We start from the raw sequence: 72,089 nt of genomic DNA, 5'->3' as shown, positions 1-72,089 counted from the left end.
AAAAGCATAGTTTTACTAATAGGTACCAACGTGCTTCTCAAATGTATGTTTATGGAGTACCTGTGCTAAAACTTGTAGCAGTTTCACAAAAAGGTAACGCACATAAATTCTGGATAAACTAAATGCGTAGGTAGCACATGCAAATTATTACAGCCATGTTTAATTTCAAGGTTATTGGTTTTAAATTTGCTCCTCACTTCCATGTTCTCAGGGACAACATGGTCTGTCATTAAGGAGAGGGGGAAGGGGATGCCCGGGAAAAAAGTAAGGGGGAGGCAGAAAGCAATGGGTTACCTGTCCCCCCCAGATTTATTTTTCTTGCTGTAGCAGTGGGAGGGGACAAATTCAAGGTAAACTTCCAATTATTAAATTCTGTACTTGTAAAGTTATAATAAATTTATAAATTGTCCATATATAGATTCTAATTGCCTATAAGCTGTGCATATGGGTTTAGAGTGGTAATTCTGGATTATTCTTGGCCTGTGAAAGCAGGGAGACTTAATGGCTTAGGAGTCCCTTTCTAGCTCCATGTCTCTATGTTCTTCATTTTTGCTATTTTCATTATTATTATTTATTTCTCAAGTTAAAATAAATAAAATTTGAGTGAGTTCAGAATCATTATAGATCAGGGGTCAGCAACTGATGGACTGTAGGCTATATTCAGCATATGGAGCCATTTGATTCAGCCTGAGGACATGGGGCATCAGTGACAGTTGATGATGGGGGGTTTGGATGCGATCGCTTTCCCTTTTCTGTTAGGAGAGGCAATGGCTGCAGGAGCTCTGGCTGTGGTACCGGGGGAATTTTTCTTCCTTTGCCACAGAGAGATGAAGCAGTGGCAGTGGCCAGGTCCTAGTGCCCACCCTTTCAGCCAATGACCTCTGACACAAGCTGGATTATTTTGGCCTATGACCTCAAAGGTTCCTGACTGCTGCTACAGATAAGATGAAAATGGCCAGTCCTCATTGTAACTCATTATTCTCTTAGGCATTTAGCACAGGATACCAAATACAATCATTTCAGTGAATCAACCTGTTTCCCTTTGGTACACAATTAGTCATTCTTAGAATAATAAGGAAGGCCTTATGCCAGTCACTAATTAACTGTCAGCTCATTGATGCTTTCAGTGATGTGAATAAGTATAACAGATCTGAAAATCAGCAGCTAACTTCACAATAGCCAATAGCACTGTCAAGTGTGAAATGGAAGTGACAGAATACAGTACATGAGCTGTACTTAACAATAGAGTATTGGATTGCATAATATTTTGTCTATGGTATATTATGGTTTATGCAACATGTTATTGATTATATATTAAGTACTAAATCCTGATTCTGTTGATGACAGTAGACTTGAATCTAGGTATTTATACATAGAATGTAACATTACCAGTGAAGATGGCGGTGCTGCTGCTACTGCTGGTAGGCAAAGAATAAAGATTTATCTTTCCCTCCTGTGTATACTACATTAGCCTTACAACTGAAGACTAAAAAGAACCAGAACTGCCAACTATTAAAACAAAACTCTGTACAATTTCCCTGAATCTAAAACATATATTAAAATTGTCATTGTGCATGTGAGTGTGTGTGTGTAATATTTATATTAGCATTAATGCTCAGTAGTAACCATGAGGCTTGCAACAGTTGTAATATTGAAAACATGACCCATTTGCAAAGTAAATATAAGCTTTAGAGGCAGCATCAGCCCCACAGTTTCTGAATGCAAGAAGAATATGGAAATATGCCTCCTCTTGTTTCCATCAACTGACTTGCATGATTGTAACTTGTTGCCAAGAATTTCTGGGCTGCCTGGAAAAGTTCATATTCATAAACTTTGTTTTATAATCTTATACTGATGATTGCTTCTTCTACTATTGTTAGCTTTCTCATTCCAAACAGAGCTTTTTATTATTATTATTATTTTTGGGAAGTTTTGGGTGTCCTTGAGCTGGTCAGTTGCTATATTTACCTACTGTGTCTTCTAGACTTGCCTGGAATGATATAGAGCAGATCTACAAGGTCAGTGGCTATCTGAGGACAGCCAACACTAGTGCTTTCATCATTGCTTTGCAAGTGTTAGAAACACACAGACATGGGGAAAAAAACAAACAAAAACCCCAAACCCCTTTTACCTAGACAATGCTCATGTTTTAATGAAATGGCATTTCAGTACTTAATGTGTATATACATTCACACACACATTAAATACTGATGAAATGCTACATTTCAGCATTTAATTGCATCAAGCTCTATGCACCTCTATACACTTCAGAGGATTAATTCACTGTGGCCACTGTACATATACATTTGTCCAATTTAATACATACACATATGATCTGCAATATATAAATATATTATACATGCACTCAGAAACTGACTTTGTATTTAGATTTCTGATTTTATTTTATTGATGGGAATATACTCTTTTGTGGGCACATCTACATGTGTGTATTAATATGATGCAATAAACTCAGGCGCTTATCACACCAGGGTTTATTGCTCCCAGGCACTGTGTCTACAGCATGTTAAGTCAGGTTGGAGCAGCCCTAGCTGGTAGTGGGCCTTGGGGTCAGCCTGCCAGCCCCAGGGCTGCTCCAGCCCAGCACAGTGTGTTGTGGAGGGGCTGGCTGGGGGATGAGGGTTTTTCAGTGGGGCAAGCTTGCAGGCAGCTCCTGCACTGAAGCACTCTCATGCTCCAGCCAGCTCCATCAGCATCTACACATGCACTGCTGTGAAGTAGAAAACTCTGCAGCAGGATAGTATTTGTGTTTACAAGTACTACCCTGCTTTGGGGTTTATTGGTGCCTCCACATGAGCATGCCCATGCCTCTTGGCCTGCTTCAAACCCCTTTGAGGTGGGGCAACAGGCACCTGAGGGAACAAAAAAATGTTCCCCGCACTGCAAACTTGCAGCGCAGGGTGAAAATTAGACCCCTGGATATCCACCGGTCTAAAAAAAGTGAAGTATAAAAAAGCAGGGCAGGGCAGGTCCCTGACCATGCCCTGAGGCAACTGGAGGCTGGGTCCTCCATAGAGACACTCTGGCTGCCAGAGCATCTCTATAGTTGCCCCTCACCCTGGTGCTGAAACATGTGGCCAACTAGGCTACATGTTTCAGCACCAGGGCTCCGGTGCTGGTGAGTAAGGGGTCCGGGGGGCTGGAGGAGGGGGGAAGGGATTGTGGACTGTGGAGTCCCCAGCAGGGTCATCCCTGATGGCCCTGCCCACTCCCACAGCCTCCCCGACCCCCTCCAGCCCCCACAAGACCCCTGACCCCTGCTGGAGCCAGAACCTCTCCCCGTCCAGTCCTCCCAAGTCCCCCTCCCTCTGCTGAGGCCCCTGATTCCTGCTGTGGCTGGCCCTTCCCTCCACCAGCCCCCTCCTGAGGACCCAACCCCTGCCCTGTCCAGCCCCATCCCCCCAAGCCCCCCGATCCCTGCCCCCCTCATACTTAAAAAAACCCCCCTAACCCCAGCACTTACTGGCAGTTGGAGTTGCCGTCTGCTAACTGGGGCCCTGCCCACACAGTGCGGTGCAGGCTGACAGCCCCAGCAGCCCCAGCCCAGGCCCTCCTGCCCCTGTGGTGTCCTGTGGTGCCTGGGGGCCTCTGCCAGGACACTCCAGAGCCCCCCCACCCCTGCTTCTAAGGTAAGCAGAGGCTTTTTTTTGCCATTTTTTCTGTTCTTTTCCTGGAATTTTTTTTTAAGTGAGGGTGCCTGGGGTTCTGGGGGTAGCCTTGGGGGCCTGGGGGTGCAAGTTGGGAGCTGGGGCTGGGTGGGAAATCCATTGGGAAAGTCTGGGAAGTGGGGGGTGGGACTGGGTGGGGCAGCCATTGGGGGGCTGCAGCAGCTGCTGCGGATGGGGCCAGGTGGGGCAGCAATTGGGGGGTTGGGGTGGGGCATGTGGGCCTTACAGGGTGGTGGTAGCCCCTGAGGGGACCATTTGGCCCCCATTGGGTTGCCATACCTCTTGTGAGAGTGCTGAACCCCCTTCTTGGGGGACTGAACTCCTTTTGGGGCTTGGTGGGTTGAACCCACTTTTTGGGGTCTGAACCCTCTGTGTGGGGGATGAAAACCCTGTTGGGGGGGATGAACCCCCTGTTGTGGGGGTGTAGCCCTTGTGTGGAGGACCAGCCCTTTGTGTGGGAGGGCAGCAAAATATGTATTCATGAATTCATGAAACCTGTATTTAGAGTTCACTTTATTATTATAATAAAAGACTTGCTTTAACACCGTAGATATATCAATAAAACATTGTCCAACTGATCACTGTCTCTGTCTCACTCTGTCTTTATAGTGGTCTTTTGTTTAACTTGTGGAGGAACATGGATTTGGGGGTATTTTAGAGAGTGATTTGGGGATTTTTTTTTTAATCAGGGATGTTTCAGTTTTCAAATAGGGAACACCAGAATTCCTGCTAGGGAGGCCAGTGGCAGGACCCTGCTTGCTCAGAGCTGGCACCTTGGACCAATCTGGCTGTGGCTGACATACTGGACAAATGGGGCCAGGAGGACCTGCTTTGACAGTTCAAAGCAAGCCACCACACCCAGGACATCTTCCAGGTGATAGCTGCCCAGATGTCCAGGCAGGGGGCACAAATGGCAGTATTGCTGCACAAGGGCCAACCCTGCAACTGCAGTCCATTGGCAGCTGGCCCAGAGGGGCAGATGCCTCTACTGGTTCTGCAGTCCCCATCCGAGTCTGGCAGGTGCACAGCAGGTCACAGCCAGGCAGCAGCTCCCACTGCCAGACTGTTGCAGTGGGTAGAAGGTGCAGGGAACTCTCATGGTTGATTCAGCAGTCCAGCTGGCACAAGGGGAAGTGTCCCCAGGTACCAATTGGCTGGGCCCCAGGAGCTCCTGAGAGTGAGAAGACTTGAGCTACTTGACAGGGCAGCTTTTTGACTGTTGGGGCCAGGACGGGGCAGCTATTTATTCTGCTGGGACAGGAGAGGTGCTGGCCCTGGGCTCTAGCTGCCCCTGGCTGAAGATCCGGAAGGAGCCAGGCAGGGTTATTTTGCCCCACGTGGCACAATTTGCTCCACAACAAAGTGCATGTCTGAGCACGTGCAGTAAGGCAACAAGCTCTGGCTCAAATCTGCACTGCTTCTATTTCAGCTGCTGCAAGCACATGTGCTTGCATGTGTGGACACACCCTATTAGTTTACTCCAGCATAATAATCTGGCATGTGTAGACACCAAGATGTTGACTGTGGAGCTAATTAGTCCATCCAGAGCAAATGTGTTGTGTAGACATTCCATGTGTGTATTAATAAGAAATCTGAATCCTTTATTTTAAAATCCAATTTTCAGTTAATACAGTTCCACTGGTGGCCAGCTAGAGACTGTGAGTTTAAGGTCCATTCAGGGTTTGAGGATTCAAAGTAGCTGACTACAGATACTTCTGTGTGGCATTAGGAATCGTTTCCTAACCATTTCTATTCCTACAGAAGTTAAGATTAAAACTAATAGAAAGGGGTATCTCTATTTATCTCTGAGGTTAAATGAATGCAAACTGGTTATTTCAAAAAGAGCTCTCCCTCCTACAGCTTGAAATTTTCTTTGGTGTTAGATTATCATCTCTTTTTACATATGATCCTATTGCATTTGCAGTTTTTAGAATTACTTGTTTTAAAGCCTGGCATGGCATACATAATATACACTGGGCATGTCTATATGACATGCTATGTCACTGTAGCAACAAGCTATGGTGATGTAGTGTTGGTAGGCACTGACCATGAAGTTGCCTCGACTGTGCAACAACAATGAGTTATTGAACAGTAGCTTGTTGCTACTGTACCGTAGAGTCAAAAATGACCCAAGCACCACTGGGACTGCGCAGTTCTGGCAGATACTGTGCAGTCATTTCATTTAATACTAGCTAAAGCAAGTACTAAATGACTGTGCAGTCCGGGGCACGTGTAGATGGACACACTGAATACATACTAAAATGTATTTTAAATGAAATATTTTCTTTGCTTTTTCCATCTAAATTTAGGCAAATGATTGGCATGTTGCAGTTTACTTTCTTTCTGAAATTGGTCCGTTGCATCTTTTATCATCAGTCCTTTTGCAGCATTATTATTTAAATTCATGTTGTGTGAGCTGTCAGCTTTTTTTCAGCTAAGCAACTGTTTTCATTCAGATAAAATTTCCATGTACCAAATTCTTGCTTTTATCAGTGTACTGTAGTTGTTTTATTATAGCCACGTAATTATCACTAGAAAAGTGGCTAATTTACATGTACAGTAACTTTTTATAGCATTTATAATTGCATGTGCTTATCCATATTAACAATGCAAGTGCTCCATGTTACAAATTGCTACAATGTGGTGCTATTATGAGATATCGTGTAAAGATGCATTTAATGAACTCTACATAATGCAAATAGATATAGCAGCTACCAACATTTCAGAAGAAGCTGTGTACCTACACGTTGGCTATTTTAGTTTCTTGTATCTTCAGTTGCAAGTTTTAAAATCTATCAAAATTGCCCTTGCACAATAGAGCCCCTACAGTCTGTCAGGTAAATAAAATATATTTTGAAAGGTCCCTAAACACGTACTTTATAGAAATGGTTGTTAAGGTTATTTATAAATAGATCTACTCTCAGCATGTGGAATTCATAGCCACAGGAAGTCATAGACTAAAATATCAGTGTTGAACTTAAAAAGCAGCTGGATAATTTTATGACCAAATGTAATGTTTGTTTATGTACGTACTAAGATGAGGTAATTGCACACGGGCACAATATATCAGCTGATTCATAGATTTTAAGGGCAAAGAGTTTTTTCTTTTTTTTTTCTTTATAGCTCTTTTCAGTCCCCTTTGTTTGTTTGTTATTTTCAATGCCACATTTTAAAAAAATGGTTACTATTGGTCTGATTTTAAGAATCAGCAGCTGATACTCAATTGTGGGCAGAGTGCAATGTCCCTAAAATGACCAGTCACGGCATATCTTGTTGATAACCTGGAGACCTTTATTGATACACAGTAGCAGCATATGAAAATTAGCAAGCAAGCAAAAGCTCTCACCATACCATGTGCTCTAAGCTTACGCCGAGGAAAATGGACATCTAGCCAGCATATAATCATCTTCTATGGGTCTCTTGCTTCAGTTTGTGGTGGTCTCGCCTAGAGGAAGTTGCTGAGCGATGAGCATACACTCTCATTGTTTTTCTTCAGTATTATACCTCTAGTCCATTCATTGTGTACCGAGCTAGTATTCCTTCATTGGTGGTTCAGTCTGACCTACCTTGTCCAGCCAGTGGGGGTACTGCTCACATGTGTTTTATGCACCAGACATCTGGTAAGATGTGATCATATAGTTAAAATCTTTCCATCCCTAATTGGGACTTTTAGGTACAAGGACAGGTTAAATCCTGCAGCTGCACTCTTATCCTTTGAATACATCAGAGATAGGCCCACTTCTCTCTTCAAGGTTCATTAGACACTCTCTACTCCCTTCCGCTGTCCCAAATCTTTATCTCTGGAATGTGTAAGAACTGTCTTGTTACAGCGCTGCTCCCCTGCTAGGCCATGAAAGCCTGATTTTGCTTTCTAGCACACTAGTTAGCCACACTTATATGACATATATTGGATAATAAGAAATAAGCCCTGAATAAGCACTAAAATTCTAAAAAACTTGACATTTTAGCCAGCAGTTACCAGAACTGAAGACAATATGACATTAATTATTACAATGAATCTCTGTAAGAAATAATATTACTTCCCCATTTCTATAAAACAGTGGTTTTCAACCTTTGTTCATTTGCAGGCACCTAAAACATTTTCAGTGGAGGTTCAGACCTCTTTGGGAATTTCAAATGGAGGACACCTTTGAATTGTTAGTGTGAGTATTCACATACTTTTGATTGATCAGAATCATCTTTCATGGACTCCATAGACAATGTGTGGACTCCCAGAGGTCTGCAGACCACAGGATGAAAACCGCTGCTGTAAAACATTCTCTTGCTCATACTTCAAATAATTATGTTAACCCTTTTGTAGTATCCGGAGGACTGTAATTTGGAACAACTCTTTATTGCATACAGAACTTATATACAGCTATTTACAATAAGAGGTCACAGTTTTTATGCTGCACTTGTAATGGCCTTGTGGCTGACTCCCCGTTTTCTGACCTAGAAGGTTCTGGTGGCCTCACCTACTGTCATGGGGTAACGCACTTCCTGGACACTCTGTGTCACACCTTCTCTTTTTTATAACTAAACTAATAACACTAAGGTAACAACTGTTACAAACTCAGACTAACACGTCTCAATCAGATGATGAATAAGTGTTGACGGCAGGGAGGCACAACTCCACACTTCTGCTGCTGTTGCTGTCACCCCTGCTGCTGCTAGGCACTGGCCTCAGTTGGGCTGCATCCCTGCACCCCATCATCAGTACAGAAATTGTGCTGTCTGCCGCCACCCTCACTGGGGCCCTACATATCATCTGTGGTCTCAGTCAGTCTCATTTTATTAATCTTCCAGCTGTACTGTATCACAGTCCCTCTTTGTCTATATTCTTGTCTTCATTCAGTCTCCTGGACACATTCTGGGTCAGCTTGTAAAGTAGTTTCAGCTAGTATCTGTTCTTATATTGCTCATATGCTCAGTATTAAGTATTCTGAGATGATGTCTTGATTCCTTCTGAAAACTTTTCCTTCATCTGTGATCACCAAATATGAGTAAGGTGACTCCCCTTTGATTACTTTAGCTTCAACTGGCCAGTGTCCGCCTTGCCAAATTCACACAGAATCTTTGCTTTTTAACTGTGGAAATGGACTCACTTCTCTGTTGTAATTCTGTATATGGTTGCACTTCCTTGCTGGAGGAAACTGTCCAGGCACTGGGGCTGCACAAGGGCAGGAGAGGTAGGGGGGATATGCCTACTCATCCAGTGGGAGAAAGGAGTGGGGAAGGGGTGGAGGGAAGCTTCTGGGACAATAGGGAGTTGCATGGCCAGGCCGGCAGCACCTGGGCTGGTGCCTATGTTTGCAGGGATGGGGCAGCCAGAAGACACTACAGGGCTGGAGGAAGCAGGGGGCTGTGGGTCAGGAGTGAGGGACACAGGCACGGCTGGGGGGGCAGTGGCTTGGGAGTGACAAGCATTGGGGGGGCAGGGCACAGGCAGTGCCAGGGGGCTGTGGGTCAGGAGTGAGGGGTATAAGCAGGGACAGGGGCTGTGGGTTAGCAGTAATGGGCCGGGACAGGGCACAGGCATATCACTGCACCCCCACAATCATATTACTTCCCCCCTCAACATGCGTCCTCTTTTTGGAACTGGAAATAGGGTAACCTTATACACAATGATGTAATCGTATTCATATGTATGGTTACAGTTTTCTCTAGGTCATCGGGTTGCGGGCTAAGGGGTAAGCTCCTGAAAGTGTGTCTATCACTAAGTGGTATCCAGGTTGGAACTCCAGTATTAGATCATGTTTCTTCCATTTAAAAAAATATTCACTGGCTGGGTCTACATGTGTATTTGATACAGGAGCAGTTTACTCATGAGTAAATGCTCCCAAGCAGGCATGCAGGGAAGCAGAAGCAGAATTGCTGCTGCTCCCACTTCGTGGGGTCCTGCAATGGGCCCTTGCCACCATCAGGGGGAGCTGGAGGCTTGGACCACAGCTGCCTGCAGCTGAAGACCATCCATAAAAGCAAGCTGTGCTCCCTGGCCTGTTGCATTTCTGGCTAGGAGCATGCTGCCCACAGTGTGAGGGCAGCATGTGGTAGCTCCCTGCACCATGGCTGCTCCAGCCTCTGCCCCTAGCAGTCAGGCCAGGATCCCTGGGCTCCTATTGGCTACTGCACTAGCTCTTCTGGCCTGCCATGCCTACCACTGGCTGACCCATGGCTGCCCGGGCCCTGTTGGCTCCCCTACATGCAGTGACTGCCTGCCTAGCCACATTGCGTGATCCCAGGGCTGCTGCCATCATTCAGCTGTAGCCTGGACCCTGTCCTGCTAGCTGGACCCTAACAGGGATGCTAATGATGTGTTTCTGGATGCCACTTCCAGGGCTGTCCATCCTGTCCTGGCCTCCAGCCCCACCACCTGTTGGCCTGCCAGGCCAGCCAGGACTGGTGGCTGCATGTTGTCCAGAACTCCTTGGATTATGAACAGTGGCTGGACGTGTTCTGCATGACCCAGGCCACCTTTCAGGGCCTCCTGGAACAGCTTCACCTGCACCTGGAGTGGTAGTAGGACACCCCCATGCAGCATCCTATCTCCACAGACGCCTGGTTGGCCTTTGCCTTGCTGAAGCTGGCCACACCTGCCAGCCTCCACTACATGGGCCATCTCCTTGGCTTGGGTGTGCAGCGCTCTCCAGGATGTGCTAGCACACACCATGGTCTGGGTGCATGACCTCCTGATGGTGATGATGCAGTACTGCACCCTGGGATTCCCCCAGTGCATTGGGGCTCTGGATGGGACCCACATCCCCATCACCTGCCCACCCCACAGTGATCAGCCCTACTACAGCTGTAGGGGCTTTCACTCTATCTTGCTCCAAGACATTGTTGATCATCATCATGCCCTCACCAATGTGAGTGTCCACTGGGTAGGTAGTGCCTATGATGCACATATTTTCAGGAACTCTACCCTGCCAGCCCTGGTGTAGAGTTGGTGCTTCGCTCCAGAGGTGCTGGACTTCCAGGTGGGTGCCATGGTGGTCCTGCCTCTCCTCATTGGGGAGCCCACCTAACTACTCATCCCATGGCTCATGTGGCCCCACACCAGCCAGCTTGATCCCTGCCAGACCTACTTCAACAGGTACCTGGACCAGACCCATGCCCTGGTGGAGTGTGCCTTTTGCTATCTCAAGGGACACTGGCACACCCTGACTGTCTGCCTCAAGTTTTCCAAATGCAATATCCCCCAGGTCGGTGTCTCAGCCTGCTTGATGGATAACATCTGTAAGGCCCAGGGAGATCTGTTTTGTAAGGCCTGGGCAGAGGAGGTACAGTGGGTCATGTTTGGCAGCAAGAGCACCAGCTTCGGCAGCAGTGACAACACTGCCCTCATCCCCTCTCCTGGGGCCCTGGCAGAGCTGCATACCTGCCAGTGGGGGCTATAGCACTGGGTTTGAGAGATATTGGCTGATCACATCCTCCTGCACTCCCCACTGTAGCCCACTTGGACAGCTGCCCACGGACCCCCCACCCCACTGCCCACTTCCACCACTACGCTCACTGTAGATGGTTCTGAGGAAAACACTTTATTGCCCTCACAGCCAACAGACTCCCCTCTTCCTCCTCCCTCCCAACAACAGAGCTCATACTCCCTCTCTTCCTCTCCAACAACAGAGCCCCTCTACCACCAATGCTAACCACCGATAAAATACTCTTATCTCCATGCAAACTATGTACAATGTGGTTTGTGTCTGTGGTGGTTTGTGTCTCCTGGAGTGGGTAGGGATGCAGTGGGGATCCCTAGGGGGAAAAGCCTGGGGACAGGAGGCCAGCACCCCAGCTTCTGGTCATTCCCCTGCAAGTGTGTATTCTTTGGTGAGCCCAGAAGTTCGGGGGCTTGCCTGGGGGTGATGGTGGCTGCTGGTACCCTGGTGTGGGTGACTCCCCCTTGGGAAGCCACTGGCCAGGACCGACAGGGCCAGCATGTGGTCCTGGCCCCACTGTAGGCAGGTCCTGCTTCATGGCCTTGTGGAGCCAGGGCAAGTGATGGGGCTGGCCCCAGGTGGGGCAGGGGAGATGGATGGCATGTGACCTGGGGCAGGGGCTGGGGCAGGGGATCCTGGCTGGTGGAGGTGGCACTGGACCTCCACCCAGGCCCACGAGGACCCTGGCAGCTGCCTTGGTGGGTGGCAAGTAGCTGCCAGGGACTAGGTGGGGCTGTGGTCTGAGACAGGGCAGCAGGGGGCATGAAGGCAACCCTCAGGGCCAGGACAGTATCCAACACCTGGTGATCATCCTCTGTGGCCACCACTTCCCTGACCACAAGTACAGCCTGCTGCCACATGTCCTCCATACACTCTCACTCCAGGCCATGAGCTGTGCTCTGAATACTTGGTCTGCTTGGTCCCACGTGTCCTCACTGACTATGTCCACTGACTGCCATGCCTATGCACTGGAAAGCTGGTCCTCCTTGACAATCACCACCCAGTCCAGGAGGAGGGTCTGATCCTGGGTCCACCTTCTGCAGAGCTGGTGCATCTGCAGGGCCGCAGCCATAGGTGGTGGTGACTCTGAGGCTGCATCCCAGCTGTCAAGTGTAGCCTTTCCCCTGCACACAGTTGCAGCGCCTTCAGAGCCGTGAGAAAGAATCTGTTTGTGAGAATCTGCAGCATTTCTTAGATAAGATGCTCTGTACCAGGGGCTTTGTGGTGCTAGCATCAGATTTGGATTGGGCATGCACGGGTGCCCAGAGATCACAGTAAGTTGGCCAGGCAGGCCCAGGCCCAAGCAGCCCACCTGTGCTGCAGTACATAGCATGGCTGCAACCTGGGTCCTGGGGCAAGAGAATACCAGTCAGCTGTCATATAAAGTCCATGGACTTGTGAACACTTCCTGACTGATGATTGTGGTGGGTGATGGTAATCTACTGTGCTCCCAAGGCCTTGACCTTTATGTGGCACTACCACACTGACTGGTCATGCCTGCACTCCTGCATCTGGCCTGACCATCCCTCATAGATGTGGGTGTTGGAGTACCCACTCTGCATGAACTGCCACTGCACCACCTTATCTTACAGCACCATGCAGTTGCTAGTTTCTTCCATGGACCAGGTGGGGCCTGTGAAGGTGGTGTGTGGTATTGGTGATGATGCCATCAGGGCTCTTGTGCAGGATCTCTGGACCTCTGCGCAACTGTCCTTGTGCTGCCTGGCCTGAGCAGTTGCCTGCAGCACCCAGAACAGGGGCACTGCTTGGGACTATTAGTTGCCTGGTGAGGCAATGCCCCACAGCATCTGCAGGGTCTGCACAGGCTGCTAGGGGTTGGCCGTGCACAACTGGAGCTGGCCCTTGTGACCAGGAGCTCCCTGCAGCTGGGCCTGGGTGCTGGCAGGCCTGACAGGAGCCTGCAGCACTCTACAGCCCTGCATGGCATGGCTCTGGCAACTGCACAGTACTGTGGTGCCAGGCAGTGCTGCTGGGGTAGAGACAGGCTGATGTGGCTAGCCTGCAGCCTGTGCAGGGGTAGCAGATTCCATCAGTTATCTCAGGCTCCTTATACATGTGCCCCAGGACTCAAAATGTCTGCAGGCTTTTAAGGGCCTGTGGCTGGGGCAGCTATAGAGCTGGGCCAGCTATTGGGCAGGAGAGGCTTCAAGACCCAGAGCGTTGGGGCTAGCTTGATGTTGGCAGGGCCAGCCCTAGTGGGAGAGCTGACTAGGAGCAAATTTGCTACTGGTTGGCATCTACACATGTGTTACTGTGACGTAACTACTCACAAGTAAATGTGCTACTTGAATTTGCAGGTAGCAAATTTACTTGCAAATAGTGAAGTTTACTGCGCAGTAAGTGTGTGCATTCAATCTACATTTTCACTGACTACCTGTCTTGCATGCATACCAGACCAGCCTCTGGCTTCTTTACTTTTCATTCCATACACACCAACTGCTGAAACTTCCTTAGCCTGACAAAGGGTTTTTGAACCTGAAAGCTTGCTTAATAATTGTTTTCCAACTATTTAAGTTGGTCTAATAAAAGATATCAGATTCACACAAAGAACCTTGTCTGCCTATGCCCTTAGACCAACACAGCTACACCCTGCACCCCTGTAACATGGAAGATATCAAATTCAGCCATTTGAAATGGAGACTGTACAACATGAAAAAGAAAGAAGCCAAACTCAACAGCAACATATATTTTCTAAGCCTTTGCAAGAAACACAACTTCATTCCCTGAGAACTAAACATCTACAATCCTCTGACTACTACACACAACCCTAAATATGCTTCACAACTGTGTAGAAGAACTTCAGAGAAAATTAGAAATCATCTACCTTAGCTACTCTACTCCAAAAGAGACCAACTCAGGAAGGAAATCACCACATAGTACAATGACTTAAAAGACAGAAATCCAATCATCTTCCCTAACAATATACAATGGATACAAAGAGGCTATGAAAAACTTTCTACAACATTCATCCTACATAAAAAGACAAAATGGAACAAATTACTCCAAGAACAAGTTTCCAGCCACAAAATAACCATCAGAGGAACAACGCCAACAGCTTACAACGTTCCAGCCTCAGACTTGATAAAAATGAAAGCAGCAACCAACCCACAAATATTATCAATCTCTCCACACACACGCTTACCAAAACTTACTATGCAAGAAACTACACTACTGTGCAGTAAAGTACCTCAGGTAGATGCACCCACTGTATCTTTGGTGACACATTTCCTAGGCCTTTTTTTGGATGTGTCAATCAGTGGTTTGTGATCTGTTTCTGCAGTGAATTTCTGACCATACAGTAAATTGTGAAATCTTGTACATCCATATGCCAGGCCAAGAGTCTCTTTTTCATTTTTTGCATATAATTTTTCTGCAGCTGTCATAGTCCTAGATGCATAAGAGACTAGCAACCAACCAGTACCATGCCACTGTAATCCATCTTTTGAGTTATCTGTGGAGAGTTTGATGTCTTTTATTGGGTCAAAGAATTGTTTTAGATCATTAAATTCACTTTAATGCTCTGGCATCTAGGCTCATTCTGTGCCTTTGTGGAGAATATGCCTTAAGTGAACTGTGTAGTTGGGGATAAAATTGCTAACATAATTCAGTATTCCTAGCAATCTTCGAACTCCTTTTTTATCTTTAGGTTTTGGCATGTTCAGTATTGCATGAACTTTTGAGTTGTCTGGTAATTTTCCCATTGAGGTCAGTAGCTCACTCAAATATGTTATTTCCATTGTCTGAAACTGACATTTGTCCTTATTCAGTTTAAGGTTATTAGCTCTGCAATATCCAGTACTTTTCTCAGTCATTCTTGATATTTAGTGGCACTTCTACCCCATATTATTATGTCACCAGTATAGACCTTCATACTTCCAGATCCTTTAGCATGCAGCTCATTATGTGGTGAAATACTTCTGGGGCTGATCATCTCCCAAAAAGTAGTCTTAAGAAGTAATATCTCCCAGATGTAGTGTTGAAAGTGCAGATCTTTGAGCTCTCAGTGCCCAAAGGGCTTTGTCAAAATCCTGATGATGCATCTAACTTGCTGAAATATTTGGCTCCTGCTATCTCTGACAATACCTCACTTCTTATGGGCAAGTGAAAGTGTTCTTTTTTATGTTTTTGTTGAATTCCCTTTGGTCTATATATTGTTGTAATCCTCCTCTCTTTCTCTCTAGAATTCCAAGAGAATGGACCCTCCATTCTCTTGGAGAGTCCATTAGGGAGTGAGGGAGGGAGGGAGACCTCCGAGGGTCTCCATTAACCAATCTTTTGGTTAATCTAATCTCCAAATGATACTATTTGCTGCCATGCTTTATAGCTCTTTAGTTTTTTTCTTAAGTCATATGGGACTTTTCATGTGGCATGTATCACTGGTTCTGCCTCTTTTCTTAACCATGATTTATATGTACTTAGGTCTTTGACCAAAAACATCACAGATTGTTATTTAATATCAATTCCAGAAGAAAGACAGTTCTTAATGAGAACCAAGATGATTGCTAAAAAATGGAGAACAGGATTTGGTAATGACACATCCTTGCTTGACCCCAGTTTGGATGACTAATGGATTTGTCTCTGATCTGCTACATAGGATGGTCACAGTCATTTGGTTATCAAGAAGCTTCAGGACCTTGATGTACTTTTCAGGACATCCAGATCTGGCCAGCATTTTCTACAAGTCTTCAAAACTGATGGAAAGAAAGGCAATATACGGGTTTCTGACACTTGTCTTAGACCTGGTGGGCAGCAAAGATTGTGTCAGTTGCCCCACAGGATGGTCTGAAACCACACTACAATTCTGGCAGGGCTCAGGAAAAGGTAGAAGATGGTTCAGGAGGATGTGGACAAGGATTTTCCCACCGTGGACTTAAGGTTCAGGAGTGCCTCAAAGTGCTCTTTCCATATAACTTGGATAGATTCATTGTCTTTGAGGATCATCAAGCCTGTGACTACAGGAAAGTAAGACCAAGAAAAATTGGGTCATAGGTAGCTTTTGTTGCCTGGGAAAAGCTATGTATGCCATTTTTGTCAGCACAGAGCTGGATCTCTTTTATTTTATCTTACCATGACAGATTTTTGATTTCCCAGATCCTCCTTTGAACTGGCTCTGAAGAGCTGGTCTGTCTCCTTCTTCTGCTGACATGAGTTGTCAACTTGCCAAGAAGAATGAACCCTTCTCTTCCAGTTGAGAGGGATTGGATCTCTGTGTTGCTTTCATCAAACCAATCTTGGTGTTAACAGGTGGTATAGCCAATGGATTCAGCACAGGACGTATGAATGGAAGTTCTCTAGTGTTGCCTTCACTTGTGGACAGGACAGAAAGCTCTCCACAGAGGCACTGTTGGAGATCTTTACAAACCTCTGGGTTTTGAAGACATTTGATGCTGGGAGTCCTTTGCATTGCTTGTGGCTGTTTTTGGTGTTTTGGAGCAAGTCAGATGTTCATAATGGATCAGATAAGATGGTGATCTGTCCAGCAGTCATCAGTTCCTCTTCTGGCTTGTGTGATAGGAACATCCATTTGATCACGGGTTTTAAGAATAACATAGTAGAGGAGGTCCTAGGACTTGGAGTAAGGATGGCTCCATATATTCTTGTATTTGTCACTCTCTGAGCAGAGTGTTCGTGATGACAAGACCATGCTCTGTATGGTCAGGAGAAGGATGGTGTTCGAGTTGGCTTTTCCTACTCCTTCCTTCACAAACAGTAGATTCTCTCATTTTTATGAGCCCCTTGCATCTATTTCAATTGCTGTGATTACATTTACTTCTGCCCTAGTACCTGTCTCATAGGTAACATAAATGCCATTTGTCTAAATTTTAATTAGCTAATTTTTGAGGTTTTGGACTCTGAAATCTTGCTTAGGAACAGTTCTTCCTCCTTACTTGAGTCAGTCTGTATTTACTGTATATATTCCTTACTTTATCTGTACATTTTAGAATAATAGTTCAGTTTATTACAATTTCTACACTTTGCCTGAATGCAGGGCACTTTTTATATTCATGCTGGTTTCAACATCACTGGCATTTTTTTTACTTCCTACATGTCTATGTGTGCCCAGTTTAATTTTGGTGAACTTCTCTTTTGATGGATTAGTGATGGCACTTAGCAGTCATTTATTCCATCTCTCTGTCTAGGCTCTTTACTTATGTTTTTGCTTGTTCTGCTGCTTGGCATGTATATTGCCTTTTCTAATGTCAGGTCCCTTTTCCTTAGTAATCAACACAAACACTTTTTTATTATAAGATACCAGGACTATCTGGTCTTTAATGACAGTCTGTGAGTGTTCCATGTTCACAGGACTGACTTTAATTTTAGGTCTGTGACAAATTCCTCCACTGTTTCTGTGAGGATTGCAAGCCTCTAAGAGCCAGGCAGAGTTGGATGGGGTTGGAAAGAGAGAGAGTCTGATGGCTTTGTAATGGTGCTGCTAGCAGAAATAAAGAAATGTCTTTGTAAAAGTGCCTCAGTGAACTGAACCCACAACACAACATGTTACCAGAAGTGGTTGAAAACAAGTGACTGCACTGAGTGGAGTGAGGTTTGAAAAAATGGAGCAACCACATGCTCCAGCAGAACTGAAACTTCCCAGCCAAGTAGCAGAGAATTGAAATAGGTTTGAGCAACAATTCAACCTGTACATGAGGGCAACCAAGCCTCAGAGAAGCCAAGTGACCAAAAGAGCTTTTTTTCGCTGAACATTGCATGTGCTGAGGAGAGGATGTATATAACAGTCTGCAACTGAGCCAGGAAAAGCAGGCTGATTATGAGACAGTGCTCAAAACGTTTGAGGAGGATTGCACTCTAAAAAAAGAATGAGACCTTTGAAAGATATCATTTCCATATGAGGTCACAGAAAAAGAAGAATCCTTTGGGAAATTTGAAAATGATCTTAGGCTGCTGAGTCAATTTTGCAATTTTGGAGAACTCACACACTCCAGCCATGTACAGACATTCAAAAAGCTGGGGGAGGAATTGATCTAAATTACAGTTTTCTCTGAGTGGCCTAGTTTAGATCTGGAGCAAACAGTATAAATATTTGTCCTTGTGGTGGTGGTGGGGAATGGAAGGGACGGGACAGGAGGTGGGGTCCCAGGCAGTCCGTGCTGGTGGAAGCCAGCAGGTGGGGGGGGCACTCCTGCATGCTTTCAAGCATGCCCTGTGGACTCCCCAGGCTGCTGAAGACTGCAAGAACAGTTGAACACCAGGGCCACCCCGATTTGTTTCTGGGTGTGGGCAACTATACCCCCAAACCCCTGCTGCCTCATCACAGACCCTCCATTGCACCCCACCCAGAGGCTTCCAAAAGAGCTCTAGTGCATGTACTCTCCCTTGTTAATTGCATGTGCCTCTATCCCAGCCTGCCAGCACCCCACCATGGTGCCCCACTACCCATGCCCATGCCCAGAGACCCAGGAGCTGTGGCATAGCCTACTTGTTGCCCTGTGTGACTCTTGCCAGAGGCTGCAGGACATCATGCACAGCCATCTGGACATGACCTGGCAGCTGGTCACCATGGGATGAAGTGTGCAAGCAGCCAGCTGTGCTACATGGAGCCACCTATTGCACCCTTCACCCAAGTGGGCTACTAATATCTAAGTGGCCAAAGAGGATGAGGCCACTGAGGACGTCATGGATGCCAGGGTGATCTTGCACCACCTTCAGACCATCATGGTTCTGAACCCATGCCACCAGCAGGAACTGATGGAAGTGGATCATCCTGGACATTGGGGATGATGAACAGTGTATTCAGAGTTTCTGTATGTGCCAGGGCACTTTCACAGACTTCATCATTCAGCTGGGATCTCTTTCGGTGAGGGAGCATCCAGTCACCCCTCACTCCAGAGAAGCAAGTGGCCATTGCTATCATGAAGCTGGCCATCTCCGGCAATCTCTGCTACATCGTGAACCAATTTGGCCTGGGCCAGACAGGAAGTCTGGGAGGTGTGTCTGGTTATTCAAAATGTCCTGGTCAGCCACTTCATCTGGCTGATCAACTCACAGGAGGTGCTTGCTGGCTTCCACCACACAGATTTCTGCAACTGCTTGGGGGCCATGGACAGCACCTATACCCCCCTTCTCTGCCTACCCCAGGGTGCTTGGGCATTCATCAAGGACTACTTCTCTGTCATCTTGCAGGGTGTCATTGACTACTAGGGTCATTTCACCCACATCTTCACTGGCTAGGCAGGCAGTGCCAAAGTTACCCACATTTTCTGCAACTTCCCCCTCTTCCTGCTGATAGAGAACAGGCACCATTCCCCAGGAGTGCCAAGTTTCATTACTGGTACCATCCTCATCCTTCCCACATCACTGGGGACCCAGTTTACCTTCACCTGCCCTGGCTCATGAAGCCCTACATGGGGCAGTTGGACCACCAATAGGAGCACTTTACTGCCTGAGCAGGTACTGCATTACTCTGGAGTGTGCAGTTGGTTACCTTAAAACATGCTGGTGGGCTTCCAGAACACTCCTTGAGGTGAAGAAGGAGAATATGCTTCACCTCATTGGCACCACATGCTTCCTCCATAACATCTGTGAGACCACCTGGGAGGTCGTTTGTGAATCCTGGGGAGAGGAGGCATGGTATGCTGAGCAGACATGTTGCATCGAGCATGTGTGAAGTAGGGATGCTGTGGAGAGCAAGCCCCCACCCTCCAGTGATGTTGGAAGCACGGGTCTTACACACTGGCACAGTCTGTTCCCAGGATGACTACCTTCTGGCCCATGTGGATGGGGAGTGTTCCCTGGATGAATGGGGCCAGGCGGCTTAGATTCCCTGAGTGCCTGTGCCCTGGCACTGGGTGATGGGTCCCAGGCTCTTCTGGCTCTGTGTCTCAGGTCAGAACCACACGTAATTTTGACTGCCCAAACACCAGTCCTCCAACCCACCAACTCCCCCAAGTGATACACACCAGGATGCAGGGGAACGCAGCACAAGGAAGAGACGTGTCTCAGTTTACTATGTTGCAGTTACTAACATTTTTTTGTTCTTAATAATGAAAATGTGTTGAATGTTGCCTTTGTTAGAATTTGGTCCCTCTTACCATTGACACAAACCAACAAAACTTTGGAATGGGGTGGCAGTTGAGAGGCTTGTGAAAGTGATATAAACTAGAGGGGTAGTTAGGATGGGGAATGGGGTGGGAATTGGGGTCAGAGAGAATACTACAGGGGAAAAATTCGACACAGAAACTTGAAGAGGAAGCCTGGAGAAGGGAGCTATAGAGCTGGCACACTAATTGCCAGACTCATGCGTGAAGACCAGGGACTTGTCCATGTAGAAGCTGGACAGTTGGGTCATTTTGGACCCACTCTCTCCCTGAGAAGACTGTGGGGTGGGGTGGTAGGCAGATGTAGGTTGGGAAGCATCATCATGGCAGAGGCCATGGACTCTTTGTGCTCCCTTGTGGGACCCCTATCTCCTCCCCTCCACAACCTGGGTCCCAATATCCCACTATAAAGAAACTGACCCTGTGACCCTTGGCCATGTTTACAGCTTACCTCATGTGGTGAGCCCAAGTCCAGGGGCTGACCATACCCACCATGGCTGGGGTTCTCCTCCACAGCAGGAGCCAGGCCAAGAGAGGGTTCACAGAGAGTGGAAAAGGTCCCTGATGGCCCACCCTGCCAGTGGGTGGACCAGCTAAGGCAGGCAGGCTTTGATGACAACCACTGTCCCAGCAACAGCCTGGGACAGTGGGCTGGTAGGGTTTATTCTTCCCCTGGTTCTAATTGCTCCTGTGCCATGGAACTGGTTGGGGGCCCTGGGAACATAGGTTGACTGCCAGGCTTGACAGGGTGCAATTGGTTCTGGGAGTGGAGAAGTGTGATGGATGGCCCAGGCCTTGCTTCCCGGGCACCCATTCTTGCTCCTTTTGCTGACCATTTCCTGCCAGAGAAGCCCCCTCCATGGGCCTTTCTGTTTCCCTAGACCACAGGTCACCAGGTCCCTGATTCTTTATGTCCTGGTTCTGCCTCCTACTGCTCTTGCTTCCAGTCAGGAAATGGTTGGGAGAGTTTCCCACCCCCCAGCATCCCAGGACTTGTGTTCCACTTGCCCCTGGGAAATCTCCCCAGAGTGGGGTATGGAATGTTGCTAGGGGCTGGGTGGCAGCTTCTCCAGTCACCCTAAGCCCAGGGTGAGGCAGCGCTGGCATCAGTCAGGGGTTTCAGAGGTGGCTGCAAACCCTGTCCATAAACTCCCTGTCTTGGTGCTGGGACTCTGCCAGCTCTGCTGAGGCACAGGTTGTCTCCTCAAAAAAGTGGGTGGCCATGTCATGCCCCCATTCCTGCACCTCAGCAGCCTGGGTGGAGGCATCCTTCAGCCTAAGCATGTCTCTCTTCCACATCTGGAGTCTATCCTCATCCTATTCTTGCAGATCCTAGCACAGGGGTGGGTAAAATGTGGCCTGTGGGCCAGATACGACCCACCAAGCCTTTCTATCTGGCCCATGGGGCCCCTAAAAAATTTAGAAAATTTATATTTTTCTGTCCCTGGCTGCCTGTCATGAGGCCCTCAAGGGCTTGTCAAAATTCAGTAAGTGGCCCTCCACCCAAAATAATTGCCTGCCCCTGTCCTAGCATCAGGAATCAGCTGTGCCTGCCCAGTGTTCAGAGGCATTCACCAAAGCCTGAAGCATCTCCTCCTTGTTCTTCAACACCTCCTATGACATCCATCATATGCTCTGAAGATATGCATCCCCCACAGCCTTGAACAAGCATTGCATCCTCCATGCAATGCTTGTTCTCTCTCACACAGGTGTTTTTTTTTCAGTTTAACAGAAGAGGCACAAAGTCTTTGTGTAGAGTTGCAACTTTTGCTGATAAAATGAAGTATAAGGGCACATATTTTGGACCCTCCCAGCACTCACTTTGGAATCCACATGGAGATAGGAAGGTAGCTATAGGAAGTCCTCTTGTCCTAGCTATGGTCCCCCTGATGAGGCTGGGACCTGCACCACTGCTCTTTACTTGGAACAATAGAGATTGGGGTCCTAGCTATGCTGTGTGTGGGCAGCAGAGCTGGGATGGATTGGTGGAGAGGGAAGGGCTAGGTCCCTCTCCTGGAACTGAGGCAGGCACTTGCTCTGCTCCCTCAGAGAGTCCCTCAGGGGATCCAGGATCCTGTTGGGACTTGGACCATCCCTGGAGTGGGCAGGGATGTTTCAGTACTTTGTCTGTCTGGGAGTAATTTTTCAGTTCTGACATTTCACTGGTGAAAGTCAGCTGGGCCAGGAGGGATGAGTTTTAGTACTATTCCTGTGGGAGCACCAGCCAATACTCCCTGATCCTGCTGCAGGACATAGACCCCAGGAGGTGTCTGACAGGTGGAGGGGGCCATCTGATTTGAGGGCACACAGGGGAAACTCAGATTGCTGTTCAATGTGACAGTCCAGCTTGCATGCTACCTGTGGCTCCACTATGATAAACTCACATCCATGGACAAGTTTGTGATTACCACAAGAATTATCATGATGCTGAACCCATAATTACCTGAGAGAGGTTCCCTGAGCCCCAGTTGAATAAGAAGAGTCCTGCTGTGCACTGCCCTTGCCATTCCAGCACTTGTTCTACTTTACTCTGGGAGGTGGTGGGGTGGGTGTTGCTTTGCTTTTAGGGGTTGGCATAGTGGGGAGGTGCTGACCAGAACTGGAATGGGGCTATGATTGTGGGAAGTAGGGGTGGGGTTTGGCCTTCAGGGATTGATACAGTGACTACCTGCTCCATGAGACACAGAGTTACCTGGCTCCCAAGTATATTTCCCAATGATTGGATCAGATTGGGTGGGTGACAGTGCTGGCTTCTCCACATGCATGGCCTGGGTCTCACCTTGGCAGTTGGACCAGATTACCTGAGATAACGTTTCCCATGTGGGACCCCTGCCATTATATCAGTGCCATTCTTAGACTAAGAGAGAGGAATGGAGGATAAGAGGGAGAGGGGGAGGGACAGAAATACAGGTTTTTTTTGGTAAGGGGGGATTTTCCTTGTTTCTGCTGTACTGCAACTCAATGGGTTCTCATAGATAGTGCTGTGTTATCTCCCATTGCTGACCTCAGCCCCCTCTCTGCCACCTGGCTCTAAGGCACAGCCAATAGAGGTGGGGTTCAGAGTGCTGGTATGTTTATCTAATTTTTGTACTTCACCATCATAGCTCAAGAAATGCTTTTAGTACCTTTCCATAAGTACAAGGGAGATGGGGTGGGAGGGAAACTGTTTCAGTGTCAAAGCTCTGAGCAGCTGGGAAGAAGCTCACCTTCTCCCAGTAGCTGAGCATGACCCTGAGAGATAAAGACGACAGAAAGGTGTAAACGTGGCAAATATTTGTTCCCACAGAATGGAAGATGAACTGCTAACTCCCCAAGGCCAAGGGGAGAATTTGGCTCCTTAGTTGTGCTCCAGAAAGGGAGGGAAGGGTATAGTGGTCTACCCAGTGCTGAAAGACAGAAATCTCTTGAGCAACTAGCATCCTGGGACCCTGTGCTTTGAGCAGGCAGGGTGGGACAATTCAATGCCCCGCCACACTCCTCATCCATGCACTGCCTCCCCTCCCTACTTTCTGGGGTTCTCAGCCACAATGGCCTGGGAAAGGGCTGTGACAATGGGGATGGCCTGTAGCAGTCACTTTCTCCTCAGGGACAGGGAGGAAGGTGGGGAGGAAACGTCAACAGGTTGGTTCCAGTGGCTGCTTTCTGGAGACAGGCTTTCATGAAGGGCTTTAGGCTGATGGGACATCATTATGCTGCTGTTGCCCTGAGGGGTCAGGCCAACGCTCAGGTTCTCAATATTGCACCATTAGACAGGAGGGTGTGGTGTACAATTGCACATGCATACAAAGAAATCAATTAAGCATACACTCACTAGGGGCATACACCCCTATTAGGCATACACACTCACACTACCAGCTCAGGCACCTACACTATACACCCCAAAAGTTAGATACAGATTACTAATTCGTATATCATGCACACAATGCCATACACACACGCACACACTCATACTAGCAATTCAGATACACACACATTCAAAATAATTAGTCTAGGTTCATGCACACTACACACACCAAATTTAGACAGAATCACTTACCAGTTACCAACACCTGCACATTCAATACACATGCGGATTACTTATTCATATACCACACACACACACACAATATCTATCTATCTATCTATCTATCTAAAATGTGTATTCACTAATTTACATACATACCACCCACCTACACATACAGACAAGTGAGTTCCTATGTTGGGTTTTGTGATACATATGTATGTATGTATGTATGTGCTTGGTATACTTGGGATACCTGGAGAAAAGTTAAGGTAAGAAAGTAGAAATGTAGGAGATTAAAGTTAGCAGGACCGGGATTAGAACTGGTAGACTACAGGGGCCTGGGCTGAAGAGCTGAGGTTTGGGGGTTAACTTTAGGTTAATTGATCTTAACTGATTGAAAAACAACCCCCAAAGCCTGCAAAACAGGGAAGCATCCCAGCACAGAGTCTGGGACTGGAGCCAGGGCTAGGGGGGAGCTGAAAAGGTAGATGGGGAGAGGAGGGAAAAATGGAACTAAAGGAAAGTGTGGGTGTTAAAGAGGGGCTCTGGGTGTGGGGAGCCAGAGGATGGCTCCAGGGCAGCTAGAGAAGTTGCAGAGGGTGGCAGTAGGTGCTGGGAGCTGGGGAGAACTGCTAATAGGATCTGGGAAGCTGCTGGGTGGGGGGGTGGAGGGGAGCCTGAAAACATAAACAGCAGCACAAAATCACAGGAAAAGCAGCAGGAAAGCAAGGAGAAGCTGAGAGGTGGCAGAAAAGAGGAGATGGAATTGGGAGGAGATTGGGAAACTAGCAGAGAGGGTGGGAACTGGAGCTGAGAGAGAGAGAGAGAATGAAGCTGGAATTTAAGATAGGGAAGGGACTGGGATTCAGTAAAACATGACCCAACTCGGGGTTGCAAATGACAGTGGTTTTATTGAACAGGGGAGATGGTGACACAACGCCAAATTGGTTCCCTTGCACCCACATGCGCGCACACACACACACACACACACACACACACACAATGGCAGCAGGGCTTAAAGAGGCTTGGTGCAGTGGCTGAAGTCCAGGAGGAGAGAGAGAGAGAGAGAGAGAGAGAGTCCAAATTGTAGGAGGAGGTGTTCAGGTAATATCTACCTGTCCAGGCTGGAAGGGGTCCTTGTCCAGTAGATGTTGTCCAGAGGGGGTCACTGGCAGGGCCTCTAGGGTGGATAGGTGATGTGAAGCTGGTTTGGTCCAGATGGAAATGGCGTTCCTACTGCGTCTGTCTTCACTGCCCCTCTTTATAGGGGCAGACTGTGTATGACCCTAGTGACAGGAGGCATGTCCAGGCAAGGGTCAGCCCCTGGTGTACTGAGCATGTGTGCTCCATGCAGGGATGTGCAATTTCGGGTGTCAGTAAAGGTGTGGTACAATGGTAGAGTTGCTGGTTCTGCAGGGTTTTTTGTTTTTCAAATGCTGGTCTTGTCTCTTTTCCTGGGTGCGGTCTGTAGTTCCTGGATGAATCAATGTGAGGTGATGGCCCAGTCATTACAGGTCATTCAGTAGCGGCCTGCTACCGTTGTATTTCAGTCATACCCAGTCATTCTCATTCATCCGGGAACCAGTTTCCATGGGAGGGGTACAACGAATCATATTGTTGCAACATGGGATGCCCAGGCAGAGGACAGAAGCTGGAGGCTTGACATATGAAATGGAAACTTGACATGACTTTGGTTCACTTACAAACACAGGCCTAAATCATACAATATCCATATGAAAAAACAAAAATCAATACAAAAATGACAACAATACAATATACAACAATTGTAAAAATTAATACAAACCTAATAATTATAAAACAATGGATATCCAAAACCAAAAACTTGCCACCAAAAATAAAAATGCTTAAAGCTTATCCTAATTTTGAGCTCACTTATACTTATCTATAGGGAATAGAGAGGGAGAGAAAAGTCAGAAATGGTTGGGGAAGGGGAGTGAATGCAATAAAAAAAAAGAAGAGAAAATGGGGTTTTTCTAGGCTGCTACCTCCCTGCCCCGCTGGCTGTGGTCATGGCCACCAAGTCTTCTCCCCTACCTTCCTCCCAGGGGCTTTGCATTTCCCCCTATGCTTGGTTCTTTGCTCCATGCCAGAGTTTTCACCAGCAATGGCTGATCATGGGTGCTGTGGGTGGTGCTGTGGCAATGGCCACTGCTCTGTTAGTTGGAAGACTGGGAGTACTCTGTGCATCTGGAAGTGAGGAGCAAGGAGGTGTCAGAGGAATGGGAGCTGAACACCCATGGCAACTGTGTTGGAAATGATGTCCCGGGGCTGTATTTCTAGTTGTGGTCAGTGGGGTCGAAGACTGGGGTGGAATCCAACAAGTTGGAAGGCATGGCATCAGGCTCCATGTCCCAGCAACCATGGTGTTGGAGCTTTGCCCCTGGTCCTGTACATTGTGGCCCTTGTGCTCAACCATGTTTGAGAATATATCAAGGGAGCTCAGGTCCAAATACAAGTAAACCTCTACTTCTACATCCTGTGATGTTCAGAGGACAAGCACCATTGGGACAGGGTCCTTGGGGATTACACTCCTGGGCATATGGTCCTTCCAGTGTTCTATGATCCCCCCGTGCCTCCTCCTGTGGTGCAGCCTTTTGTTGTATATGAATCTTATAGGGCTAAAGAAAGGCCTTGTAGTGCTAAAGTTAGGCCATTTCCTTCTCCTTTCACCTCCATCCTGGGCAGCAGACACAGCACTTACGAGACGGCTGGGAGAAGAGAGGTGCTGTGTAAGCGTTACTGATAAGATATGAAACTAGCTGAATCCGGTCAACAGAGGAACCTCGTCAACAGAGGAACCTTGAAAGCAGTACAAGGATTGTTTTTGGAAGATAAGATACATTTTGGCAAGAATATATGGAGCATGCAGTCACGAGAGTTAAACTTTGGCAGAACACATGGGCCCCTGGGACACCATTTATGAAACAGCTCCCACTTCTCTGACATCTTCTTGCTGCCCTGTTTCCAGATGTGCAGAGTGGTCTACAATCCCTGACTAACAGAGCAGTGGCCACTACCATAGCATCACCCACAGTACTTCATATTTCTGGTGAAAACTCTGGCAACAAGCAAGGTTATCCTGCTGTTCAGGATGGTATAATTCTTATAGTTTCATAGTTGGTAGGGTCAGAAGGGACCTGAGCAGGGTTTTTTTTTTTTGTAAAAATATATTTCTCTCTATATATGATTATATATATATCTACTCTCTAACATGTTCCATCCCAAAAAGGGTTAAAACTGATCCCATTACAGAAAAACTGCACCCATGTACCTGCACTCCAGTGCACCCATACAAAGGCCCGCTGGCCACCTGTACCCGTTACAATGTCCACAACAGTGTGCAACACACACAAACTGCACACTCAGTCCTTTTTGGTCTCTCTGACCAGTCCTCCTTTCATGTCCACCTGTGCCCCACTTTCGGGGTCAGGTACTCAGTTCACAGGGTCTCTTCATTATTGTCACTCCGGCTTCTGCTGGAGGACCCACTGCTGCTGCTGTTGTCACTGTCACTATCCTCCATTCCATTCATCTGTTCCTCTCCTCCACTGTTATCGCTCTCTTCTTCCCTTGGCAGGGGTTGTATGGTCCTGTGCCATGTGTCCTGAGCAGATCATCAAGTCTGACCCCCTGCCATGGGCAGGAAAGAATGCTGGGGTCAAATGACCCCGGCTAGGTGATTATCTAGCCTCCTTTTGAAGACCCTCAGGGTAGAAGCGAGCACCACTTCCCTTGGAAGTTGGTTTCAGATCCTAGCCGCCCTGACCGTGAATTAGCACCTCCTGATATCTAGCCTGAAGCTACTTTCAGTCAACTTATGGCTGTTATTCCTTGTTACTTCTGGTAGTGTTAAGGGGAACAGGGACTCTCCCATTCCCTGCTGGTCTCCCTTGGCCAGTTTATAGTTGGCCACCAGATCCCCTCTCAGCCTTCCCTTGTGGAGGCTGAACAGGTTCAGGTCCTGTAGCCTCCCCTCATTGGCCCTGCCCCCTGATCATGCGAGTGGCCCTCCTCTGGACCCTCTTGATTCTGGCCACATCCCTCCTGAAGTGCGGCACCCAGAACTGGACACAGTACTCCAACTGCGACCTGACCAGTGTTGCATAGAGGGGGAGGATCATCTCCTTGGACCTGCTTGTGATGTATCTGTGGATTCATGACAAGAATCATAGAATCATAGAATCATAGAAGTAGGGTCGGAAGGGACATTGTAGATCTTCAAGTCCAACCCCCCACCTGGGCGGGAGAAAAAACAAACAAACAAAAACTGGACTCAAATGAGTCCAGCCAGGTAGGCATCAAGCCTCTTCTTAAGATCCCCAGGGTAGGAGCCAGCACCATTTCCCTTGGAAGTTGGTTCCAGCTCCTAGCCGCCCTAACTGTGAAGCAGTTCCTGTGGATGTCTAGTCTAAACCTACTCTCCAATAATTTGTGTCCATTGTTCCTTGTCATGCCAGCGGGCGCTAGGGGAAACAGTGTCTCCCCCAAACCCTTCTGGTCCCCCCTAGTGAGTTTATAGACAGTCACCAGGTCCCCCCTCAGCCTTCTCTTGTGAAGGCTGAAGAGGTTTAGGTCCTGCAGTCTTTCAATGTAGAGTCTGCCCTGTTGTCCCCAGATCATGCGGGTGGCCCTCCTCTGGACCCTTTCAATGTTGTCCTGGGGGAAACATGAGGTCCCTAGGGGAGAAGGCTGGAATGGGAGTGGGAAGGTCATGCTCATAGTCAATGGTGCAGGGAAGTAGTGGCCCCACCAGCCCAACCCCCTCTGTGCACACTTGCCTCCAGAAGACGATCACTGGACCCAACTTTGTCACCTTCCCTCCTTCCCCTAGCTCTTGGAAGAGCACTGTGTTCTACAGGACATCTCCATGGTCACAGCCCTCTCCCTGGCCTTGTCTGAGATCTCCAGAAGAGGGGGGGCAGTGAATGGATGGAGGGGTGTTGGGGGCCATTGAATTGCCTCACCCTGATTGCTCAAAGCATGGGGCCCCCAGGCTACTTAGTTGCCTGAGAGGTTTCTGTCTTTCTGCACTGAGTGGCCATATCTTAGTCCAGGTTAAAGGGTGCCTGGGTCTCCATCCTTGCTCACTAGATTAGTGAGACCGAACAAGACAATGCAGAGACTATAGCACTGACTGAATAAGCCAATGCACCCACTAATGTGATGTTTCAGGATTCTGCAAGACTATGAAGGGCACTGCGAAGATTGATTGAAAATAATTTAATTAAAAAATTGTATTATTGTGTGTGTTTGTGTGTATGTGTGTGTGTACATATATATGTACTGCTGTTGGTTAAAATGGGTTGTGCTTTTACTTGGAAAGGGGAGCTGTGAGGATTGTATGCTTTTAAGAGCTAGGTGGAGTTGGACAGAACTGGAGAGAGTCTTATGCCTGTCTGTGTGAGCTTTTTAGGAGAAATAAAGAAACCTCTCTGTAAAAGTGGCTCCTGCCTTAGGGAACTGAACCCACAATACAACAGTTTCCCCTTCCTTTTGTGTTCTAATCCGGAACATATATCTCTCATAAGTAATACCTTTTAGGAACACAATGATCTTCAAACATTTTCATTATTTCTGCAAGGTTCTATTCCCCGCCTCCCCCATTCCTTCCCCCTCTGTATGATAAGTATTAGACACATCCAGTGCTCCATTGCTTGCAACTGTTAAAAGCAGAGCAATCTTTCACCCTTCCTCAAATTTATCTGGCCCTGTGGCTTTCATATACAGCTCAAATTGCTGTCTGAAACTTTTCCAGGCATTTTTAGCATTCCCCTTGATTCTCAAGGTTGGTGCGGGGGTTACCCACAATCTCTCAGGCTCTGTAGGATCCAGTTCTGTGTTACCTCTATCACTGGGTCTTCCAGCATGCTGTGCCTTCCACTCCTGGTAACATGTAGTATCTGGAGGCTTGTAATTTAGAGCAACACTTTATTACATACGCAGCGCATATACAGCTATTTACAGTAACAGCTTACAGTTTTGAGCTGTTGCCTTTGCAAGGTTCTTGTGACAGACTGTTCTTGTTCCCTGACCCGTAAGTCCCGGCTGACCTCACCCAGAGTCCATTGGGGTAACACTTACTGAAAACTCTGCCTGTCTAGGTGAACTTACTCTATGTCACACCTGTTAGTTACTATATCATGGTAACTAGGGGGTCACATTTAAATGGTTATCTACTATGACCTATGACCACATTTAAATGGTTATCTACTAAATCCTTTTCAATGTTATCGCATTCCAGATGCAGTTTTCCATCTTACAGGTGTGACCTACATTTTTGCTGCAAAATGTATGAACTTGCACTTAGCTCTTTTAAACCAAATGCTCTCAAATAAGCCTACCTTAAAAGCAATGCATATTTGTCAATTGTCTATCCATAGCTTGCTATGCCACTTACTAATTTTTATATAATCAGCAGATTTTAATAGTAAAAATTCCATGTATTTGATTAAGATTTTGAGTGACCAGTCAGGAATGGGTCATATAAGAAACCCCTGGACTGTATTATGATCCTCAGTTCTATTTATTTTTTAATCCTATTAGTTTTTAGCACATTTAATATGGGTTTAATTGATTTTATAGTGTGTTAATTTTTTCAATCAGAATGTCATGTGAGATTAAATTAAATGCTTTTTAGAAGTTTATGACACAGTTAACATTACCAGCTGAATTTGTAATCCCTTCAAAAATGATGTCAAGTGTTTGATCAGGCAATCGGTCCTACACATGTTTTTTTTCCACACAGTCATCTTCTATTTTGTACAGCACAAGAAGCCATTGCTGGAAGCAAAATATTAGTCTTGAGTAGGGTGACCGTAATAATTTGAGGTAAATCTTAAATGCCAGGTATATCTGAAATGCTAGGGGGCATTAGCAGTTGCATACACCACCCCTTCCCAGGCCTGGGGTAGCCCAGGGCAGGACAGAGTAGTGCAGTGCATGCCGACACACACATCTCTGACCCCACAGCTCCCTAGAGTGGAGCTGGGCAGGACAGCGTGGCACATGCACATATGCATGCATACACACACACACACAAACACACAAAGCCTTGTAGATCCCTGGAGTGGGGCTGGCCAGCATAGCATGATGCACCCATGTGCATGCGCGCGCGCGCGCGCACACACACCCCCCCCCCCCCCCCCCCCCCTTGGCTCCTCTCTCCTCCCACTGTCCCCACTTAAACTCTATTCGCAGCCCAGTGGAATCCAGACTGGGCTCCCTGGGAAAAATTGAAGCACAAGTCCCAGATTAGCATGAATCAGGAGTCAGGAGCCTGGAATGTGCAGATGGGTTTGTGACAATTGGGATTTTTGCTTCAATTTTCTCGAATGGCCAGGATGCTGAGACAGCTTCCAAAATACAGGAATGTCCCAGCCAATCTGGGACATATGGTCACCCTAGTCTTGAGGGACTATTGATCTGATCCACTATGGTGAAAGAAATTTTATTAATAATGGAAACACTTATTTTATTTCTCTTTTCATAGATTTCATAGACATTAGGGGCTGCAAGGGACCTTGCAAGATCAGGGAGTCCAGTCCTCCTGCCATAGGTAGGAAGTCTGATGGGGTCAAATAATCCCAGGAAGGTAAGCATCCAAACGCCTTTTGAATGAATCCAGAGTAGGTGTTTGAACCACCTCTGGGGGGAATTTGTTCCAGACCCTGGACACTTGGACTGTAAAGAAGCTTTTCCTTATGTCCAATCTAAATTGGCCTTCTAGGAGTTTGTAGCTGTTAGTCCTTGTTATCCCTTGGGGAGCCCTGTTGAACAACTGTTCTCCCAGATCCTGGTGCATCCCCCTTATATACTTAATAGCCAGTTGCCTGTCAAAAATGATGAGGGGGGGAGCTAGGGATAGCAGTCTGCATTCAGCCTCACTCCTCATACCACCTTCAGGGCTAGGCCCACTCCCCCCTTGCTGCTTTGGGGCTGGGCCTGGGGTTGGGGCTGAGCCACACCCCTGTCTGCTGGTTCCACCCCCTGTCTGCTCCATCACTACTGCCTGCAGGGCTGTGGGAGTGTGGCCAGTGGTGTTGGCCTTGCTTCCCCCCCACCCCTGGTTCTCTCCATTTTCATGGCCTGCTGGGAGAAGGGGGGACCAGCACCACAAATGAAAGGGACCTGGGGGTAATAATAGACCACAGTATGCATTTCAGCTGGCAGTGCAATGCTGTAGCCAACAGGGCAAATAATACCCTGGCATGCATCAATTGATGCATCTCAAACAAAAGTAGGGAAGTGATTCTTCCACTCTACTTGGCATTGGTAAGACCGCAGCTGGAGTGCTGCATCCAGTACTGGGTGCCATACTTGAACAAGGATGCAGTAAAGCCCGAGAGAGTCCAGAGAAGGGTCCAGATCACCTGTATGATCAGAGACTTGCATGGCAAGCCATATGAGGAAAGGTTGAGGGATCTGGGACTCTTCAGCTTGAAAAAGAGAAGGCTGAGGGGGGACTTGATAACGGCTTACTGCTATATCAGGGGCATACATCAAGAGCCCAGTGAACAACTGTTCACCAGGGTACCCTTGGGGAAAACCAGGAGCAATGGTCACAAACTCCTGGAAGACAGTTTTAGGTTCAACATTAGGAAAAAGCTTCTTCAAACCTAGGACGTTTTGACTGTGGAATAGTCTCCCTCTAGAGGTGGTGCAATTCCCTGTCCTGGAAATCTTCAAAAGGGAACTGGATGGTCACCTTGCTGGGGTCAGTTGACTCTCAGTTGTCTTTCCTGCCTGATGCAGGGGGGCTGGACCTGATGATCTCTTGAGGTTATTTCTAGCCTTGCAGTCTAAGAATCTATGAATAGTTTAGTGTCTTCTGCTAACTTAGTTAATCCTCATCTGATGCCCAAGTCCAGATCATTAATGGACATGTTAAAGGGTACTGGTCCAAGTAGTGAGCCCCGAGGGATACTACTGGTCACTTTGCACCACGTTGATTTGCTCTCATCAACTAATACTTTTTAGGTCCAACCCCAGAGCCAGTTCCTCAGCCATCAGACCATGAGATGGTTGAGGCCACGGTTCCCCAGCTTAACCATGAGGACATCATGGGAGACAAAGTCAATGGCTTTCTTGAAATCCAGGTATATGACATCAACCTCATCTCCCTTGTTCAGGCAATGTGTCACCTGGTCATAGAAGGAGATGAGGTTGGTCAGACAAAACCTTCCAGTAACAAAGCCATTTTGGCTGGCACTTAGAAGGTTCCCTTCTGTTAGCCTGTTGCTGATGGATCCCTTGATGATTTTCTCCAGGATTTTCTAAGATAGATGTCAGATTGATTGGCCTCTAATTCCCTGGATTGTTATTCTTTCCTTTCTTGAAATTTGGAACCATGTTGGCTCTTTTCCAGTCTTCCAGTACCTCTCCTGAGTGCCACAAGCTCACAATTATCTTTGCCATAGGGTGTCCAATGATATCCACCAGCTCCTTCAGGACTCTCGAGTGCATTCCATCTGGCCCATGGACTTATGGATGTCTTGAGGTGTTCCCTCACTTTATCTACACCAATTGTGGGACCATCTCCCACCCCCTGCATGTTTTGCATGTAGAAGACAGATGCAAAGTAATCATTTAGAATATTGGCCTTTTTCTGAGCATCAGACATCAGCTGTCGCATTTGATCTAGCAGGGGTCCAGTGTTGCCTTTGTTCTTTCTCCAAATTCCCACATATCTGAAGAAGGACTTTTTGTTATCCTCAATTCTGGTGGTGAGCCTGAGTTCATTTTCTGCCTTGTTTTTTCTGGTTCACTCTCTACAGGTGTGGGCTGGTGCTGTGCCTTTCTCCTTGGTGATGATAATTTCATAGTTTCATAGTTAGTAGGGTCAGAAGGACCTGAGCAGATCATCAACTCTGACCCCCTGCTATGGCAGGAAAGAGTATTGGGGTCAAATGAACCCAGCAAGGTGATTGGGGCAGGTAGGGAGGAGGGAGGACCCAGGCAACTATAGGCCCGTCAGTCTTACCTCAATCCTAGGGAAACTCTTTGAGAAGATCAACATGGAGCACATCTGTGATGGGCCGGCCTCAGAAATGATGCATTCTTAAGGAGCAACCATTTCTCATGGACTTCCCTTTCTAAGGGGCCATAGCTTCTTAGTGCCTGACTGACCAGTCTCCTGAGTTTGTGAAAGTCAGGCTTTCCAAAGTTGAGGATTTCTGTTTTACTCAGTGATTTGCCCACCCTATTTTGAGCAGAGAAAGTGATCAGTTCATGGTTCCTGTCACCAAATTTCTCGTTGATCCTCAGATTGCTCACCAGATCGTCCCTTTTGGTCAGACCCAGATCCAGTAGTGCCTCTCCCTTAGGAGGAGGGATTTATAATAAAGAAAAAAGAGTTCATAGTTTCATAGTTTCTAGGGACCTGAGCAGATCATCTAGTCCGATCCCCTGCCATGGCAGGAAAGAATACTGGGGTCAAATGACCCCAGAAAGATGTTCATCTAACCTCCTCTTAAACATCCCCAGGGTAGGAGCCTGCACCACTTCTCTTGGAAGCTGGTTCCAGACCCTAGCCGCCCTGACTGTGAAGTAGCGCCTCCTGATATCTAACCTAAGCCTACCCTCTGCCAGCTTGTGACTGTTATTCCTGGTCACTCCTGGCGGTGCTCGGGGAAACAGTGACTTCCCCAATGCCTGCTGATCCCCCCTGACTAGTTTATAACAGGCCACAAGATCCCCCCTCAGCCTTCTCTTTTGGAGGCTGAACCGGTTCAGGTCCCACAGCCTATCCTCATAGGGCCTGCCCTGCTGTCCCCTGATCATACGAGTGGCCCTCCTCTGGACCCTCTCCATGCTGTCGACATCCCTCTTGAAGTGCGGTGCCCAGAACTGGATGCAATACTCCAGCTGCGGCCTGACCAGTGCCGCATAGAGGGGGAGGATCACCTCCTTGGACCTGCTCGTGATGCATCTGTGGATACATGCCAAAGTGCGGTTGGCCTTTCTGACTGCCTCCCCACACTGCCGGTCCATGTTCATCTTGGAGTCAATGATGACCCCAAGATCCCTTTCTGCCTCTGTGCTGACAAGAGGGGAGTTCCCCAACCTGTAGGTATGGTGCCAGTTGTTCCTCCCGAGGTGCATCAGCTTGCACTTGTCTGTTGTAACTGTTCTACATTATTAAGCATGTAACTGTTTTATATTATTTCAATTTTATATCATATTTCTTTTCTTTTCTATGTAACTGCCATGCAGCACTCTCACATTTATGTAACCTTGAGGCCTTTACTGTGAACCAAAGCAAGCGCCTGGTGCCGTTTTTCGCTGCCTTGCAATTTTTACTGTTAGTCTAAACAAGTGCCTGGTACTACTCTCTGTTGGCAGTAGGCCACAGACCTGTACTCTGTAACTTTTACCTCTTACCTAAAAAGTGTCAGTTTTACAGAAGCGAAACTTATGTAGAGAATCTGCCTAGTAACTAATATGTAAAAGAAATTATCCTATCTCTGTATGCGTAGCTTATATCGTAGTTAGTGTCATAGAGGCAGTCCAACGAACATCTATAAGAGAGGCAAAAAAGCAGGAAGCAACAGAGACGATGACTGGAAAACTCTGTAGGTCTGATCATCCTACAGACCAGTTCCTAGCCTCCCCACCTGGGCGTACCCCAACGAAGACAAAGGCCTCGAAAATCCGACAACTGACAACAATTCACCGTGTTACAATATTGCATTGTATATCCCATTCATGAGCCATTGACCAGTTCTGGGACTTAAGGAGCCGGCAGCCGCACCTAGCTTTGGACTAGCTCTACTGTTGGAACGCAAGGGCTGGCTCTGGAACCTTGTGAACCAACGGACACCCTATAGAATATCCCATTCATGAGCTGTTGACCAGTTCTGGGACTATGGGGCCAAAAGCCGTGCCTAGCATTGGATTAGTTCCGGTGTTGGAGCGCGGAGGCTGGCTCTGGAACCTTGTGAACCAACAGACCCCTTTAGTATCCAGCATACTGTAACTGAAGAAACATCGGAAACTCCACTTCTCGACTGCCTCTCATCGTAGCTTAGACAACATACCTACGCTCGCTATACTTTATTTACTGCAGCTTCGTTCCAACTGGCCTCCCCTCTTACTTGTAAGAGGCTGAGGCCAGGTGAGTGAATAAAATCTTTTTATTTTACTCTATATCTACTCTGTAATAACTTCTACTACTAACAATCCATATCAATGAGCCATTGACCAGTTCTGGGACTTAAGGAGTCGGCAGCTGCACCTAGCTTTGGACTAGCTCCAATGTTGGAACGCAAAGGCTGGCTCTGGAACCTCGTGAACCAACGGACACCCTATAGATTAAGATACACTAACAACTTACTCTAAGTTGTCTACTTGTGCCAACTCGGTGAACCCCGAGGGCGGCTAGAAAGCTACCTCAATCCCGCCCCACAAGCCGCGCGCTCGCACAGCTCCGCAAAGCCCACGGCTCCCCTAAGCGGTGCCAGAACCGCTAGCCCGGCACTCTGCCACATCTGTGTTGAAGCCCATCCTATTCTCGTCCGCCCACCCTTGTAACCTGTCTAGGTCTGATTGTAGCCTGTTGCATCCTTCCAATGTGCCCACGTCCCCCCACATCTTAGTGTCATCAGCAAATTTGAACAGGGTGCTTTTTACCCCGTCATCCAAATCACTGATGATGTTGAACAGTGCGGGCCTGAAGACCGAGCCCTGCGGAACCCCACTGCCCACGTCCTTCCAGGTTGAGAAGGACCCATCCACTACCACTCTCTGGGTGCGGCCCACCAGCCAGTTGGCGACCCATTTGACTGTGTGGGTGTCTACACCACAGTCACCCTGTTTCTTAATGAGAACAGGGTGAGAGGCAGTGTCAAAAGCCTTCCGGAAGTCCAGGAACATTATATCCACTGCTACCCCTGCGTCTAACGATCTGGTGATCTGATTGTAAAAGGCCACCAGGTTGCTCTGACAGGACCTGCCACTGATGAACCCCTGTTGGTTGCCCCTAAGCATGCAGTCCCCTGCTGGCCGCTCCTGGATGTGTGCCAGAATAATTTTCTCGAACAGCTTGCCTAGGATTGAGGTGAGACTAACCAGCCTATAGTTTCCTGGGTCCTCCTTCCTGCCTTTTTTGAAGATGGGGACCATATTGGCCCTCTTCCAGTCCTCCAGTACCTCACCAGAGCACCACGAGTGCTCATAAAGTTGTGCCAGGGGACTTGCAATGACCTTGGCCAGTTCCTTTAGAACTCTAGGGTGGAGATCATCCGGGCCGGCTGACTTGAATACGTCCAACCCCTCCAGAAGCTCCCTAACTAAATCCTCGCTAACCTGTGGCCCAGGTGTGCCTCCCCCGGGACCTGAGGGGGGCCCTGCAGGGAGGTGGCTGTTCTGGTCCCTACTTAGGAAGACAGAGGCAAAGAAATCGTTAAACATGTTAGCTTTGCCGTCTGGTGTGACAACCAAGTTTCCCAATGCGTCCTGCAAGGGCCCCACATTACCTGGGACCTTCCTTTTACCCCCTATGTATTTAAAAAAGGACTTCTTATTGTCCTTAATCTGGGAAGCTAGCCCCAGTTCCATCTCTGCCTTGGTCTTCCTAACTGCCCCCCTATATCCCCGAGCAACTACAGAATAGCCCTCCCTGGTGATGCCCCCTTCCTTCCATTGGGTGTAAGCCTCCTTTTTAGCAAGGAGACATTCCTGGATGTTTTTGGTGAGCCACGGAGGCTTGTGTGCTCTCCTGCTCCCTTTGATCCTCGTTGGGATTACCTTCATTTGGGCTTGGAGGATCGTCTCCTTAAGGAGCGACCACTCTCCTTGGACACCTGGCTCCCCTCCCCTCCAGGACCTCAGTGCTTCTCCAACTATCCTCCTTAGCTCGTTGAAGTGTGCCCTCCTAAAATCTAGGGCCGCTGCCTTACTGCATGCCTTTGCCACCTTGCGCTGGATGGTGATTTCCAGCGGGCAATGACTCCTGTTGCCCAGGTGGTCGAGCACCCACAGCCCCCTCACCTGGTCATCACCCCTGGCCAGCACTAGGTCCAACAAGGTGTCCCCCCTGGTGGGGCTGTGCACCTCCTGGGTTAGATGGAGGTCCTGCACTCTGGCCAAGAAGCTACGTGAGCGGTCAGACCTGGCTGACTGCTCTTCCCAGCAGATGTCAGGGAAGTTCAGGTCCCCCATGACTACCACATCCTTAGCCTTCACTACCTCTGTGAGCTGACCCAAGAAATCCTGGTCAAGTTCTTCTCCCTGGCTGGGAGGTCTGTAGTAGACTCCCACTATTAAGTCCCTTTCCCCTTGACTGCCTTGTACTCTAACCCAAAGCACTTCAGAGTGCCCCTCCCCTGACTCCTTGCTAATTAACGAGGATGTGTATTCCTCCTTAATATAGAGTGCCATGACCCCACCTCTCTTTCCTATCCTGTCCCTCCTGTACAGCCTATAGCCCTTGACATTGACCGCCCAATCATGCGTTTCGTCCCACCACGTTTCTGTAATCCCCACTATGCCTGGGCTGTTGTCAGCCAGCAGGAGGGTGAGTTCCTCCTGCTTGTTGCCCATACTATGAGCATTTGTGTATAGGCATTTGAGGCCTCCTGTGGGTGTGTGTACTGACCCCCTAGTCCCAGCGTTACCCTGGCCCCCCCCCTTACCTGTTTGATTGCTTCGCTCATTGGTCTGGGCTGGGCTGTAGTTGTGGGTGCTGTTTGGTCTGGCAGTCTGATGGTTCCTCTGCCCTCATCTTCCCCTTCCCCCGAAGAGCCTACTTTAAAGCCCGCCGGAGGAGGTCCGCCAACTTAGAAGAGAACACACTCTTACCTTTAGGGGAAAGGTGGAGCCCATCCCATCCCAGCATGTCTCTCGTCATGATGTGCCGGTCGTGGCTGAGGAAGGCAAAGCCCTCCTCGAAGCACCATTCCTGTAGCCACCAGTTGGTCTCCGTGATGCACGTTTCATGCCGTCTGCCTCGTCCACTCACTGGCAGGATAGAAGAGAAAACCACCTATGTGCCCATCTCCTTCAACACGCACCCCAGAGCATGGTAGTCCTCCATCAGGTGATCAGGGCTCCTCCTGGCCGCATCGTTAGTACCCACATGGACTAGGACCATAGGGTAATAATCGGTGGGCTGGATTACGGTCTGGAGCATCGCTTTCATGTCCTGAATCCTCGCTACAGGTAGGCAGTATATCTTTCATGCCGAGGGGTCCCAGCGACAGATAGGGCCCTCTGTACCTCTCAGGATGGTTCAAATGCTTCTCCAATAATACAGAACAGTGGCAATACATAGTGGTGCATGGGGGTGCATGTGCACCCCCTGTGAGTGCTGGTGTACCCCCTGACAAGCCACACTCCCACTTAGGTGACGGGTGTCAGGGAACAGATCCGAAAGAATCAGGCCCCAAGGTCACGGTGGGCCGGGGTGGCGATCGGAATGTGAACAGGTGGGATTAGTGGCTGCGGAGTCTGAGAGGCACCTAAGGTATGGTTTCAACTAAGAAACCACTCACGCTTTGAAGTCGAGGGACAAAGTTGCTTTCTTCAGTCACAGTTACAGAACCAGCAAACAATCAACAGCAGAGGGATCTGTTGGCCCACGGGGTTCACAGTAAGCCCTTGCTTTTTACCCCTGAGGGATAGGTGCAGCTGCCCACTGCTAGTCCTAGGGCTGGTCAACAGCTCATAGGTGGGAGACGGACAACAAAACAAAACTGTAACACGTCGAGAAGAATGGGGTCGTGACGCCAGTCCAATGGACAAACGGATGGTCGAAGGTAGAAGCCGAGGTTGAAGTTGTAGCAATAAGGATGATCCAGAATCGAAGTCAAGGTGAAAGCCGTAAACAGTCCAGTAACAAAAGGAATCAGTCCGAGGAAACGTAATGAAGGAGTAGATCGCTGTATGAAGTATGGAAAGAACCGGGGGATTGGATCCCAGCCTCTCAATCTGCCTCACAGTCCCTGCCTAGGCAGCCTCTCCTTGCAGACAGAGCACGGTCTCTCCAAAACTCTCACACCAATGATCACCACTACCTCCAAACACCCACACACACCCCAACAACCCACCCCGAGGGAGGAGCTCTCTAGTCTTTTATAAAAATTTGGTGGCCAATCAAAACACTCTCCGCAGAGAAATTTCTAGTCTGATTACCTCATGTCAAGTTCTGACTAAGCATGCATTCAGTCAGGAGCCGACACAATCTGAGCATGCGTCTAGGGGGAAAGTAGGTCAATAATGATTGACAAGCCAACAGGTCACCCAGGGGGCATGCAGTGGGTGAGCTTCGGAATTTTCCACTCACAGAGTCAAATGTGCATGTCAGTTCTGGCACTTCTGTGTTGTCAGCATACATTTAAGATTTTTCCATGACAACGGGCAGTGGGGGCATGCAGGAAAGCCGGTGCCCCTTCTGAGAGCACTGGCCGGGGAGTGGGAGTGCCAGATGAAGTACCATGGCCACTTCTGGGAGTGCCGTGGATGCTTCCTGGTTGGTGAGATTGGCCACAGGGGACACCCCTCCCCCAGTGCGATTAGCCGTGGTTGCTGACTGGTTGCTGTGGGAGCATGTGCCCCCCCCGACTAAGGTGGCGCCAGTCGCCCATGTTACAGAATCAACCAAATACATTAAATCTGTCACTTCTTTCAGGATATGGCACATGTTCAAATACCTTATATATCAGTCTATACTTCAATTTGCATCTCCTCCAAGGTCAGTTGAAAAAAACAGATCATAATAAGTATAAGCAAAAATATCTGAATTTAATGGTGTTGCGCCTTTGCTCCTAGTATGAATGTGAATCCTGATATTTTAAAAATAATTATTAGTTTCAAGACAAGAGCTTAAAATATCAACAGCAACAGTCAAGCTTAACCATAATACATGAATGGGATGATAAAAAGTACAGTTGTTTTCATGGCAAGTTAATTGCTATTTCAGACAAAAATTCTTATAATACTGCCTGTATGATGCATAGTAGGAATTTATGCCATAATTTTCAAACTCAGTTGCCTAATGTAAGGAACCTGAATTAATATTTAGGCAGCAAAATTATTACCCACTGATTGGAAGCTCTGTGCAGTGGCTCGGCAGTGGTTCTGCATTGTAAGAGAGAGGATTTTTCTACCTTCAAGCTGTGCAACTCTGCAGCTTCCCCTACTAGATGCTAAATCTCAAATTTGGGGGGTTGTTCCCAATCATTCAAACACATAAAAATTTAAGTGCAGATCTACCTTGTGATGCTGGGAGGTGGGCCCACTAAGTTAACGGTTGAGGAAAGTGTTGTGAGAGTGGAAGATTTGAACCTTCATATAGCATCTTAGCAAAGTACTATAGCCAACCTGTTGGCCACAGGCTAAGCAGGACTTAATATACTTTTATACCCCTCCTGGTGGAACTGGGCCAAAAGCAAAAGATAAATATAGCTCATGGTCTGTGTCCATTTAATCTCTTTATTAAAGGGCAAAACAAAACACTGAGAGTGAATTTGTTGAATAGAAAGAAAAGATGGAAGAAGATTGTGCTTCGGAGATTTATTTAACAAATTCAATAGCCAAGAAGATTGAACACTATTATTTAATTAATCTGTTTAAAATTGTTATCAGAAAAAGGTATCTTGTGAAATGAATTGTCCAATTTATAAGAGTGCTCTAAAGTATGAGGAAGTCATAAATTCTCCATATAGAACTGTTGCCTTTCATTAAAAAAACCATCTATACTCTGTACCTGTAGCCCAAAAGAAAGTAAGGAAGATTAAACATGATGCCAATTTATCTTATGACGATGAAAAATATGACTGTAAAGGAAAAAAAGTTGTATTAACATACAAAGCATATTACTACATACCTCATTCAAAAGAAAACTTAAAAAATTTTTATTATTATGTTTAAACAATACATAATATGTGAAGGAGCAAATGCAAAATATTTATATTTTTGGGGCTAGATCCTGACACTTTACATGACAAAAAGCTCTAAACATAGAAAAAACACAGTGCTTTTGGTGTTCAGACTATGGTGATTCCATTGCCAGAGGATATTGTTCATGGGACTAAAGGAAAATCATGTACTAACTGGAGCAACTGGAATAAACACAAGCCTAGAAATTTGATCTCAGTTCATTTGGTTGCAAATTACAGCATGTCTCAGGAACAGTGGGTTTCACTTACCAAAGATGTAGCTCTTTTCTCTGTGTAGTTTAATCCAATGTAAGTGGCTAATAAAATTAATACTACATATGTTTTGAAAAAGGATGAGAATCTTGATTTGCATACGTAATGAATATACTTCAGGAGCTCTGACTGAGTATGTAGTTGAGCACGAGAAAAAATTGAAAAGAGCATACATTGTTGTTCTTGAGTTCTCCTTCTTTGAGAGAGTCCTCTAGGTGGTACTGTCCAGATTGCTCTTTGATGAAGCTAAGATGGATTGGTTCTTTATGATAGTGATTTGTGATAAATAATTTTACTATTATTTTCATTTATAATAGATGACTATTTTCTTCTGGTCTTGCACAATGATTTAGGCTTGTTACAGTTACTTGAAATGTACCACTCTTAAGATTGGGCATATACTAGATATCTGTTGTAACAGAGAGACTAATGTTTCTGTCTGTAATATGATGATGACTGTCTCCTTTGATCAGAGGCAAATATTCACTTATGCTGGGGAGTGATAGTCTTGTTTTGATAGCCCTGTCCCAGAAGGTGACAGAGCCAGAAGTCTTTGGTTCCAGTTGTGGAATTTGTAAGATGAATCTGAGTGAACACATGTTTTAAAGATGACAAGTTTTTTGTAGCCCTGGCAAGTAAAGAGTTCTTCGCTGTTGTCAAAATGTTGCTACTGCCACATAGTTCTTGGTGGTTGGCAAAATCAATTTACTGCTACTGTGAAAGGTTCCATTCATAAAAAAACCAGTTTCTTGGACTGACAATTTGATGGGTTGTGGAATGCAGCCAGAAGTCATATTAACCCCCGTGGATGAGGCAAAATAGATTGCCTTTTCTAACAAAGAGGTACAAGTAGGATAGTGATAAAAGTTATAATTTAGAGAAGCTCCTTAACTCAGAAGACTGGGAAAACTGGCAATTGGGAGACAGTCCTTCAGTTAGGGAGTAGCTAGTTAGTTAGATTAAATGACTGTATAAGCTTGTCTACTGCTCCACAATAAAACTTGTTTAGTTCTCTTTCATGCCTGACCACCTTTACTGAACCCAGTAATCGCTACAGCTAGGTCATATTCCTCTCTTAGTTAACCAGCTAATGGCTACAATTGACAGGAATGTGACCTTTTCCCTCTGACATAGATCTTACCATAATTATGTAGGCCTTTGTGAATTTGGGACTAGATTACTGTAATGTATTCTGTGTAGGTAGAGATACTTGCTGAGAACATTTGGAAATGGAGCTAATGCAAAATACAGCTGCCCTTTTTTAAAAGAATGATGTTAAATGGTAGCATATTATAGAATATTAAACTAGTTCTCTGGGATCTCCAGTGACTGCCAGCATGCTCCTGGATGGAATTAATCTATAGACCTGTAAATACTTTTAGTTGTAGTTATCTGAGTTTCCAGTCTCTTTCTTTCTCTCTGGCTCTTCCATCTTGTTCTCCACACCTTGCTCCCATCCGCATCTTGTATTTTGCTGATGTAGCCACAATCAGTGGGAGGTGTTTGAACTAGAAATCTCTTATAAATGGGAGGATGGTAGAAGGATGATTCTGAACAGCCATTGTGCTTAAAGCTAGTGTTTAAAACCACTAGCTTTTCAGCACTTGCTCCAAAGTTGATCTTTAAGGCATGGGATGGCTAAAAGTTACAGAGATTGTGTTCTTTAATGTATGAGTTCTTTTATCTCCTAGAATGTGTTAATACATGCATAGAGAAGAGTAGTTGTGATACTTTGGCTTTAGGCTCTCCTTAGCCTGAGGGGGTTTAAACTCATATCTATCACTTTCCAGAAGAATGTCCTAGTTACATGGGGCCTTTGTACATGCCACAAAATTGGCCTTTAAAGCTGCTTAAATGCCCTTTTGGATTGCTTTAATGGTGTTGCTGTTTGCACATTTGGCGGTGTATTCTGCTTTAAATGACTTTGGTAGATAGCAAGTTTGCTACTTAACAAAGTGCAACAGTACATGGGGCACTGGAAGCCAACATGTTCAGGGCTTGGTGGGACCTGTGCAGCTTCATAGATTTCATAGATTTCATAGACATTAGGGCTGGAAGGGACCTCGGGAGATCATCTAGTCCAGCCCCCTGCCCAAAGGGCAGGAAGTCAGCTGGGGTCATAGGTTCCCAGCAAGATAAGCATCCAATTTACTCTTGAAGGTGTTCAATGTAGGTGCTTGAACCACCTCTGCTGGCAGACTGTTCCAGACCTTGGGGGCTCGGACAGTAAAGAAATTCTTCCTTATGTCCAGCCTGAAACGGTCTTGCAGGAGTTTGTGACCGTTCGACCTCGTCATCCCTTGGGGCGCTCTGGTGAACAGACGTTCCCCCAGATCCTGGTGTTCACCCCTGATAAACTTATAGGTGGCCATCAGATCACCCCTGAGCCTGCGCTTTTCCAGGCTAAAGAGTCCCGTGGCTCTCAGCCTGTCATCGTAAGATCTGTTTTCCTGACCTCTGATCATGCGCGTGGCTCTCCTCTGGACTCTCTCAAGCTTCTCCACATCCTTTTTGAATTGTGGAGCCCAAAACTGGATGCAGTACTCCAGCTGCGGCCTCACCAAGGCCGAGTACAAGGGGAGAATGACGTCCCGGGATTTGCTCGAGAAGCATCTATGGATGCATGCCAGCATTTTGGTCGCTTTACTAGCCGCAGCATCGCATTGCAGGCTCATGTTCATCTTGTGGTCAATGATGACCCCCAAGTCTCTTTCTTCTGTAGTGCTAACCAACGTAGCATTGCCAAGCCTATAAGGGTGCTGCAGGTTTTTCCTCCCAAGGTGGAGAACCTTGCATTTATCAGTGTTAGGGACTGTGGGACCCGATGGCAGCCCACGCAGGCAGGTTTCACTTAAAAAAAAAAAAAAGTGGGTGGGTTAGGGTGAGCACTTTACTACTGGTGCAATTATGACCAGACTATCCTTATAATGATATAGATCCATTGATTAAATCCATAATGTGAAGAGGTTCAGTGACTATGATTTATTGCAGAAATCTATGAGCCAACACACTGATAAACTGGCCAGGGAGGTGCTATACTTCCCATATGGGGGATCATTACAAGTTACAAGTATGGATATTTGGTTCTGTGGGGCCAAGTAGTGGCAGTACACCTTGTACTGCTGCTTTTGTCCCCAGGGAATGCCCGTGCCACATGCACTTTGGTATGCAGCAAATTACCCCAGGTGGGGTAGGGAAGGCTGAGGCCAGCACTGGGCTGGCCCCAGCAACCTTACCTGGGGTCCTGGAGACCTCTTGGGACTGCAGCAGTGGTGATTCTGCTGTGCAGAGCCTGGCCAGTAGCTGCAGAGCAGCTCTGGGCGGCCCAGTTTCACTTTTTAGCAGCATGTGCTGCCTCTGCATATGCTGCTCTGCAGTCTTCTTTCCCGTGGGTTTTTTGATCTCTGGATATCCAGGAGTTAAAAAAACCCATGGAAAAAAACTGCGGAGCAGCACATGCATAGGTAGTGCTCCATTGCAGTGCAGAGAACATCTAAATGTGCAGAGTTTAGCACTGCAGGTGTGTTTGCAGTGCCACATACTTTATGGCTACATGCATTTGGATGTGCAGACTTGTAGAGTTCTCCTGCATGAGATATATTTTTGTGATATTTGCACTGGCATCAGGATTTAGGTTATTATAATTTCTTGCTCTGTACTTACCTTAATTACCTTTGTTAAGCTTTGTTTTTCATTCTTCAGAACATTGGATGTGGTAATATTGATAGGAGAAGGCTGTTGTCACCAACTGAAATACGTGTAGTGCAGGTGCATCCCTTCATCTTTCAATTTTTTTTCAAATAACCTCAATTTAGAGCTGTAAATTATACGGCAAAATTCCAGGCCTGGGCTTCTATTCAACTGACCTAGTTGTGTCAACTTCTACAAAAATATGTGGTAGCTGATGATGTGGACATTTGTTCACAACTAACTGAGGAAGTTGCAAATTTCTTCCCATTTGTTCCTTACTGCAATTCATAACATGAAATTAGGTCTTTTGAGGTCATACTTTAATACAGTAGTCCCCAGTATGTGATACTGATTTCAAAATAATCAGTAAGGGACATATTCTTCAACTCTTTGGCTAGGTACAGACATTCAAAAAGTCTGAGGTGGAATTGATCGGAGTTATGAGGTTTTCTGTATGTGGCATAGTCTAGATTGGTACCAAACAGAACAAGGTGCAGTCTTAAGGTGAGGAAAATTTTTACCCGACCTGGCCCCTGAAAGTGCTCTACTGCCATGACCAAACAGAAGTGCTTGGCTGCAGAGCTCTTTAAAAGGGCCTGATCCCATGAAAATCTGAACCTTCACTGCATTGCATGAGGGTTCAGATGAAGATGCTCCAAAATGGTGGCTCATCCCTGCTCTGGCTCTGTCTTCAAAATGGGAGGGGGGACAAGAAGCAGAGAGAGTTTGATTTTGGGGTTTTTCAGCCAGTGCTGGGGTGTGGGGCTGGTGGATTGGAGCCCCCCCAAGGTGGGAAGGGGGGCTCCAATCCACCCATGCAGCCATCCTCTGGTGCTGTCTAGGGAACTCCTAGAACAAGCTCTCTCCTCCCTTCCCTCTCCCCACTCCATTCTGAAAATAGCACCAGGGCTGGGAGGGTAGAAGGGTGTTGCTATGGAAAGAGTAGCTGCAGGCTCACAGTGACTTTAAACTAAAGCTGGATTCTCCAACCCCTAGGGCCCAATGGTGAACTTCTTTTAGGTCTGGAGGATCACTGTAACTTAATGTAACTTAGGGGGAATGAGTTACAATGGAGATCTGCTCTTCTGCCTGCACGTCTTCTGTCTACACTGTGTGGTAGATGTACTCTTAGTTTACCTTAGAGCACTTCTGATATTCCAGGACACCTAATTTTTGAAATCTGTACAGGCTTAAGTAGGAGGTATAGGGTGAGAAGCTATGGTCAGTAGGCCTGGGCGAATAGGGAAGTATGCAATCTGGATTCTTTTTCAGCTGATTCAGAGGACAGTGATTCAGATCACTGTCCTGAGGCGAAAGCGTGGGGAAAAAAAAGAAGAACAAATATAAATTGAAAGAAATGGATTGAATAGGATAAGTAGAAGGATTCTAGTTAGTAAGCTATTTTATAGATTTCATAGACATTAGGGCTGGAAGGGACCTCGGGAGATCATCGAGTCCAGCCCCCTGCCCAAAGGGCAGGAAGTCAGCTGGGTTCATAGGATCCCAGCAAGATAAGCATCCAATCCTTTCCAAGAACAGAAAGTAGCAGGAGAATTACTAGATAGGAAGCCAGGCCGGACCAGTACCTTTCAGACCCTGTTGCTCAAGCAGAAACAGCTCACAAACGGCGCTGAAAGCCTGTAGATGGAGGATTATGTGCTATTTCTACATTCCTCCCCCTGATCACTGTGATTGGAAGGGGACTCAGGGAAAGATCAGTCACTAGCCAGCTACAGATGTCTGTCTTTCCCTCCCTGCTTCCTCTCCATCATCCCATTTTCTATTCTCTTGAAAGGCTGCCTTCCAAATCTCTGAATCTTTTCTGAATCTTTTCTGAATCAATTTGGAGGGTTTTTTTCTTCTCCCAATTTGCTTTGGTTTCAGTGATTCAGCTGCCAAATTGGGCCAAATCTTCTCTAAATTGAATTGTGTATCGAAGCTTTGCACACTCCTAATGGTTAGTTAATATGATGGCAGTTTTAGACATGCACAAAACTGGAGAATTGGTGGAAACAGGTTCCTATGGAAATGTATAACTCTTGCATCCTGTGGAAATCTTATAGATTACTTACTAAGTTGCAGGCAGTTAAATTTAGGTGCCAAAATGGTCCTTTTTATATCTGGCTCTAACATTTTGTTATACTAGGGCCCAGATAGGAAATTACTTCCCTTTAAATACTTAATATGCCTGGATTTTATTGCCTTTCAATGTATAATGTTATCTGATAGGTGTTTTAAATATTGCCTATTTGCAGTAAGTTGTTTGTTCCTTTGTGGAAGCATAATCAAACAGTGGCAGTTGATTTAGTAGTTGTCAATGAGTGAGTGTTGGGTAAACTGTTACTGGAGCTATCTAATTACACCTGACATGTATGCAAAACAACACTGAATGATAAAGAACATTCCTGAGCAACCTCAAATGCCCAGGCCAAATATGTGAAGTATTAATTTTACCTAATGAGAAACTTTATTTACTTAATTAAAATACAGTGCCTGTGTGCTAATACAAATGAGAATAGTCAATATGTAGCTAGTGGGCATAAACAAAAGGGGATTACCTATCTGAAAAACACATTTACTTTAATTACAGATGTCACATTCTGTAAGTCTGTTCCTAATGAAAATGGGAGGGCATTATACAAAGAACTGAGGTTAGCATATTATTCATGAGATTCATTAAAATTATGCTACAATGGCAGTATATTTTCTTTGCCATTTTCCTAACCAAGAAATATTTCTTAGGCAACTTTATTAGTATTTTATTGTAGTTAAGCTTTATCTTTGATCTAATTTACTCATACAGCTCTCCCTTAGTGACTCTCAGGGGACAAGAACAATTGTCCTGTAATTTATACTAATGAAGCTGATAACAGATCAGTGCTTTGAAAGGGGCAAGTTAATCCAAATACAGATACTGCAACATGGCAATCAGCAGGAAACATAATGATGTATTCACAGAAGGAAAGTGAAATGCAATCTCTTGGACTAAAAAGTCACTTTCTGAACTACTTCTTTACAGATGAAAGTATATCTTGACAGCAGCACAGCAGCATCCTTGACAATGAAGCTTTCTTTCCAGAGTTCTTCTGGATGTGGAGTAGTTTCTTCTGAAAGTGTTGATGAACTGTATTACAGATACACCTTTTTCATTGTGCACAAATATTGGAGTTGGTAAAAATTCCTTCCCCCCCAAACTTGTGATTCAGTTTATATTCACTACTGGGGGGTGTTTGTCATTTCCAAATGTCCACAGTGCAATGATCTTGCTTATATGCAGTCACTCTGTATTTTGCCAAGTAAATACATTTATTAAAGGTCTTGGTCCCAATGAATGAATAGGGGTGAATATAGAAATGAATGATCCATAGTTTTGAGTCACACTGTGGTTCAAGACTTGGTCTAAAGGGTTTCCAAACCAATACAGGTAAAGGCACAAAGCCTGACACCAGATAGGGTGCTGTAACAGGGAACCTAGCACTTCTGTTACTATAAAGGAGAAACAGCAGCAGAGAGAGCCCCAGGTAGGGAAGGCTGCTGGTTATGAGCTACAGAACAGCAGCTCCCCAGGTATTTAGAGGCTATGAGTGCCTTTTCAGGGCTGGCTACTCTGCAATAGTATAACAGGGCAGAGACTTGCAAAGGAGACAAGCCACTGCTACAGTAGCTAGGCAGTGTCTGTAAGCTGCCCTGGAGTTAAGCCAGCAAGCCTAAATAGAAAACACCTGAGTGTAGGTGGGGAAGCCACATGACCAGAAAGAGGCAGAGCCTATGATGTCCAGGCCCTGATTCAGGGTAGTCAGTCACAAGGCACAGAGTATACCTACATCTATAACTGTGACAGCCTGATTTCAGAAGTACCACACAACTCCCATGGCTCTCACTGTAGCAAATGGAAGCTGTAGAAAATCAGAGCTCTTACATGTGGAGGGAATAAAATGACAGAATAAAGGTTTTCTGTCTCTCCAGTTAGCATTTTTTTGTGTTGAGCTGTATTTCCTGTTTGCCACATGGGGCTGGGAAAGACATTTTCCCCTCCTGTAGCTACAGGAATAAGGGTTAATTTTTGGCTTCTTCAGAAGCATGGGCTGTTGGCTGTAGCAAGGTTGGAGATTTTTGTCTAGGGTATACTGATGCTCCTGCTATAACTAAAAAATCTAGAGGTTCCTGGTTAGAGGGCCTTGTTCATGCACTCAGGGTCAGATTACTTGTTACTTCTGGGATCAAGAAACTAAGTTACTATGTGGACTGTGCAGTTTTTCATAGATTTTATAGACATTAGGGCTGGAAGGGACCTCATGAGATTATTGGGTTTAGCCCCCTACCCAAGGGTCAGGAAGTCAGCTGGGGTCAGATGACCCCAGCAAGATAAGCATCCAAACATTTCTTAAAGATCTCAAGAGTAGGTGCCTGAACCACTTCTGCAGGGAGTCTGTTCCAGACTCTGGAGACTTGGACAATGAAGAAGTTTTTGCTTATGTCCAATCTAAAAAGGTCTTGCAGCAGTTTGTGACCATTAGACCTTTTCTTCCCTTGGGGTGACCTGCCCAATTCCTGATGCACACCCCTTATATATTTATAGGCTGCCACCAAGTCACCCTGGAGCCTTTGCTTCTCCAGGCTGAAGAGTCCCGTGACTCTCAGCCTCTCCTCATAAGGCCTGCTCTCTTGACCTCTAATCATGCACATGGCTCTCCTCTGGACTCTATAGCAAAAAGCCTACCTCTGTAGCAAGAGGCATCTTGGACCTTTTGGCCATGTCCCCACATGCAGACACATGTGGTTTGTGGCATTACAAAACTCTTTGTGGCACTACAAACTATACATGTTGCACATTAAACTGTATGCAGCACTGCTAATTTGCAGTGTGGGGGCAAAATTTGCTACCAGGGTTTCCCAGTGGCAACTCTCCCTCCCGCCTCCCCAGAAAAAAAAAGTGGCACAAAGCATGCGAAAATAGTGTGTGGCAAGACAAATGCAGAGGTGGGGACACACACAGAGTCTCCACACACTGTGAAGCCCCTGGACAGAGGCACACTTCCGAGTAGCTGGCTAGGGCACAGTGCACCTTGAGACAGGGGAGCCTGTGTCCCTGTCTCCATGTGACACTCCCCAGCTGGCTGGGGCACAGGATGCCTCAGCGCATGGGCAGCTTGCTGGCTAGCCCCATGCTGAGGCACCCTGTGCCCCAGACAGCCCCCTCCCCACCACTGCACAAGGAGCACAGCTGGGAGCTGGGAGGAGCTAGGTATGCCCACAACAAAGGGCACATGGGGGTGTGCGCACTGTGGCACAAATTTGTACCATTACTCTTTGTGCCACTGCAAGAGCACACCCATGCTCATCTGGATGCTGCCTTTGAGTGTATATAGTCTATATCAACAACCACTTCCTGTCCTTGTAGCAGCAGGACATTGAGTCCTCATCCTTTACCTGTAGCAGGCTATGTGTTTGTGGTGTTTTTGGGCAATTTGCCTGGTAGTTGTGTGAGAGGCTTGTTTGTGTAGTTCTCAGACAAATGCTCCTATAAGATAGTTTAGTCTGGGATGATCCTGTTTGGAGTAGGGAGTTGGACTAGATAATCTTCTGAGGTCTGTTTCAGTCCTAATGTTCTATTATTTAGATTTCAAAATATGAATGTAACAATTGGTGCCTAGCTTTGAAAATTTTTGCTTTAGGTCTTCTTTTTCCCCTAAGTAAACGTCTTAAAAAATATTAGAACTTATCTCTAAGAAAATTCACCATTGCTTTTTGAGATAGATGAACTGGAAACTTCAAAATATTATCTGTACAAACATGTTTGCAACCAGCCTTAGCCAGTATGAATATATTTAACTGAGATTACATTATGACTACATCAAATACTTTGCACTTGGTCCCTAAGCTGGAGGTTGAATGGGCCTATTGCAGGCAGCAAGCTGGTATTGATTGTGAGAATTTCTTTTTGTATTCACAGGTTACATGTAGTGGGGCAAAGAATACCAATGTGGTAAGCCAGAAAGCAACATGTATCTCCTGTGCCATGTTGGATTGTGTACCTTTGCTATCATGTCACCAGAGCTATAGATCTAGTGTGCTCTATTGTCAGCAATGGGTCATGAACATCAAACCTAAAAAGATGTAAATGTGGAATAATACTGCAAGTAATTTTGTCATATCTACTCATGACAAGTGCTGCCAAAAAACAGTGTAAGTTAGTTCCTGAAAGTCTTCTTCAGAAGCAGGCATTCCTTCCATAAAACAGAACTCATCCAAATAGCAGTTACAGAATTGTACACCTGGGCATACTGCACATGCTTTTACCTGCAGTAAAACATGAAAGCACCGATTTTCAATTGCATCAATCTGTTTAAAGCAAAATGCTGATGACCTTGAGTCACAAGATCTTTAGATGCACATTAGTCTATAATTGGTTTGCCCATCAGTGTGAACTTTTCACTCACTTGATAAGATAATTACCTCTGGCTTATATTAACTTATAGCTGCTTTCTCAGAAAACAACCTGATTGCTAGATGTAGACATTTTTAAAACAAGCAGCTGCACATAGCGCCTAATTCATTTATGTTTTCCAGGACCCAATCTCACAAACTTTAACTCCTACGTGTAGTCACCAATGGCGTTAGGAGGAATATAAAAAAAAGTAAGAATTGTGGTTTAAAGCAGGGTGCGTGGAATCAAGCTCTGTTTGTTAGGGTTGTATGAAGCTTTAGGTGCTGATTCAATTCAGAGGAGATTTGGCCCAATTTGGTAGCTGAATTTCTGAATCTGAAATGAATCAGGAGACCAATTAAAAGGTCTGAATTGATTCAAAACTCTCTGAATTGATTTGGAAAAGATTTGGAGAGCTTTGGAGATTAGGGCAGTCCCCTCTGGCTGCTGCAGGGAGCTGGACCTGGACTCCATGCTGGTAAGTAGGGGTGGGGCAGGGGGAGGTCTTGGAGGCGGGAGGGGACCATGGGGGGGACCCTTGCTAGGCTCCATTCCTTGCCTGCTCCCCCAGACCCCCTGAGCGCCTGGCTGCCCCAACTCCTGGCCCTTTAAAAAAAACCCCCAAAACCCCTGGGCTCACTTGCTGCTGCAGAGACTTTGGAGCTTTTGGAGCCTCATAGCAGAGCCCCCCATGCAGCACAGGGCAGTGGGTGGCAGCAGGGATCACACCCCTACCTGGCAGCAGCTGGTGAGTGGAGGCTTTCTTTTTTAAACAGGTGGGAGGGTGGGCGGGGCAGTCATTGAGAGCGGACAGGGGATGGGGCCCATTCAGAGGTTCAGCTGATTTGGTGGTGGCCAAATCTCCAAATCAGATTTGGCTGAATCAATTCGAGACAGTGATTCAAATCACCAAATGGAATCACTGTCCCCCGAGTTGGCCAAATCCAAATCCAAATTCAAAGTAAATACTAGCCGCTTTGTGCAGGCCTACTATTTATACTCTGTATATATTGACTCCAAGGATCTATAATGCATTACAGGTAAAACCTGAATTTTGGTGGCTGTAAGGACAGGCTCTTTCAAAAGAACAGACATAAGGTTCTCAATGCATACACAATGGGTTATATCACACTTAATACGTTCTGTTTCTTTCTTGTTCATTAAAAATTCCCCCTCCCCCTAATTTCGTATTTCAGAAAAGAAACAGAAATCACCCTTGGCTTTGTCCCCCACCCCCAATCCATTATACATATAAAGCTGATAGATTTTTTTTTCCTATGTGATTCTAAAAAGGAGAGATCATTCACAAAATTCTTCCTGCAGAGTTTGAAAATTGACACTCCCAGTTGTCCTCTTGAGATATTGAAAATCATTATAGGCTGCCTGTACTAGCCCAGTATTGTGTCTGGCTGTTAAAATTCAGTCCACTCTCAAGTCTCGTCCTGCCTGTTGCCTTTTACCTCCAGTATTATCAAAGCATGTACACTTTTGCAAATGTACGTGAAAATGCTCTGCCTTTCTGTGTTTTGGGCATATGATATACCATTACAGTTTTCTAATCTTCTTAACCTCCAGTGTTATACTAAATAATTTAATTAGCATACAAATATAAAAATTTTCTTCCCTGAAAACAAAGTTAAGGGGCTTATCAAATGATCTTGGAAATAAGAAGTGAGGCCCATACAAGAAGAATCACTACTGTCCTGTTTGCATCTGCTAGTTCAGATTATAATCTGAAATGACAACAAAATTGCTAATTCAAAACCTTTCCATTTTGGGTCCTTGTCACAAAATTAGCAGAATTTACAGATTCATTGGAATCTGACAAAGCAGATATCCTGGCTTTTCCTGATAAAAAATTCATAAATTTTCTGATAAAACACCCCAAATCCATGATTAAAATTAAAGGGCCCGACAGCCCTCCTGGCCCTGCTCATGCCCCTCACTCCCTCCCACAGCAACCCCCCAGCCTGACTGGTGCCTCTTACTCCCCTCATGGCTCCCCAGTCCTGCTTGTGCCCCTTGCCCCACCACCCATGGCCCTGCCCCCCAGCCCTGCCAGAGGAGGCCCCCAGCTGGCAGTGTGTGCTGCCAGAGACCCAGGTCTGCAACTCCCTGTCCTGCAAATCTGTGTGGGAGTTCAGGGGCAGGACAGGTGTACACTGTGTGCAGCTTCCCTGAAGGGCTGATAACATGGCACTTTGGGTCCACATGCCACCAGCTGGGTGGGCACTCCTTTGGGAAGCTAGCTGGGGGCTGAGGGAGCAGGGAGGTGTTGGGGAAAGCCCCACATGGAGTGCCTGCCTGCCTGGCAGCATGTGGACCTGGAGCAGCACACTATTGACCCTTCAGGGAATCCACACAGAAAAGCACAGAGACTTCTCAGGCTGATAGTGTGCTGCTCTGGGTCCACACACCACCAGCTAGGTGGGCACTCCTGTCAGAAGTTGGCTGGAGGTTGAGGGAGCAGGTAGGTGTTGGGGAAAGACATGGAGTGTCTGTCTGGCCAGTGGCACATGGACCTGAAGTGGCATGGTATTGGCCCAAGAGGGCTCTGTGTCTCCATGTGCAGCTTCCCTGAAGGGCCGATACCATGCTGCTCAGGGTCCATGCACCACCGGCTGGGTGGGCACTCCATGTGGGGCTTTCCCCAACACCTCCATGCTCCCTCAGCCCCCAGCCAGCTTCCTGAAGGAATGCCGACCTGGCTGGCGGTGCATGGACCCAGAGCGGCATGCTATAGGCTGTTCAGGGAAGCTGCACATAGAGGCGTAGAGCCCTCTCGGGCTGATACTGCACCAGTCGTGGTCTGCATGCTGCTGGCTGGGTGGCTGCTTCTTTCCCTAACACCTGTCTGCTCCCTCAGCCCTTAGCCAGCTTCCTGGAGCCAGCTTTCCCCCCAGCGCTGCCAATGCACCAAGCTTTGACCTGCAACTCACCAGCCCCCTGCAAGCCCCACTTTCCTCACAGGCTTCAGAAAGGAAAGTGAGCCTAAGCCAACTCTTGGGTAACTAAAAGCATCAGGCTCCACCCTTTTCTCTTCTCCCTCTCCCTCCAGGCAGGGTTGGGGGTTTTCAACCCTTTTTGTAATCAGCTCTTACAGGCTGGAACTCATCCAGCCTGTAGAGCTTTTTGCAAAATCAGGAAGTCTGCGAATTTCTCTGCTAAAAGGTAAAATCTGCTTTTTCTCTGATAAAATAGGGAAATTTATGGGGGTTTTTTCTATGGGAAATGGAAAACCTGGATCCCTGCTGATAAGGCCACACTGTAAACAGTTCTACTATGGATACAAACTTGCAACCCCTCAGTTGTCAACCATATATGCTTTAGTACCTACACCCCAACCCCTATTCACTATGAAGTGATATCAAGTACCTGAATATGAACCTGTTCCTGAGTTTATTTTTGTTTTTTTTACAAATAAATCATCTGTTAAAATGATTGGATTTGTTGTAGCGTAATTTTTGTTTAGAGTTGAGAATCCTCTTAATCCTTTGAGTGATTTTTATTTCATTTTGTATTTCATATATCCTTTCTTTTTTTTGATGAATTGATTTATGAACTATTAAAAAGGATTCCATTTTTAAATTTTATTTACAAATATGCTTTTATTTTTTCCATACAGAGCTAGATCACAACTTTATATTTTAAACTTATCCAATTAAAATTGGATTTAAGATGACCCTGAAAATAATTAGATTATATATATGAAAAAACTATGCATATGTTATAGTTTTCCAGGTATAGAATCTAAAAACTGGAGATTTGCCTTGATTTGTCCCCTTCCCAATGCTACAGCAGGTAAAATAAATGTGGAAGATGGAGAAGGAGTCAGGTAGGCCTGTTGCCCTCTGCCCCTCAACTTCTTTCTTTTGCAGCCACCTTCTACCCCACTCTTCCTGTGTAAGTCAGACCTTGAGCATATAGAAATGAAGGGCAAATCTGAAAACACTGACCTTGAAATAAACATACAGGTACCCATAGACTTAATTCATGAATAATTGGTGCCCTTTTCTTTTTTTTGAAACTCATGCGAGTTTTAGTACAGGTACTCCATAAGCAAACATTTAACCAGCACTTTTGTACCTACTTATAGATAGGTGCAATATATAATAATTAATCCCAGTATCACTGTCTACATGTGTGTTTAAGTGCAATGATTTATTCTGCTACTGGATACCAGCTGTATCTGACAGGACTATCCAACAGTGCAGTAAATTAGTCTGCTGCACCCTAATTACTGTGTGTGTGAGCTACACTTTACTGTGCAGAAAATTAGTCTGCTGTGCAGTAAAGCATCTCATGTAGATGTGCCCACTATGCATGACGTCAGTCCAAATCCAAAATGCTCATGATCTACCATACAGCTCATTAAGCTGGGCCACAGCAGAGTCAAAAACATTTTAAGCCATGGTATTTAAGCTCAACACTGTTCATTATGTGTATGTACTCTATATATCCACCCCCCCAAAAGGATCCATATGCTAATTAGCACCCAGCCATGACAGGAACTCAGGGCTAATGACTGGAACTGGGTACACTTGTCACAAGTCCCGTGGTTCTCCAAAAATTTATATGTAGATAAGGTGCAGGGTGTCCTCCTGGTCTGGCTTCACCTCATGAAGAGTGGAGCCACACTAATTGTTTGTGACTGACTGAGAGAGGGGCTGACAGAGGGATTCTGGGTGAACTGTTTGGAGCCCTGCTTGGTGATGTTTGTGAGAAGTTAAGGCTGGTGAAGAAACAGGAATCACTGGACATAAGAAAGAAAGGTAGTTGTTCATCTGTAGGACTGAAGAGGGAGTCAAAATGTGTTCGACATAGTAGCTCACCATGATTTTAGGAGTCAGTGCTAAGGGGACCTCAGCACAATGGGCACTACCCTATATCTTATTCAGATAGGCCATGTTAACCTATCCTTGTGGTAAGTTTGCCCAGTGTGGGCCACGTGTTTTATTGTCATGCTCAATGCTGGCTTCATTTAATCAACTTCCTAGTTGGATTCTGTTACTGAACACATGTTGCTTTTGGTACCAGTTTAATGAGAAATAATGTATTTAATAAGGCTTCCTTGTATGCAAATGTAAGACAGATTGCTGTTTTTTCCATGCTGTTGGGGGGGGGAAGTCCTGTCTTAAATTTGAGTAAATATGGTTATACTTATCACTTCTTGATTTTTGCAAAGTGCTTTAGTCATATTAACTAATTAATTCTTAAACTAAGACTGAGGAACTTCCAGTATTCCATTGTAAAATATTATAATGGAATCCTTTTCCTATTGAAGTCAATGCAAAGTTTGACACAGGTTTGAAGGAGTCAGGATTTCACCCATAATGTACCTTGTTTCAGGGGGTTGAGTGTTTGAGATTCTGTGGCAATATCCTATAGCTTGGTTTGAGTTAAAAGGTTGGCTGTGCTGAAGGAAGCACCTGCTATAGGCTTTCAAAAGTTATAGTAGATGCCATTTAGGTCTGAATTTTTAGAGGTAAAATACTTTCAAGAGCTTTTGCTGAAGCACTGTTCTAACATACATTTCTTAATAATGGCTATTTTATTCTGGGGTTGATAGACTCTTTATAGTTTGTCATAGATTCATAGATTGTGAGTCTTTAAGGGACCTCAGAAGACCATCAGGTCCAACCCCCTGCACCAGGCAGAAAAGACAACTGGGGTCAGGTGACCCCAGCAGGGTGACTGTCCAGTTTCCTCTTGAGGATTTCCAGGTTAGGTGATTGCACCACCTCTGGAGGGAGCCTATTCCGCAGTCTGGACATCCTGGATGTGAAGAAGTTTTTCTTAATGTTGAGCCTGAAATGGTCTTCCAGGAGCTTATGGCCATTACTCCTGGTCATCCCCAAGGGCACCCTGGTGAATGGTTGTTCAGCAAGCCCATAATGTATGCCCCTGATGTAGTGGTAAGCTGCTATCAAGTTCCCTCTCAGCCTTCTCTTTTCCAGGCTGAAGTCCCAGGTCTCTCAATCTTTCCACATATGGCTTGCCATGCAAGTCTCTGATCATACAGGTGACTCTTCTCTGGACTCTCTCCACGTCCTTGTTGAAGTGTGGCACCCAGTACTGCATCCAGTACTTCAGCTGTGGTCTCACCAATGCTGAGTAGAGTGGAAGACTCACTTCCCTAGTTTGGCTGGGGGCGCATTGATTGATGCATGCCAGGGTATTATTTGCCCTGTTGGCTGTGGCATCACACTGCCAGCTCATATTCATACTGTGGTCTATTATTAGCCCCCAGGTCCCTTTCATTCATGGTGCTGGCCAGTTTGGTGTTGCCAAGCCTGTAGGTATGTAGGGTTATTTTTTGTCCCCAGATGCAGCACTTTGCTATTCTTGATATTGAACTTTATTTGATTCTTATCTGCCCAACTTACTAGCCTGTCTGGGTCTGCCTGTATCTGCAACCTATCGTCAAGCTGACCATACTTCCCCATAACTTGGTGTTGTCCACGAACTTGGCCAGTAAGCTCTTCACTCCCACATCCAAATTATTGATAAAGATGTTGAAAAGCACTGGACCAAGCACCGACGCCTAAGAGACACCACTGGCCACTTCTCACCAAGATGACACAGATCCATTCAGTAGAAGTCTCTAGGTCCTACCCTGCAACCAGCTCTCTACCCACCTAACATTCATAATCCACCTGCACCATGTTTTGTATGGAACATATATATCCAGCGAAGTGGCACTTGAATTTTTTCTGCAAAATCTCCTTCTTTCTGGCAGCCTCCTGTTGATAACCTTTCTCCTGGCCTTCACTATAGGAAGTCTCTCCTGTGTCACTATATTGTTTTTAAAGGAACCATTGAGATGTGTAGCAGTATATGGAGTTTATGACCTCTTACTGCAGTAACCCTTCTACCCTCCTCCCTCACCCTTTGAATAAAAATCTCTTGACTGCCATTAATTAATTGCCATTCTATGCAATATTTGCCATGTTAGGAAAGGAACCAGGCAAGAGCCATGAACATATAAGTACTCATAGGTAGCAGGTTGTGAAATTTAATCTCCCTGAATATTTTATGTGTATTCTCATGGAAGAGTATGATTTTTGGTGAGAGCCAGGATAATTAGATTTTGTGGAGATTAATTCTCCCGTTTCTTTTTGTTACATGAGATTCCCCCATTCTTAGTAATACTCATGTCTCATTATATTCTCATTTCATAATGGCATTAAGTAAAATGTTTTCTAATGTGAAACAGTGCCTCATTTTTTTAGGTATTTGGCTTTAATGGTATCTGGAAGAAAGATAGGTTTGAAATGTATAGAGGGCAAGGGATATTTCATTGGCCCCTTGATTCTTTATTTCATTGTTATCTGTTTTGTCTACAGGACTAGTTCTGACTGAAATTAATATTCCCCAATACAATTACAAAATGATGGCTTCCACTGCAAACATTTGTTTCCAAATCCAATTGGATTCCATACTGGGGCATAACAATCCTAAATCAGCTACAGATGAAAGTGAGGGTTTTAGTGCCGAGAACTGAAATAGAATGAATTAATTTTTCTCTTTGTACAGAATAATCTAATTTTACCCTTCCTAAAGGTTGATAAAATTCCCCATTGGTGAAGATAAAGATACTCCCTGTAATGCTTTAAGGATTCATTTTATCTTTTATTCCTCCTTTTATTCAAACAAAAGCAGAAGTGGTCCTGGGGTTCTTAAAACATTTGATTCTACACAGAATATTAGAATGATTGTATAAAACAATTTTAGATACTGGGGAGACAGATGTTTTAGAATAGTGACTGAGAAAGAACATTAAGTGTATTTCAAGAAAACTATTTTTTAATGTCTGGTGCCAAATCCTCCCCTATGCAACTCCCCTGAAGTCAATGGAAATATAAGGGCTAATTGCGGCCTATTGTCACCAATTTTTAATTCATGTAAACTATTTGGTAATATTTCTTACAAATTTACATTATTCATCTTTTATGCTCTGTATTATGGGATCAGTTGTGCCATGAAGGCACGGCCCTGAATATTTGGAAATACAGACAACTCCTTTCTCAGCAGGGAGCTCTGGGATGGATCAGGATTTTGGAGATGCAATCATCTCCAGCAGCTCCAGGAGACATGTTTACACTTACCCATTATGATGGTGCATGCTCCTTTCTCTCTACCCAGACAGTCCCATCTGTCACTTCTGTTTCTGCATGTAAAACATCACTTTTCACCAATCCTTGCCCTCTTCCCTCTCAGAAGAATTTGCACCTTAACCTTGCATGGGGTTTTATCCTTTCTGAATCTACATACTGGTTAGCATGATTCTTAATCTATGGCAACATTTGTACATGGAAGCATATAGTGCATATTATAAATGGTTACTGTTTTATCTGAGATTTCTTTACATTTAATGACCACAATGGCTAAAATTCTAGATAAAATTCTAGCCACAGAATTATATAGAGAGTATAGAAAAGTAGACTATGTGTGTAATTACTGGATTGAATAGAACAGCAGTTCCTCTGACATAAAAGTGTGAAATTTGGGAGGATATTGGGTTGTCTATAATACTCTCAATCCTAGATCAGTTGGCAGTTAGAACAGGTGATAGCCCATGTTGTCATTGCACAGTAAAAAACTGTTCTTTTATAATGGATACATAGAACAATGTATGATCTTCATGAATGTGTTCACACAAAATTATTGAACATATGCATCTTCACTCTTACCATGTAGCAAGTCTACTACAGTCAAAATATCATGAAATTAAGATGTCACAGCAAAATGTAGTTTCTCTCTGTTTTCCCTATCCTGGTATACTGCTACCAATGCAGTCTTGCATCTCAGGGTAGGTCCATTGGCTCAAATCATCTGTCACAGTCTGACTCTTCACAAGAAGAGGAAAATCAAATTATGGAGAGTAATGAAAGAAACTCAGTGTTGGTGCATAAGGTTCCATACTGGAATTCAGGAAGCTTGCTTGCTTTATGATATTGTACAGTGAATTTCATGCTTGTGAAAGCAGCTGGATTGATCTGTTAGAACAGGGACAGAGCACAGATATTATTCCCAGAGCAGATAGTTGTACAGCACTGCAAGCTTTGTCACAGCACTCTGCCATTGTGCCTTAACAGCATCTTATGGTGACTAACTCTATTAGTGAAAGGGGAAATCAAGCTACCTTACCTATTTAATCCTCTCCCCTAACACTTGTAATTCATTTTTCAATTATCATCAGCTGTGGGTAGTGTGGAATTATCCTTTGAAGAATGAACAGGGCACATTTTAGCCCCAGAAAAGCTATGCTCAAGTTTGGCTCAAGTTGCTGATGCAAGGAGTGGGGCAAGGTCCAGGGGGAATAGCCAGGATGGATTTATTTTGGTGAGCTGGCTCATAGCATAGCTCTGTTAGCTTTTTCTAGGACTGGTTTCTGTTGCTCCTTCACTGATGGGGAAAGGGACAGTTGATCTTAAGTTCATCAACCTTAAAAAGCTTGCTTTTAAGGTTGCTTCTTTCCCCTCTGGGCAGAAGTTATAACTCCTCTGTGTAACAGGGTCTCCCTTGAGGCCCTGTTGCTAAGGAGACAGGGGCATCTGGAAATAATTACCCCGTGAGGGGTGGGCCCCAGCCCTTAAGGAGCCAATGGTGACCAGACTCTAAGAATAAGTAGAAGACAGGGTGAAGGAGGGATGCCTTCGGGCACCACTGAGAGAGAGAGAGAAGGACCTGAGAAGAGGGACACTGATGTGGGATCAATGGGAGCAGAGGGATTCCAGAACCAGGATTCTCACCTCAACTTACCTTGAGTCCACGAGAGCTGCGGTGAGTGTAGGGAGAAGCGGAGCTGTGCCGTGGGTGGGAACTGCAGCTGACATCCAAGAACGGAAAGGCTACAGTGGGTCAAAGGGGGCAGCAAGAGGGACGACCCCTGCCTAGACCCTGAAGAGTCCGGGTGGCTTTGGGACCCCAAGGGGAAAAGGATGCCGAGAGCCGGGAAGGCAAGTCCCAACCATGGGAGAGCCTCAGAGCACATACACCAGCTCTGCCGGGAAAAGCCGCAGGTGGTAGCTGTAACAAGCTGTTAATTGAATAATTGCCATCAATAATGGGACAGACGGCAGCCGTAACAAGCGGCTAATAAGTTAAGTAACGGCAGAGACTAAGACATGGTGTGACCTCTGTGTACTGGTTATTAGAACGGGGCTGGCCAAGAGGTTGGGGCCCCAAGAATAGTCTCCGGGATTGCAGCTCCTCAAAAAGGGGAGTTTCCTGTAACAACAGAGACCCACGGAATAAAAGCACTAAAAATTGATTTTAGTCAGGGTGGTACTTCCCGTGGGTACTTCTATATGTGACAACCTCTTTCTCCCTATTTCATTCTTTAAGATCTAAGTTGTGGCAGGCGGGAATTATAAGGAAAAAGGGGGTCCTTGGTGGATGCGCTGACACTCTGTATTACTCGTTAGAAAGATGGTCAGAGTTCAAGGCACTGCCAAGCTATCTCCACTCTAATCTAGAAGACAAGAAGGGAGAAAGCAAAACATAGTTTAAAAGAACTGAGTTACATAGATTTAAAGGAATGGAAAGTGAGCTCTGAAGCTCAATTGTGGGGAAGATAAATATGGATTCATTGACATGTGGAGGCATTTACCAGCACTGAATGGTGATCCTCAAGCACCAAATTCATTGAACTGGACATTGTGTGCAGATGCCTGACTTTTGACTCTCAAAACAAGGACTCTACGCCCAGTTTAGTAATGGCCCGAAATCCTGCAGTGGCCAGTGGAAACATTACAAGGCCACATTGAAGGCATACCTTAAAAATGTTAGGAGGATTTGGCTGCTGACTGTGCTGCAACCTCAAAGAAGCTGCAGCCCATTTCAAGCTAAAGTGTCTTGCCCTCAAAGGAGAGAAGAGAGAGCAGAGGAAGGAAAAGGAAAGGAATGCCAGTCTGCAGCCTACTCTTCGATGAGGAAAGACCTGTAACTTCAGCAGATGGATCTGTGGGTCAAATACTGGACTCCAGGCAGAAGAGAACCTTAAATATGGATTTCCTTTATCTTAGGCTATTATTCAAATCAGCAAGCTACAAAGCTTTTCCCCCCAAAATACTCCCCTTTTAAGTGAAGTCTGTGTTAAAAACTGAAACATCTTTTCAAAATGTTTTAACTTCAAATGAGGTAGCATATTTCATCAAGATTTCATGTTGTTCAAAATATTCTACCTTAAGCTACTGCTTCCAGCAATATTAATGTTTCCCATTCTGTGTATACCCAAGAGCCTCCCCACATTTGATTCTCATCCTTGTAATTCACCTGTACCCAAGATATCATAATTTTAACCTAATCAGTTCAGACTCAGACCCCTAGAAGCATAGCAAAAGCATAGGAGGATGGATGACTGTTTAAATAAGGTCATCTCTGCTACACTACTGATGTGCCTCTGGCATATAACCAGGGACACCAGTGGGATTAGAATAGAGCTGGCAGTGTAATAAACCAGCCAACCATTATCTTAGTGATTAGCTAAAACTACTAAAAGTATGGCTGCCCAAACTAGGACAATACCATCCTGACATGCTGCCAGGTTCATGATTTTACAAGTGCTTTAGTATGGTGGATACCGTGCTTCTAGTTTAGAAGATTCAACACCTGATGCAGAAGCAGTGTTTCTGGCATGGCGCCGTGCTGCACAAATCTCTGAGCAGAACTTGCTGGCACTCATACAATGCCACACTAAGTTGGCTAGACTCTGGGCTCATAATGTAGTACATTTTGGAGGGGATATGGCCTGCATTCCTGTAGTACAGTGTTGCCTGGCATTTTTCTGGGACAAGAATTTTAAATTGGGACAAAATCCCAATTTTAAAAATTCTTTTGAGACAATGAGGCTACAGGATTCTTCCAGCCAATCCAGAACTCAAGCTGGGCTGCTTCCAGTGATATGAATGACCTAGCTTCACATTGTCCCAGGCTGGTTCTCCTGCGATGGCTCACTTGCAGTCTTTCCTGTTGAAACTATCCCATGTTGTAATAAAAAATTAAGTACTGTTTGTAGCAAAGGCTTGATTTTTAATCATTCATAGCCAAAGTGAATGCACAGACCACTGGCATATATAATTTGTCTTTTGCAGTTGTCTTTCTTAGAGCTCTTCTACTAAGTATAAGTAAAAGCTCTGTTATCTGGCATCCCCCAAGAATGGGGGATGCTGGATAACAAAATATGACAGTTAATTGAGTGGCCCCAGCTGCCGCTTCTTCCGCCACGTCTGGGGTGTCCCTCTGTCCCTCCTGTGGCATTGCTGCCCCTCCTGCAGGCCCTGCGGGCCCCACAGGACAGGGAAGCAGGCCCCGCACAGCCTGCTATGCCCCCGGGCCATGAGGGCTCAGCAGCGCAAGCTGCTTTGCCCCGGGCCACAGGGGCTCGGAGAAACTGCAAGTGCCACAGTGGGCACTTTCAGTTTCACTTTTTCTTACAAACCAGCATGCCAGTTAACAGAGCATGCTGGCTTGTAAGGTGCCGCTTACCAGAGAGTTTACTGTAAATAACTGTTCAGTTCACTAAAGCGATCCTAACTAGTTAGGGTATTCTTAGGGGATGTAGGAGACCCAGGTCCAAATCCCTGTCTCAAACAAGGACTAGCAAATGCCCTAACCAGTTTTTTCCCCCCATTTCCAATTGAGTATCTTCACCAGGATGGTGTCAGCTCTTCTGGGTTGAGCATATGTATCTTGCTTTTTTTCCTCTTATTCTGATCAGAAATACTCTCCAAAGAAGTTTTGATGAATAAGAATTTTCCAGTGGAGAGGAAGGGTCGGGGACAGGGAATATATTTGAAAAACTCCTGACCAGCTATTTCTGATTTTGCTATTTTACAAGTAGGCAGGGAATCAGGGTGTCATGTTTCTAATAACAATGAACCCCTCCACGTGCTTGATGAGCTATTAATAAAAATGGCATTTTCTACTTCCTGGTTAAAGACTGTTCTATTCTTTCGTATTTCTTTTCTCTTCCTCTTATTGTTCAGGTTTAACAAATACAGAGCTTTTCAAAGTATACTGGTTCTAGTCTTGTTTCAGTCCTACTGCAGGATTTTTTTTTAAATTTAAGGAGTAGCACTGTATCAGTTTGAACATCAAATGCAGTACATACTATCTGCAAAATGGAATGTTCTGCTGCTCTTAAATTTTTGATGCTTCACCTGTTTTTTAAAGGCAGTAGCAGAATTCTTCTCTTTTGTTTATAACTGAATGGGTAGTTGCAGCTGTACTTAGTTCCTTCATGTTTTGTTCAGTGCCCTTTTGAAATTTGGCAAAATTACTTTTAATTAACTCTGCTGCTTTATTTAATAAGTACTCTTGATTAGCTTCCAAGGCCTTTCCTAATCTTTCTGTGCTGGATTTTGGCTTGTCAGTTTTGCAAAGGATAATTTTTAAAATGAATTTAATGTACTTTATTTTTTAAAAAACATTTAGTCAGTCTGTCAATTTCCCTGCAGTTTGGGTGTAGTTTAATGGTCAAATTTCCTATCAATGCTAGGAGTGACAATCATAGTCTCTCTTCAGGCTCTTGTTGATTTGCATGCAAGTAAATCCGTAGTCTGCTTCATTTTCAAATGTAACTACAGGAAGGGAGGTATCTTTAACATTAAAGATAATAGTCTCTGCTTATATTCATGATCCATTATTCTGATATTTAATTCACTAAACTATTTGTAATGTAATGAGGTGTCTTCTATATCATAAATTTTAAGGAGGTGCTCTGTCAGAGTTTTGTTTGAGGACCCTTGGATTGTCATTTAGAAAATATCCAGCAAATCATTCTTCTATGTGGTAGATTTGTAAATGTTTCCTAACAACGCAGCAGTTTTCTCCTATACTTTGGCATAATATAGTTGTATTTTAAATTTTATAGATTAACTATTCAGTGGGAGCTTCTGTATTTAATGAGCCCCTTACATAAATTTCTATAAACCTCTTTAAATAATAAAAAAAATCAGCCTTTTGTGCCATGTCTTTTTGTTGGGTTTTAACTTAATAATTAGCATTTAAAAATAGTTTTTTACTTTGCATCATGTCTCCTATTCCTAATTTATTAGACTCCATTTTTCATACAGCACATAAGAAAGAATAGACAAAAACAGCCAAGCAGTTCAGAGTAGGATGCCCTTAATAAAAATGGATAAAAGATTCTCATTCAGTATTTGTAAGATCAGGTGAATATAAACAAGAGACAGATATTCTGCCTATGCAGTTGAAAACACCAACATGTTTAAATAAATTAGAATGATAAAGCTTTTATTTTAGAATTTCAGACACAAATGAAAAACAACATTTAGAATAGCAAAAATAGGTAGTAATAACATATACAGAAGAATATACAACTTATAGTTTTAAAATTTTAGCTTAATTTTAGCTTTAATCCTAGATAATAATATCATATCTGAAATAGAGCCAAGTTAATGCCAAAAACATTCTACTGTGATGTCTGCTCATTTTTTAAAATAAGATTACTCAGGGAAGTCCATTTTTATGGGTTTCTAACTGGCTACATTTTCATGACATAGATGCACATACATGTCCACAGTGGGTGTTCATGCATAGCTGTTTACTTGCCTAGCCAGTGCAAAGCCTATTGTGTATGCTCAGTCTATGCATTTGGGCTCCTGAACCCATATTGCAGGGATAACAGAATCTCAACCGGAGTGTAAGTGACAAAAATGCCACTTATGCAAATAGAAAGCTGCCATGTAGACACACTAAAGGCAATAGAGTACTTCCCTGTATGACAAAATACAATTTTAAACACATCTTTCCTTGAGTCTCCACTGAGCTGTTCACATACAATAAAAGTTGTTCAGGAGTTCAGAAGATGGGGCTTGATCTTGCATCACTGCAGTCAATGGGAGTTTTGCAACTGATTCCAAGGCAATATCAAGCTATCAAGGCTTAATGTTGTGCTGTGTTAATTAGCTTATATAGATTTCTCTTTTTCAATGGAATTTGTCCTGCTTTGCAGTAATCTGAGTCAAGAAAGACTCATGCCACTTGAATGCTGAAACTAGGACAAGGGAAAATATGTCCCTAAAGAGCAAAGTAGAACAGGGTGCTGGTTAAGTACGATTCTCATTAAAAGACAACAGTTTTAGACATAGGTAGCTTGAGAGGCTGTGAGAACATGCTAGAGAGACAGGCTTTTTGAGGATGTGGAGAAAAGAAACGGTATGTAATACAGATCAACTGTTTTTCAGTACTCAGCATATAGACTAGTTCTTTAGCTGACATAAATCAATGCAGCTTGTTTGACTTCAGTAGAGCTATCTATGTAACATACCGAGTGATACTCCTTATGTCTTCTGCAATTCAAACATATTATTTACAGAAAAATCTTGGGCTGGAAGCAGAGTATACCTAGGGACTGATACACAAAGACTTGTATTTATTGTAACATTCTTAATTAGAAAAACAATGACGTGGTGGGATTTGTAATAGATATAGGCACCCTAAACACAACAAATGTTATAACCTTTTCTAGAACATAATTTAAGAATAGTTCATTAAATGAGCGAGTATGAATCTTAATATTGGTGTGTATTTGATCAAGAAAAGCTTGAGAAAATAGAGAGATTACATACAGGAGTTTTAATGAAGGTAAATATGGTGAAAATATGTGTTAATATTTTGTTATGTTTGCCCTAAAGGACCAACATTCATATACATTAATAATCTTTCAGTTAGAATCTTGCACAAATTACCAACCAGTAAAAGTGAAAAAGCAGTTGATTGTGCTTTTGAAAAGTGAAAAGCATCAATTTGTTTTTGTTTGTTTCCTTTATGCATAGCCAGTTTTACTTTGACCTTCTCCTGCTGTTTACATAACAACAGAGAGCCAAAGAACAGTTTTAAATAGCAAAAATGTGATAGTAAAATTCTACATTGTGTTTTAAATCAGTATTTGTCTACTATGATTAGGTTTAAAGTTACTGTTCTTTTAAATTCCTAGCTTCACTTCTGTTCTCCTTGCTGGATCTTACTGTGTTGCTGATTATCTCTGCATTTGGACATGATGAAGAAGAGAGATATCTGAGTACCTAAATTGATATTTTTGTTGCTAATTATTTGCACACGCTGTATCTTAGCATAAAAATCAGTGAAGAGTCAAGAAATGTTTGCAGTCTATGTTGGAGTTTTCTGCTTTACAAATCTCTGCTGTATAAAACACCGTTACAATAATCAACTCCATATTTCACATTTGGCCCCTGGAGGGTTGGAAAGTGTTTTGCAGTGTAGGAAATAGCAAGCTAAATGATACTTTTATTTAGATATTTTATTTGCCATGCAGGTATAGGTAATAGTCATATGACGGCTTCATTGTTATTCACTGTGGTCTGTCTCACTTTCTATATGCTCACTAAATTATCTCCACTGACTTGTGTTAAGTATGGAATGTTAGAATATCTTAAGCACCACTATATATTTATGGCTAAGTACAGATGTTCAAAAAGCTTGAGGTGGAATTGATCAAACTTATGGGGGGGGTGTTGTAAGTACTGTATGTTAGTTTGCAAGTGAGCAGAACACATTTGCCCTTTGGTGGGAGTGAGGGGGAGCCTGCAGGCTGCCTATACTCCTGTACTCTTGGGGGGTGCTCCTGCATGCCTCCCAGTGGGCTCCCCAGGCTGCCGGAGCCAAGAGCAGGTAAGCACAGCTGAGCAGCTGGGTCACCCCTTCTCCTCTATCCCCATCATCATCAGCCACAGACATATTAGCTGTAGTCAGGCAGAGGAGGCACCTGTGCTCACCTGACCCCTGAAACCCAATCATTTTCCTTGGGCCTGTGTCCACTCATGGGGGTCTCTGGGTGGTGTGCTCCTGCATGCCCACCCAGGAATTGCCATGCCCTCTGTGAGCAGGCACAGCCTCAGGGAGCCTAACTGGCATGCAACGTGGCCAGGTACTCCACCACATGTAAATCCCTACATTTCTTTAACGAACCCCAAACAAACCCTGGAAAAAACAAAACTCAGAATAAGTGTCATAATATAGGATCTACTAATAAAGAGGAGACTATATATATATATATATATATATATATATATATAGTCTGTGTGTAATCAATCACCCCTCTTAAATGGACCAAAATCCTTCCTCTTGTGGTATGACACAGTCACCATCTGCCAAAGTCTATGTAGGTGGCCAACAGAGGTGAATGAGCAGTTAAGAGATTTTTAATTTTTTTTTGTCCTCATAACTTGTAATTGAAAACAAATGTCAAATGACTCACTCAAAATCAGTTAATTGTGCACTTTGCTAGCACATTTCTTGCTATTATTATCTTTGCCCTTCCTCTCTGATTTTTTCAGATTGTGTTGTACTCTTTTAAATAGGAGGCATGTCTTTATGGGATGGCTAGCAAATGGTGTCCTGAGCCTCTGCCACTCTAATGCATACATAATAAGATTTTCCTTTTTCTCCACATTGCAGAATTTCATTTTAAAATTACATGTAACATGGAACTAGAATGCATAACTAATTTCCTGTATGTGGACGTAATTGCAGCAATAAAGACCACTGATCTTGGAGTGCTTCAGGATAAAATGTGGAATTGTAAATTTCTTTTTTCTTGGGTTCCCAGTGAGTTCAACTTGACTTCTAACCTCAGAAGGGTTCAAGATATCAGACTGTAAAACTATGACATTTTTAAGTGTAAAAAAAGTTTTAGGTCATTCTGGAGGTTTTTATGGCTTCTTCAGCTATGAACACTGCATGGAGATTTGTGGTAATCATGGCAACTGACTTTTAGAGAATAGATTAAACGCATATCAGTATCTTTCTAATCACTCCTAAATTGTTCTTTGGTGACATATGGCATAGCAGAATATATCATCATATGTTTCGGTTTGGAAGGTTTTACCAGTGCTGGCTGATATTTCTTTCTTCCTGAAACATTAAAGTTACATTACATGGTCAATATTAGGGGGTGCAGAAGGTCTCGTTTTTATTAGTACATCCACTCCTGTCTGAGTATTAGTGAGGTCATCCTCCTCAGTAATAAGGAAGATGTGGAAGCCCTCTTCCATGAAGAAGGCTGGTTAACACATTATATCTTCTGTGGTCTCTCCCCCCACCTTTTTGAAGAGCCAACCTACCTTCTTCTAGCTCAAGCAAGTCAAAATTCGAATGGAATGTATTCCAAGAACAAGGCTTTGGAAGTACTCTAGCCCTTTGCTGACAGACAATCTCCCCTTTAACCATTTTCTCCCATGAAAGAGACTTAAATGACAGAAGGGAGGATGTTTGGCAAAATGCATAAAGAAGGGCAAGTGGAGGAGAAAGGAGGGGGTCACATACCAATCAAGGAAGATTTTTATCTTTAGCATCAAGACATGTACCCTTTCTCATGTCTTTCTCATCCTGCTGATATCAAGTCCAATGTAAATTTCAGTCTAGCATGTTTCATTAAGAGACCTGTGAACCACCCCTCAAGATGCAAATCAAAAGCCTGTTATTTCAGATATTCTAGTTAATTTTAATCTGTCAATTCAGAGCTCCAGACAGGTGTTTTTTCAGATACCTGTGCCTACAGTACAAATAGCTTTTCTGCTTACTTAATTTACTTGATGATGACAACTCTATCCTGTGGAGCACAATATATAGTGGTTTCCTTAAAGTCCAAGCCTCCCTCTCTCTGTCTCTCTCTCTCTCCCCGCTCTTCCTTTTAACAGCAACTTCCAGCTATCACATTTGGAGACAGAAACGTGTAAATCTGAAAGACTTAATAAATGAGAAGACTGATAAAAGCATTAAAACTATATTTGTTTAAAACTTCATAATCTTTAAGTCAGTCTTAAGAATTGTGGGGGGAATGGCTTGGGGTTAGAAATGCTTTTGTTCTATAAGTGAAGGCACAGTGGTATTAACCATGCATGTCCTTGGGGGAAATTTAGCAGCAGCTTGCCATTTCAGCATTTTTTCAACTTTTCAACACTGTATAATACCCCATGATATTTTCCTACTTATGTCCTAGAAGGAAAGTTTCCATTTGATCTTAGACTTCTGTCCTGGGAATTTCTATTTCTTTTCTGAAAGGCAAGGAAGCTGTACTTGCTTTTGTTGTTCACTTTCTGCTGGACTCAGTCACTGAGCACTGGAACCAATGCTTCTAAGCCTATAATATATACTATATATTATATAGATCTCTTTTGAGATGGTCCAGCCCGCCCTTCAGTTTCTTTTTGGGTCACTCCACACTTTTTCTTCTCTGTTTCCTGCTTTCATTATTTTGTCTGTGGAGCCCTTTGCTGAAAATCCTCTTTCCCATTGGACACAGCTTGATATATATGGAATTCTCTTAGAGAGCATATAAAGATTTTCCAGCAGTATATAAACTTCATCACAAAATATTACATGATTAGAAAAGCAAGTCTAACAAGCTTGGGCAACTGGAGCTAAATTCAGATCAGCTTGAGGCAGAAAGTGGATATAAAATAATCTCTGCACTTTTGTCCTTAGTACCTTTCAATGCTTGAGGGGATGAAGTGGCACAAAAACAATGAATGTCTTACCTGCTCATCTATATGACAGGAGTTTGGCTTAGATAACAGATAAATGCTCTGGTCTCAGTCTCAAGTGAACATTG

The sequence above is a fragment of the Crocodylus siamensis genome, chromosome 1 (genome assembly GCF_052110815.1).
Source record: "Crocodylus siamensis isolate JL-2025a chromosome 1, ASM5211081v1, whole genome shotgun sequence".
NCBI classification, from domain to species: domain Eukaryota; kingdom Metazoa; phylum Chordata; order Crocodylia; family Crocodylidae; genus Crocodylus; species Crocodylus siamensis.
Note: the sequence above shows the minus strand (reverse complement) of the source record.